Below are 72,089 nucleotides of genomic sequence, written 5' to 3' on the forward strand. Positions count from 1 at the left end.
TCATTTAGGTGTTCTGCAACTGAACCATATTCTCTACCATCTTTAGATTGAATAAGCACTTTTGAGAAATACCTTATTGGATGCCGATGGTTTCTCATAGAAGTCCTCAAGTGACTTCATCAAGTCCTCCGTGGTCTTCATCTCCGAAACGTTGAAGGCCACCGTTGACGCCAAGCTTAACCGGATTGTTCCCAATGCCTTTTGGTCAAGGCCTTTCGGTCAAGGAAAATCCATGCTTCATGTGCCATCGTTGCGGGCTTCTTTGCAAGACCGCCTAGTGGCAAATAGAGGTCCTTCTGGTAGAGACATTCTTCAATCTGCATCTTCCAATGTTGGTAGTTTTTGTTGTTGAACTTCTCAATCTTGAGCTTCCCTTCCTCCGCCATCACTCCCACTCAATTCAAGGAATCCTTTCCTTGTGATACTTTAGCTACGAGAAAACCTTGCTCTGATACCAATTGTTAGGAAATATGACATAGCTAAGTAGATAATTGAGTAGATTACTTAATGGAGAGAGATAATTTTCACACACAAGAGATTATAGAGTAGAGAGAGAGAGAGAGAGAGACAGAGAGAGAGAGAGAGTACACATGATACACGTGGTTCACCCAATGTGGGCTATGTCCACGGGAAAGCAGTCACTTAATGGCTTTAGTATTTCAAACAAGAAGTAGGTTACAAAGGGATTATACCCTTAATAGAGCTCCCTCCTTGATTCACTCTCACCACCTCACACCCACCTTGTTGCATCAACTTTACACTATGAAATGTGTGTAGAAATGGCTCTTCTTTTTTAGGCCAAACGGGTTGCCCTCTCTCATGAGAGGCAACCATGTGTAGCCGTCGTTGTGTAGATAAGTCCAAGTTGACGGACCCTCCAATCCGCCCATGTGTGGCCTCCCTTGAGAAGACAAGTCCTCCTTTGAAATCAGCCACCAGCCATTGACTTTCGACCACCGGCCAACCGGCCAACTGACCGGTCGTTTTTCGACCACTTTCCGGCCGCCGGCCGGCCATAATATTCCGGCTTTGGTTTCCGGTGAGTGATTTATTTTTCGGCGAGTTATTTTTTCTTCATGCAGGATGGCTTCTCCTCATAATGGGGGCTTTACAAATGTGTGTTTTTAACACAGAAGATTACAAGGGGTAAATCAGGCTCCATACTTTACACCAACCTCTAGTTGTGCCACGAGGCTTGCTTGAATTCCCATCTCCATAATAGAGTAGTATAGATATACTCGCCGTCCATGAAAGACCATAACCAGGTTCAGTGGGAAAACCACATGCAGACCCACAATATCAAACACTAGCTACAGCAGCATTAACATAGATAAATTTCTCCCTTTTCTTAAAAAACTCTGCAAAGTAATATGCATGGGCAGAGTGGCCAACCTGAGTGATTGTTGTAGGCGAGCTCCATACTTCAGTGTAAAAAAGAAATGCAATTCTTTTTAAGCGGAACAATAAACAACGCTAAGTGAGGGGCAAAGATGTGCCCTCACCTCTTTATATAGAGGAGGGAGGTGGGCCGCCAATCCCTTGTAATGAGCAGAATCGGCATGAGTGGAGCGACCCCCATTTGAGACAGCAAGGCCGCCTATGTTGCAGAGGAAATAACCCTAGAACCTTCACAGCCAGTTTTGCCATCGGGTAGTAAACCACCCAAAAGAAAAAAACCTATTACCTGTGTTACAGACGGGCCAAGTCCCATGGTGTAGACCCTAATATAGTGAAGCTTTAGGATTTAAATGTCAAAAATAAGCTAGGGACTCTTAAGTACTAATGTCTCTCTCTCTCTCTCTCTCTCTATATATATATATATATATATATATATATATATATATATATATATATATATATATATATATATATATATATATATATATAGAGAGAGAGAGAGAGAGAGAGAGAGAGAATAGATTTGTCCATACCTTCCTTCTTGACTCGATGAATGGTATAGACAAATTTATTATTTTTACCCTTGGCTTTGAGAGAGAGAATAGATTTACCCTTTGGTTGGGGGGGGGGGGAGTCTCCCTCTCTTCTCTTTCACATAAAAACTTCACTCCCTTCTGCTTTATTTTACTCTTGGAATGATCTACAACAATTGAGGGATGTTCCTTTCTTTATTTGAGGTCAATTGGCAGATGTAGAATACACTAGTTCTTCTCAAACATCTTTAGAATGGCCAAGTGGTGGATCTGAGATACATCCCCCCTTACAAAACTTTGAGAATGGACAGATCTAGGATGTGTTCAATTGTTTAGAATGGCCAAGTAGTAGATTTGGGATGTACCCACCCTTTCACAACTTGTTGAGAATGGTCAAATAGTTGCTCTAAATGTATGACCCTTCTATGAATTTTTTAGAATAACCATGTGGTGGATCTATGATACACTTGATCCAGCTGGTTTCGAATACTTAAGTGATGGATTTAGGATGTTGCATCTAATAAACAACTTATTGAAACTAGTCATATGCTAGATTTACGATATGTATGTTCACTCTTTAAAAACTTGTTTATAATGGCCAAGTGATGAATCTAAAATGCAACCATTCTTTCACAATTTGTTGAGGATGGCCAAGCGGTTGATCTAAATGCATCACCCATATAGGAACTTGTTTAGAATGGCATGTGGTGGATCTAAGATACACTTGATCTTTCATAGCTAGTTTAGAAGGGCTAAGTGGTGCATTTAGGATGCTCTATCTATTCAATAATTTGTTGAGAATGGCCAAATGGTAGATCTAGTATGCAATCACTCTTATAGAACTTATTTTTTATGGCAAAATGGTGGATCTAAGATGCACACGCTCTTCCAAAACTTGTTTAGAATGGCCAAGTGGTGGATTGGGGATGCACCCACCCTTTCACCAACCTTTCACGAATTTTTGAATAGCCAAGTGGTAGATCTGAATGCATTACCCTTCTATGAACGTGTTTATAATGGCCATGTGGTGGATATAGGATACACTTGATCTGTCATAGCCGGTTTAGAATGGCCAAGTGACAATTTTGGGATTATCTATTCAACAACTTGTTGAAAATGGCCAAGTGGTGGATCTATAATGTGCTCACTCTTCTATAACTAGTTAATAATGGTAAAGTAATGGATCTAGTATACACTTTTTCATCCAAAACTTGTTAATTGGTGGATCTAGAGTGAAAACATTTGTGATGACTTATTGATAGTGGACACGTGGTTTCTACTAAGTTTAACAACTTCAAACTGATTGATTTTAGGATGGATCTTCAATCTTTAGAAAAGGGGAATATGGTTTTTGAGAATGAATAGCATTGCCATTCCCTATGATGGACACAACATCTCTTAAAAATTCATTATGGAGCAATGTTCATTGGCCAAAGACTCTATTGAGACCTTACGCGATGAAAGCATACTTAGGAGGACCAAATGAAACATCTAATGATCTCCATGAAGAAGATAATGTGAGTCCTATGATTATAGATGCAGCACCAATTATAACATCTCCAGAGTTTGAGAGGTCAATTCAAGTATGTTGAAAGAATAAAGAGGTGAGACAACGATGCACTCTATCAATGAGGGAGTCGTTTTATATGTGTTTCCTTAACAATGTATGAACTTGTGGGTGTGGGTATTGAGAGGGCAAATGAAAGTGCAGATTTTGAAACTATTTCTCATGTGGATAGCATCACTTTAGTTAGATGGCCCAATAAACATATAGCAATGTTCGATAGGAGTCCATTACATTGCTATGTTTCCCTCAATGGAATTCACATTGGATTTCTAAATACTTCTAATGAGAAAAATGGTGGACATGAAAATAATCAAGCTATGGCTACTTCTTTGTCTACAAAGAGGAACTATACCTTTATAAATAAAAAGTAAAAGGGGACATTTCGACCAATTTCTAGTCTCTATTTATCAGTTGAATCAATTCAAAGTGTTTCTCGTATTGATTGATGTGAAAGAAAATAATGTCAGCTTGTGGATCATGACATATTGATGAGGTTACGCCAAGATTATTGTGGATAGTCTCAAAAAACACGCACAAATTATATTTATGATGTTCTCTCTATATGCAACCTCCATGATGGATCTTGTCAAAAGATGCAATATCAGTTTCAGCTATGTCAATTTGTTGAAAAGCATGGTAGGAGATGCATAGGATGTCAGTTTGTTGTAAAGCATGGTATGAGATGCACGAGATACCAAAAACTTCCTTTTATGACTACAAGGAGATTTTGAGTCTGGCATATGTCATGGAAACACAACCACATTGAGAAGAATCCTAAAGCATACTAGTTTGGCAAGAGCATGACTTGGTGAGTTTGTGGATTCCACACAAAAGTAGAACAATGGTAGATGGTTCGAGGGAAACTCGGTTGGTAATCCTCTCAAAGTATAAACAATTTGACATTCTAGTTGAAATCAACTCAACACTTGACCAGATGGGATACAAGAAAAATTTATCCAAGTCCTCTTTTGGTAGGATTTGGAATAAATAGTTCCCACATGTATCCCTAACTAAGACGAGTGATTTCTCTAAGTGCAACTTGTGTGGCTCACTCAAGGCAAGGTTAGAAGCCAAAGCAATCCTATAAGAAAGAGCTATGCTTCTCAAGGCAAGAGAAAATCACATGGCACGACAAAACGTTTGTAGGAACTTAGTACTATGCATGGCACACGTTTTCACGAACATGGCCACAAAATTATGTATGCATCATCTATGATAAGATGGACCAAAAGAAGGCAACCATTGTAAAACTACATGTCACTCCTGTAAAGTGTGAGCTTTTTCCTAAGGTGTGAGTCAAGGAGAGGAGAGTGGATTTATCCCACATACTGTGGAGCAAGGCTGTAGAGCTACTTAAAGCTCATCTCTTGAATCAATAAACAACAACTCATTTTGCACTACATGCTTGTCTATGGTAAGCTTGTGCTTAGCTAAGTCAATACTCAAGATTGTGTTTATGAGTCCAAGCTAATCTATCTTGGAACCTAATTCACTTGAGTGATAACCTTGCTTACACACACTCACACACTTGCACCATGTTTCTCTTTCATCCACCATAGCTAGCACGATCCAAATCCTAACATTTGGTATCAAAGCCATGGTGTGCTAGCTAGGATTTTCATTATGCATTAGTGTGTGTTAATCATTAGCATCTCCATTAGGGATTAGCATTTCATTATCACGGCCCATTAACATTCTTCATGACTAGTTGCATCTCACTAATTAGGCCTTAATCTAGTTGTGTGTGGGCATGTCCTTGGCACACCCAAGAGGCCACTATCCTCCATGGCTAAATAGGTTTGATTAGAGAGAAGATTAGCATCCAACTTTTGCATTTCTAAGTCACTTTTGTGTCAATTTTCTAGTGATTTGCACCTCCAATTAATTTCTTCATTTTCGCAATTGCCTAACAACATTAACCTCATCTCGAAGTACTCGACGCAAGCTCTCCATAGAGCCTTCAAGCTCTGCAAACTGAGCCCGAGAACTCCATTAAAGCTATCCTCAATCTTGCCTAAAAATAGGTGTGTGTGTGTGTGTGTGTGTGTGTGTGTGTGTGTGTGTGTGTGTGTGTGTGTGAGTTTGTGTGGGAAACTGCCTGCTGAGTTGAGCTTAACATCTCCTTTTTTGGATCTTTTCCATAACCAAGCTTGTGGGTTTGTTGGCTAGCCCAAAATAGGAAAGCTATTCTCGGCTTGAGGTCTTGAGGTCAAAGCGCTGCCTATTGTGGGGGGGAGTGGGCGGATCTGAAAGTTCAATTCAAATTTGGCTTTTACAGCCCTGGCGGGTCCGCAAGAGGGCTTTCCCACGCGTGCGCGCCTGGTTTTTCCTGCTGACTGTCCGGTGCGCTGCCTGTCTGCCCGCGCTTTTGCCCGCTGCTCGACGTTCATGTCCGCCTGCCCCCACCTTGCCAGGCTTACCCGACCCTGTTGGGTCTCCCTTCCCACGATGCTGGCTTCAAGAGCCTTAAAGCCTTCAACTTTATAAGCTCACCCCCTCACAGGGGCGCATTCCCGCAGGCAGCCTTGCCTTACGACATCTGAGCTTCAAAAGCTCCTACCTTCCCACAAGGGGGTGCTCCCACTCTGTGCATAGGCTCCAAAGAGCTCCTTCCCGTGGTCAACATTTCAACTCACAAGATTTATGTTCATTAAAGGCACTGCATGCCAACTTGATTCACTATTGACTCTCACTGAGTTAGAGTTGTTATATGCAAACTCAAAGGATTGCAATTGATTGTTGAAGCCTATATTGTAAGCACACAACCCTTGTATCCATTTGCAAAGATTGGGTAGTCACTGCCTTGAAGAGAGTCTCTTCAACTGGAAAGACCCCCAATTGTACCCATTGCACTAGCATCCATGCATTGACATCCAATAAATCAACTCAAACGTGTATGTGAAGGATGACTTCACCTTGAGTGAAGAGGTACTTCACATTTCATTAAGAAGATATTAAAATTTCAAATCTTGCAACCAAGCACAAAACTTTTGCAAATAAATTTTTTGTCATCGATTGTGCTCGTGTAAAGAGGCAGACACTGGCTAGGAGAGTCTCCTAAGCTAAGACCCCTCTATTGGCACAAATGGGGGACAAGGGAATAGAGAAATTCAATGGGGAGGGATTTCACACTTGGCAAACGAAGTTAAGAGGCTACCTTATGAAAAAATGTTTGTGGTCTATCATTAGCACTGCCCTCGAGCAACAAGCCGAACCCGATGGAGTGCACACTAGGGCATCTACAGTCATAGCAAGTGCACAAAATTTGGCCAAAGACGAACAAGCATTGGGAATTATCATCACTTCTTTGCATGATAACTATGTGCATTTCATAGATGAATGTAAGCATGCACATGAAGCCTAGCATGTCCTAGAAAGTAATTTTGGAGCTAGAGCCAAAAGAAGCAAAGTTAGTCTTAAAAGACAGCTATACAAAGTTACTATGCTTCAAGGGGAGGACATTGCTAGCCTAGTGAACAGGCTTAAGAGCATTGTCACGCAGCTCACTTACATCCAAGTTGAAGTACCAAAAGATGACAAAGTGGCCATACTTTTAAGTACACTTCCACCTTCTTATGACCACTTAGTCACAATTCTTGAAGAAAAAGAACCAGCACCACCATTCCAAGATGTCATCAACTCAGTCGAAGCAGAAGAAAGAAAGCAAAGAGGTTCACTTACCCCATCAGGAGGAGTTTTCATCGCAACATCTTCAAGGGGAAGATATTCACCATCAACATCAACAAACGGAAGAAAGTGTTATGAATGTGGAAGAACGGGACACGTAGCAAAAGATTGCTACACAAACAAACCTTGCAACAAATGTGGTAGGAAAGGATACCCTCCTTCTCGGTGCTACTCAAGTGGAGGTAGTAGCAGTGGAGAAAGCAGCAGCAGCAGAAGCAATGAAGACAAGAGACCTGACAGAGGATCAGCTCACATAGTAGAAGACAAAAAGGACGAAGACGAAGGTAGCATTTGGGAAGACCCATTTTGAAGATGCAGACTCTCTACTTGTAGGGGAGGACTTTTTTCCTGTGTGGATACCAGCTTATCATCCTGTGTGGACATCACCATCCTTTGTGGATTGTTCTTGTGTGGATTTTTACCATCCTGTGTGGATATCACCATCCTATGGGGATTTTGTTAGCCTGTGTGGATCATGCATCTTCAGTATCTTGTCTTAGTCCAAACCTCAAGGGGAGGATTGTAGAGTGTGAGCTTTGTCCTAAGGTGTGAGTCAAGGAGAGAAGAGTGGATTTATCCCACATACTGTGGAGCAAGGCTGTAGAGCTACTTAAAGCTCATCTCTTGAATCAATAAACAACTCATTTTGCACTACATGCTTGTCCATGGTGAGCTTGTGCTAAGCTAAGTCAATACTCAAGATTGTGTTTATGAGTCCAAGCTAATCTATCTTGGAACCTAATTCATTTGAGTGATAACCTTGCTTACACACACTCACACACTTGCACCATGTTTCTCTTTCATCCACCATAGCTAGCACGATCCAAATCCTAACAACTCTAAGGGTGTGGATTCAAGGTATAGCTTGCAAGTGGCATTAATGGTATGCTCACTCATGGATATGTAAAAGGCGACATTAGTTTGTATCATCACTCATAGACATGCATAAGGTCATTATGGGCACTTTCTTTTGAATGGTTTATGTCCATCATCTGATACAAACCTTAAAATTGGTTCAATTGCAAATTTTTTACATAACTTAGAAGGATAGACAAGCATCTTCTTGGCAACCTTTTTAAAAAATGGGCTACCAAGGATCAATGTATCACTTCCTAATGCTTTAAACTCAAGGTGTGCATTGGACTATCATATAACCAGTGATAGTAAACAACCCATTGTTGGTGGACCATCTTTACTTATAGAGAATCCAAGTATACATATTTTTTTATTTTTCCAAAAAACTTGTTGCTTCAATTAGATGATTGTGTTGGAGAGAACAAGGATCGATACTTGTCTGGATATCTACCATTGCTTGTTCCAAGGGGTGTTTTCAAAACTCTGCAGTTGGGGTTTCTAATGATTGGGCATACACATGAAGATATAGATAAAATGTTCAGCATATTCTCAAAGAAGCTAAGAGTTTCTCAAACATATATTACCACATTTGATGGATACATTGAGAATTAGCTCAACTTCTTCTCCAACTCCCTTCTTGCTCACATAGGTGCCTGACTTTCGAAGATATTGTGATGGCTATATTTTTTATGGGCAAGAAACACTCATGGGCCACTCAAAACCACTACAATTCATGTTCTTCATGCAAGATGACACACGAGTATTGCAATATAAAGCACATGTTGGTGTTCCTAATTGGAGTAGAAGCATCCATATTTGGAAGCGCAATGCTGAAGGTAAACCAATGCTACCACAAAGAAATCCACCTCTAGTACCCATGGCACAATTTATAAAGGCATATGAGGAAGTAATATCAAGATTGGAAAACTACATACGGTTCTTGCAAGGTTTGAGTACTAGTTCAAATGTACCAAGGTAATATATACTTATGATATATTATTGGAATAATGTAATCCAAGAGATTGGAAAGCCAATTATTTGAGAGGAAATGTTCTATAGAGATTTTTGGTCAAAATCTCAAGGATCTCATCAACAAGATGGGAGTACCATGACTTCTGAACATTAGGAAGAGAATGGGATCTCTTTATTTGGCAGTTTAAAGGAGTCAAACCTTTAATATTAAGAAAAAGAGTCAAACCTTTAATATTAAGAAAGCGATCAAAGGACACCTTTTGAATTCAAATAGAAATGGTGTTGTGGAGAGAGAGAGGGGGCGGGGGGGGGATGTATCAGACCTACAAGGGCTCGGTCCTCAAGATCCTTCTACATTTTTCAAATTTGAAAAGAGGGTAGCAAGACAATAGGCCTACCTCGTCCAACAGGTCCTTCGCACGCTTGAGGAGATTCTTGGCGATCGTCATGTCCAACTGATTTGGGAGCTGCTCCGTGATGGGCCCTGGTACTATCCTCATCAACCTCTTGATAGTGGAGCAGTGCTTTTGGGTGAGGTAGGGAGAAGCCATGCTATGCAAGGGGGCTTGTAAGCTAGCAAAGGTGAAGAACGTCCTTCAATTGGTTCAAGGGTATATTGGCTAGGAGGAGGTCAATGAACCCAAGTTCTCCTTGGTATTCAAGAGCACCAACAATCGATGAGAGAGAGGATTCAACCTTTCCCTTGCGTTTGACACCAACAGTGTAGGTGAGTTGGTGTGACAAGATAGCGGCCCAAGGAAACCTGTTGAAGCCATGAGTGCCACTCCTCTGATGTGACAGGGGGAGCACTTGGTTGGGCCTAAACCCTATGCTATTGCCAAGGTCCAAGGTTTCTTGAGTTTACACTTCAGTTTCTTGAGCCACTCCTCGAATGTGGTTTATTTTCTTGAACAATAAGCTACACTTTAAGTAAGAAACTAATTATAGCTTCTAGAAAGGATCTCTCTCTCTCTCTCTCTCGTGATAGCTCAGAAGTTGACATTGCACCTCCATTAATTTATACTTGTCGTTATTGAATTAGAGCCTTAAAGTCAATTGTAATCAATCTCCAAAGAGGGCCGAAAAAAAGGGGGCTGTAATAAAATTTTAATGGGATGAGGAGACTTTGCCCATTGGAAAATCAAGTTCACACCTGCAACGTGGAAAGATTGCAAATTGCCCAATGAAAATACATACTAACGCAAAGTGGGTGGCTTGGGCCCATAGAAAATAAGTGTTCTAGATGAGCTCAGAAATGTCAAAATATCAAAACCGACTCTATCTCTGATCTCACACACATGCATCCATCGGAGTCAAAAGCATCAAACTGACCTCTCTCTCTCTCTCTCTCTCTCTCTCATATTGCGCGCGCGCGCGCACACACATACGTTCACTGGCACACAGTATATATGTGATCTCTCACCTGAGCACTATCATCTATCGTGTTCTCTCTCTCTCTCTCTCTCTCTCACACACACACACACACACACACACATGGAGTCTTTTAATAGGTGTTCTCTTGTGGTTGTAATAATTTTCGTTGTAGTGGGCTTCTCAATGCAGCTACAGTTCATATGTGTGGATGCAGCTTCTTCGCTTAATGACGGGAAGGTAGGGTGTGTGTGTGTGTGTGTCTGACAGAGAGAGAGAGATGGATAAGCGTACTAAATTATAACTGCATGTGAGTGCAGGAGATGGAGAGGCTGAGAGCAGCTGCCGATTCTTCACCATCGTCATCAATTACAGCCAGCAAGAATAGCGTTGGTTCAATATATTGGGCGGTGCCTCGACCTCGAAAGCTTGCGGCGGGCGAGACTAGTACTGAGAGTGTAGCTCAGCCCGATTATGTATGCGCCAATTCCTGCTAACCTCATTATGGTTGTATATTCCTCCCCTAGGGTTTGAGCCCAGCACCACCCGGGGAGACCTCCACCTAGATATCGGTACAAATATACTTTTAGATAGAAATGTTTGAGTAAGTGCCATTCAAATAGATTTTCTTCATTCCCATTTGTAACTAGATTATTCAATCCAACTCCTCATCCGAATAATATCCTTCATTTGAGAATTGGATAATAGCTCTTACAGCCTTTGTTTCTGCTGTTTATAATTTAGTTATGATGGAAATATTCATTACTTAAGACACTTAAAAAAACAAGAAAATGCTAAAGGACAAATAAAGGAGAAGAAAAACACAAATGCACCAATGTAAACTCAACCACCTCTTTATATGCCAGGCATATAAAAAGACTTTTGAGTACTTTCCACCTTCAACAGGTCTTATTCATTTCCTAAACTCACCCTTCACTTAACGCACTTAAGATGTTTTGCTTCTTAGTTTTCCGAGATTGGAGAGACCTAATACTGCCTCACGGTATCAAACCTGGGCTTTAAGCACCCACACATCCACCGCACTATCAGGTTACAATCTCGCTAGCACATCCCAACCCTCATGTCAATAATAAGTTATTGCGACTCATTGCAAAAATTTACTTGCTATTGCAACTAATAAGTTCAATTTTTATTCTCAAATTGATAATTGTGTGAGCATTTTTTCCAAATCGACGACACCCTAGGTTTCATCAGTAAAGTTGCAAATGCTTTGTCAATGGCATATTTTTTACATGAATAGTGGGCTAGTTACTGTCTTTAATTAAACAAATGTGTACCCTGTCCTCCGGGCGCATACAAAAAAAAAATGAAGAAAGAAGCATTGAGCCCCTCCACGATCACACATGTATGTACACCAACTTCTTGCATGATGTTGCATGCCTTCAAGATGGGAGATCATTGCATCTCAAGAGAAACTCTCATTTAGCATTAGCTCACCAATTCTATCAGTACCATACGGGGTATATACTCCAAAAATGCGCTAAAAAAGATGACATGAAGCTCCTCACTCACCCTAACCATTTGTAAGTAGAGCACAGGCCCTACCCTCGTTGGGCATATTGTGCAAGCATAGGTTGTAGCATTTATAGGCAGGCCCTCACTTTGCATCTGATGCAAACAACCTAGAGCTCTCTTCCCCAATGAACATACGATGCAATAAGTACAATCCAGCAGATGACATCTCATGCTATGGGCCCATGAAAAATTTGTTCAGCACCACATTCGGCATACATTTTGGCCAACATGTTATGCACCACATTCGGCAGACAGACTCATCAACATGTTGCCCAATTACTTGTCCCTTCTCATGTAAACCATTGTCATAGGTGTCAGCATGTATCCTTCTGCCTTCGAGCAAATCCACCACATTCAGCTGACATGTTCACCAACATGTTGCCAAAGTTTTTGGTTGCACATGGATATCCATGGCTTAATTGAAGTATTTTTCACTAATTTTGATTGGAAAAGGATTACAGATGTATTTCTAAGCTGCTAGAGACCTTCTGGCCTGCTTTTGAGCACTTTACTGCATAATTCCATATGCCTTCAAGATGGAAACTTAGATGGTCACACCTAAAGAGAGGCCTCACTTTGCATCAGATCAACATAACCTAGAGCTCGTTTGGATTTACACGTTTGACATAACCTTACATAACTGCAATTCAAGACAACAGTTTTAGAGTTGAAGAGACTATGCCGGGACACAACAAAAGAAGAGGTTGACCAAGAGAACATTGAAGAACCAAATGCCTTCAATGTGCAAACATAGGTTGACCGTTGCAGCATTTCGAGACGTGTCCTCACTTTCCATCTGATACCAAGAACCGAGAGCTTCTCTTCCCCTATTGGAGTAGGATACAATAAGTACAATTCACCAAATGACATCTCAGATCAGAAGCCAATGAACAACTTGTTCAGCACCGCATCCTGCATACTTATTGACCAACATGTTATGAACCAAATGTGGCGAACATATTCACCAGAATGTTGCCCAACTATGTGCCCCTTCTCATGAACCCACTCTCACGATGGATATCAGCATGTATCCTACTGCCTTGGAAGAAATTCACCATATTTGGTCTGCCTCTCTTCAGATGCAGCCGTGTATGCTTCCGTCTTGAAGGTGTAAGGCATTCCGCAGGAAGGTGACATCGATGAAGCTATTCTAAGGTAGTAGGATACGTGCTGTTATTCGTGACGTTAGGATACTTGAGAGAAAAAACACATTGTTAGGCAACATGCTCATATGCCTTTATCTTAGAAGCACCAATGGTCACATTTGAAGAGCAAATTGACTCATGCAATAATTGCAAGCTTTGTGTGGGTCCAGATGACCTCATTGTCAGCAAATGAGAGCAAAGGTTAGTGGAAAGCAGAGTATTTCCTCAGAAACAACTTGTGCCCTTCCCACTGCTATCTGGCCATCATCTAAAGTAACCACCATACAAATATTACTCCTGTATCGTGTTGTCTTGCTTCAACATGTTGCGAAGCACTTGGCATACATGCTGATTGACATGTAGCCTCACTTCAAGAAGAAAAATTGTCCTCTCAGAAGTACAGTACTTTCAAAAATACTTCACAGCTGACATACATGTCGAATATAGCCATGATGACCATGGGATTTTTTCCGGGAGCTTCTGGCTAAAAATGTCTTGTGAAATTGTTTGGCAATTTTAGCTTCTTGCGAATGTCCCATGCCTTCAAGATGCTTTACATAGTGATTCTATTTGAAGAGAAACCTTCATACTGCATTCATTGCCCACCCTCAGTATCTGGCCCTTCCCTTCTCGGCATATCATGCAATTGATGCAATCCAAGAGACCACATCACAGGTGGAAAGCTCATCACAAGTTTTTGATCTTTCAAAAGACAAACGCATTTGGTTTACATGTTGACCAAAGCATTGCAAAAATCAACCTTTCTATTGAAGATCCCCTGACCCTTAAATCCCACCATGCATATGTCAGTTTTACAGCATAGTGTAGATTGTATCTGGAGAGAGGACCCCACTTTGTGTCTAATGAAAACAACATAAACCTCTGCCATGTGCATGTAGGACATACCTTGAGACTGCATCTCGACACCAACGCAGCTTGAGTCTGCCTGATTGCAAGCAAAGCTTTGCAAAAGCAAGCTCTCTCACCAAATATATCCTCAAGAATGCAAGGGGATCCAGAGAAGAAGAGGTGAATCTCAAAGGGAGCTTCTTCTCATCAGCCTATGCAATGGTGCAAATGCAACCTCCTCCGTGGCTTTGGTGGGTAGTGCTCAATTTGCAAGCAATTCCCAGTGGAGATGAGCACGAACACAGTCTGCACATACAACATTCCTCAAACATTTCATACTCCTAGGACAATGCATGCATTTGGTCTATATCTATTCTAGATGGATCAAAACCCCACCTGCAAGACCTGCATTGGAACCTGTGTACTCTTTGGGTTTAGCTTGTTTAGCACATGCTCCTTCCTAGCCCTGTGCAGCAACTACACCGCAGTTGGCATACATGTTGATGTCACCTAAGTTCATGTCACTTTCAAGTAATCCACTATTACAAATGCAAACCAATAGCCTACTGCTGCCTTGGTCCAAATCCTTTCTAACATCCTGAAGGCCTGTCGTGCTTGGTCACAACAAAGAGATCAGTGATTGCATCTCTAGAAAGACCTCCTTCCTCGTTTGTTGAAAACTGCCAGGCTCACTTTTGTGCCCTCCCATATTTAGCCAGGTATTGAGCATACCATATGCTTTACTCTTGACGAAATGTAGACAATTCTCTTCCATCCCCCTTGGTTTTTCTCCTTTGCTTAACAGCTCTTTGTATCCTCAAGTCAGCTCCATGCATCACTGTCGGCGTTTCACCATACAAATCAGTAAGATTGTTAGCTTTGGCATCCCCAACCTCCCCTCTCTCAATACATTTAGCCATAGTAGCAAGAACGTTACCTGCTCTAGGCATTCAATGCAATAAGTGCATTCTAGGAGAGAACATTTATGACAGGAAGTACGTCAACAGAATGCTCTAACTGTAACAGGAGGGGACCACGTGCCAAATGACCAAATCACACTAGAACAGCCTTTTAGTACTTTAAAACAACTGAATTGAAAGAGAGAGAGAGAGAGAGAGAGAGACAAGGGGTGGCGGAGATCCACTCCCAGATGGCACTGGCCCCAAACTCTGGCACTCCTTTTGGTATTTCTTTATATTGCACCAGCAAAGTACAGCTCAAGGGAACTCTGCTCTACTTCCTACATTGGAATGCTAGGGAGAGACCCTAGCTTACAAACTTAAAGGCCCTTGGCCCCCAAAAGCAAAAGCTATGAAAAGCAACTCTTCCAAGAGCTTTGCACCCAAAATCAAGCGTCCATGAGGCTGGCTGGGATTTCCGCAATTTATGGAAACCCGTGCAGCATGACGTAAGCATGATTTTCTGCAGTTTTTAGGGTTGGGCTGCCATGTCATCATCTCTACACAAAAGTCTGGTCCTACTTGATCTTGTAGGACCCTTAGGCCCCTCCATAGGATTTGCAAGTTGGTAGGATTAGGATTAAAAAGATTTTTACTCCTAATCCCTTTTCTTCAGGTTAGGTCTTTACGCCCCTTGGCCATCTTCTGCAAGTTGGGATGTCTTCTTCGCTTCTAGGTTTTAGGCCCCTCTGTTGTTACAAGCTTGGACACTCCAAGCATGAAATCAATAGCAATACACGAATAAAATCAGCAAATAACTGAATTGAACTTGAATAGAGAGAGAGAGAGAGAGAGAGGGGGCGAGGGGGGGGGGGGGGGGGAGAAAGAGTCGGCACGACACGGCGGAGTTCCGAGCCAAGATGCACTAGCCCCAAAAACTAGCGCTCCTTTCAATATTTCTTTATTATTGTTTCGCAAAGGTACAACTCTTGAGGATCCTCTTCTCCGAGACAGAGTGAGGCCCCAAAGGTCCTTATAAACAATACAAGGGATGCCCAAAAGCAAACTCCAAAAGCATTTTCTCCCAAAATCCTGCACAAAACTACGAGTTCTACAGCTAGCGTAAAACGCAAAATTCTATACAAGAGTGCCACATGGGCCCACATCAGCATGTCAGCGTGAATTGCGAAATCCAGCCCCAGACCTTGCGCTCCAACCTTTTAAAGTTTAGGTCCCTCGATCGTGCTCTGTAAGTTCTTCAAGTTGGCACGAGGGTAGGTTTTAAACCCTAACCCCTTAGACCTTTAGGCCACATCTTTAGGGTTCAAATCTTCTACCCTTCTTCTCTCGGCTAGTCCTTCCAGTTGGGCCACGTCACCAACTTGTGGCATTCCCTCTTCCTGAAATAATTGTAATTGTCCTCAATTACACCTACAAAATAGTCAAAACACAAAAACTTTATTCAATAGACATTGATTCTATGTACCCATGCACGAGACTCCACAAATCTAGCACATCTACAAAGATATCAATCATTGATCAATCACATTTCTGTCGAGGGTCTTAGATGCAAATCATGATCATTGTAACATATTTAGCAAACATCTCAAACCGTGCTGATCTTTTCATGGATGTCTTGATCTACTAAATCCCGTTGTTACTATCAAATTCATATCCTTTCTTTTCACATTCCAAGCGAACCATGCCCATTACCATCCCCACAAGACAGTGCATTCACATCGCATGCAATTCCAAAAATCAAACACTTAGTTCACACTGAACATTGTGTTTCAATCATTCAATCTAGCCATCTCATCCCGCTCTTGATGCACTTAGATCACTGTGCAACCATCTCATTCTTCCGGAACTCTTAATGTACTCACAACGGTATCCAATCATCTCATCCAGATAAAAATCTTGATGCACTAGAATCTCATTCATCACTTAGCCATCGCATCCAAATCTCGCTCATCTCTAACAAATGTCTAGATGGACTAAGTTCAAATCATTCAACAAACAAAACGTTGTAGACATTTCATCCTTTCATCACATACTCTAACAATACACACATGAAAGAGCATGTTCAATCTAGGAAAGTTCCAATCAATGTACATATTTTCATAATGTCATTCTACAAAACACCATCAGCCTCTGTCAGTATCCCTAAAATCTCAAGGAGAAAGTAGTGACTTTATTCAATCTATGCAATCTGTGAGTGAAGTGGCTTCCCTCTTGTGCAGTTTGCACCGCACCAAATTCAACCTGCTGATTCATTGATAACTTTTGACATAGACACTGCTAATACTCCAAAAGCTTCAAGGCACAGCTCAAAACTGAAGATAATTTGCAATGTTCTCATCCCCACCCACTTTGCATCGTGAGCCAAACATACCCTTGACCAAATTATCTGGTGGAACTAGCTTACCTTTCTATCCTTTTCTTGTGCCCTATGACTTGTTGGTAGCCGCGTTGGCATCCCTATCCATTGGTACCTTATGAACCATCAAGTGATTCCCTTGCTTCTTCGAAACCTCGAACGCACTATCAACTGATTCCCTTACTTCTTTAAAATCCTTCGATGAACTATTATCCGATTCCTTTAGTTCTTTCTTTTCCTTGGAAGACTCTTGCCCTATTGAGCTAGACACTGGCTTGTCCGTAGGATAGGTCAATGAGCCGGCCTGAATACCATAACCTTGCTTGGCATGTCCCTAAATGGAGTCAGACTTCTTTTGTAGACAATACTGCCGAAACTTTTTTGGCAATCCACATTATAACCGCTCTAGGTATCCCAAAACCTTTGGCAATAGTCATCCAAAGTGTCTTTCTTAGTTATTCTTAGATAATGCCAAGCTATGATAACATCTTCTTCATATTCTTTCGTTAATCAAGCAAAAGTGATAAGTCTCTTGAATTTTACCGACTTCTTAGGTGCTCGTCTATGCAACAATAGAGTAGACCACCACTTTTCTCACATTCCTCAGTCCAAATAAACTTGTTTCCTTTATTGGTTAGTTCATATAACGGTAGGGCTTTAGTTACAAACATATTAACAAATCTTCTGTAAAAGTTGATGTATCCCAGAAAAGAACTCAATTTAGACACTACTGTAGGCGCTCTGGCCTACTGAACAGACTTGATCTTGTCATTTTCCATTTCAATGCCATTTCCGGAAACCACATGTCCCAGAAGTTGTCCCTTCTATACCATAAATACTAACTTAAAGGGGTTCAGACAAATTCGCTCTTGTCTGCACCTCTCAAAAACTCTCTCCAGAAATAATAAATGCATTTCTTCTGAAGAGAATATAATAAGATCATTAACGAAGATAGCCAAGAATTTTTGCAGAAATTCGCTAAAAATTTTCATCATACATCACCGAAAGGTTGTTGGAGCATTGCATAATCCAAACGGCGTTACCAGATACATGAAAGCTCCCTATTCAGTGATGAATGTGGTCTTGGCTCTGTCTTAGGTGTAATTCTGGTTGATTATAGGCAGTCTATCTGTCCATAAAACTATACATTTCGTGGGTTGCAATCTCATCTAACATCATGTCTGTAAAGGGTAGTGGAAAAGGATCTTTAATTGTCTAGGCATTCAGCTTCCGATAATCCACACATACCCTTAATTTCAAATTCTTTTTCGGAACTACCACTATGGGAACATCCAATCACTACTTACAACTTTTGTGATGAATCCAGCTTTGAGAAGATTGTCAATCTCTTCTTTCACTTTCTTGGCATAGTTTGGATTCATCCTATATCTCTGTAATTTGATTGGTCTAGCGTCTGGCTCCAGTGGTATCTGATGTTGACGTACTTCGGGATCTACGCCTTTCAAATCCGTGTGTTCCCAACAAAATACATCTTTATACTTCTGGAACAACTCCTTGGCTTTCTCCTTAATCTCCAGCTTCAGATGCTTGTTGATCTTAATCATTCTCGGATTCTCCTCTAAGCCGAGATTAAATTCTTTCACTTTTTTATCATTTGGAAGTAGTCAATTCAAACCTCCTCCCTTCCTTTTAGCCATGGACTCAGCTTCAGGTACATAATTATTGGAAGGAGTTCCTATTTCCAGCAAGCTATTCTGAATTTCAGCTTCCTCTGTTACTCAATTCCCTTCTTCAGCATGTACTGAACTAATATCTTCCACTAGTCTGAAATCAAATTTATCCGGTGCTGGCTGTTCTGGTGGCCGCACATCCAGCTGAACTGTTCTTTCTCAAGAATTCAGCTCAGTGAACTGCTCTGGATATTGTAGCTTCTGCCTTTCGACTTGTTCTTTATCCATAAGCACAGCACTCAGATCAATCTCTGTTAAAGGAAAAATATTCATAGAAGCAAGCATTCTTTCAATTTTTCTTTGTTCCATACTTCTTACACAATTCCTCAGGACTCAAAGCCTTCTTCCAACCGGAACAATCTGAATTATTGAAACCTCATCATCCCGAATGGCTACCGAGTCCACTACTCTCACTTTAGCTTCAGCTTTTCTCTTCTCTCTGAAAAACTTCACAGTTGCTGGAATGTTCGTCTGATATCGTCCAATTCAACTATCAACTTCTGTATCCTTTCACAGACTTTGATATAAATCTCATCTTGCTCATTACCAGAAATCTGAATTGAAAGATTTGTCCTCGGTATCTTCACAATTCCATTCTGCCTCTTTGCTGGCTGTTGGTTGAACCTGAGACAGCTGGCTAAACCTGAGACGAACCCTTTGAATGTCCCTCCTTCAGTTCAGTTGACCCAGCTTCAGTCAAATCTGCTATGACTTGTTGTACCTCATTGGCCAGACTTTCTGTTGTAGCTATCATGGACTCGCCTAGTCCAAATGCTCACTTCTCCTTTTGGACTTCTAAAGACTGTGGCAGTAGTTTCTGAATTGTTCGAGCTTCAGAGCATTCTGACTGTTCTGACAGCTTCTTGGCCAAATTTTCAGTAATCTTTGTTGCAAGCTCCCTTTACTCTTACCATTCATCAACCACCTTTTCCTTAGCCTTCCAGATTGCTCTTTGCTGCTCTCACTTCTTAGCTTCAGTAGTCTACCTGTTCTCCCCTTCATCCAGAATCTCTCCAATGACTACACCTTTGCTTCTAGTCACCACCTTGATTGGCACTGGTTCTGGTGCTTTCTGGTCGGGTACTTCTGGCTTAGGTGCATTTGGGCACTATGCTGCGAAGTGGCCATACTTGCTGCATCGGTAACAATTCAGATTACGTTTTAAAAAAATCTCCTCTGTCCCTACGCTGTCAGTCCTACTCTGGTACCATCCTCTACCAGTACCATTACTTATGCTAGCTTCATTTTCTTTGGACCCACTGGCCCCATCTACCTTAGGTGCTTCACGGTTGGTTAGTGCAATCATTGATAAGTCTTTTCCTTTCTTGAGATGATGAATTTTTATTCCACAGTTATTCTATACATGACCATAGACTTTGCAATAGGTACACTGAGAACATTCATCAGTCCTATGGTCCTTGGATCTACATTTTGAGCACCAAATTTCTGTTTTCTTAATTGAAGCTTTTGTTTTTGCAATTTCAGCAATTTGTTTGGACATCTCCTGCAATTTTCTGCTCCATGATCCTTTCGTTTTCCCTTTCCCCTTATCGTCTAATTCGCTTTCAGACGAGGTTGAGCTAGAGCTAGAACTCGAACTCTCCTCAATGGAAGACTCACTACCACTGGACTGTCTTCTCTTATGTCCATTCTCCTTCTTCGATTGCTGCTCCAGTTTCAACACTCTTTGAACTAGATTGTTAGGTGCAACGGAATGAATGTTGTATTTTTCTCAAGATTAGTGATCTTTATTGCTCAAGGTTCCGTCTTGTAGAGTGTTGTGGTCACGAACAAAGAGAGTGGATATTGTGCGTGCAAGTGAATGAGACTGAGAGAAGGAGAGAGAAGAGATACGACACCGAGAGGTTTGTAAAACCCTCCTCCGAAGGCCCCACTCTCGTCGGCGAGAGTGGTCTATTCTTTGATTGCACGAAGGTGTACAATGCGTATGCAATGGACTATGCAACTTGGTCTATGCCGATGACGACGACGGTGACGACGACGACTTGATGGCTGAAATATGAGTTCTTCTATTCGCTGAATTTCGGGACTGTTTTGGTGGCTGAAAATGACTGTTTTGGCTGCGTTTTTATGGCTGAAAATGGGGGGACATCTGCAACCAACTGGGGGGCTGATCTGCTACTGTATCTAAGGCTGAAATCGCTGTGGATCTGATGTGGTTTAGGGCTGAAAACCAAAACGCTGGTTGAAACTGTACCTTGCCAAAAACGCTAGGCTAATCTGCATCTTCAAAGCAAAAACGCTGATTGGGCTGCTGGTCTGCAATCCCAAAAACGCTAGTCGTTTGGGGCTGCTTCTATAGGTCAAAAATGCAAAGGGCCAAGGCTGATCTGCAGGGGAACCAAGCGCCAAAAGGGGGAAACTGGATGGCGACCTGATGCTGAGAAAACGCTAGGGGTGGGAACTTGCCCGGCGAGGATGGGATCCAAAACACTGGGGGTGCTGGGGGGTACTGCTGAGAAGTTGTCTGTTGAGCGGGAAGCTCCTGCTGCAGAAAGTGCCTCTGCTGCCAGAAAGTGCTAACTTGGGTTTGCTTATATATTAACTTAGCAAAATTGCCCTACCTACTTTTGTTGGAAAGTCACTTAAAAATAATAAGTGAAAATACCAATAAATAGGAAAATAGGCTAAATGCACTGGAAAATTCCCCTAATTGATGCTAATGGATTCTGATGGGAATTCCGATGATCATGTTGTGTGCAACCGGAGGATATGCATCTATGCTAAGTGACTGGGCATGCACGGTCTACGAATAGACTCACAAAAGTGTCAGATCACTGCTAATCTAAACTGACTGAACTGAGTGAACCCTGATCATGCTGTAGCTTGTCCACGGACACATAGGGTTGGAATGTGTCACTTGACATCCCCTCCTTTTCAAAGTGAGGTACTGGTACCGAACTGTATGGCATCGAGGGAGATCGCCAACAACATCCGGAATCATGGAAGGGACTCTTCGCCGGCCCACTCTGATGTGTGGGTTGTGCGGTACTTGAACTTCATAAAGGTCTCCAACGCTTGCTTCTTTGGGCCGCGCCGAAAGCGACACAAGGTCTTCTGAATCTCCTTTCTTGCTTCAACTTCGTCTAGAGTCGTGCTTCTTTCATCTTCAAGAATCTCCATGGCTGAAAATTCCTGAAGCCATCTCCAACACAAAACCATGAACATACCCATTCCATGTAAAGTGAAGGAGAAAAATCTTGTCTTTCTAAAGACTGTGTATGCAATGTAGATGAACATAGAGACGGAGTGACAACCCGTTCACCAAACACATGCAAACAATGCGGTCGAATCTTTTTTGTTTGATCGAAATCAATCAACTGTGGCAAATCACAATGGAAATGCCCATGCTTGGTGCTCATACTATCATGTGCTTGTTCAGAAACTGTGTCATGCCAAGGAAGAAACATGGAATGCGCCTTCCTACATACAAACTTTTCAACTTTTCATGAACAATCCGCATACACCCGTGCTCATCCATGAGAGAAACGTGCTCAACATACAATATGTCATGCCTAGGAAAAGGGATCACATAACGATGTTGACTAAAATACAGGAAACCGTCACGAATGAAACACTCGAACAATGCGTGCGTATCAATCATGCGAACACACAATACTTCCTGTGATGGTTCTTTGGACCAAGGCTTGAGAGCCAAGATCGCTTCTTCCTGAATGATCGAATCGTCCTGTGGGGGTTCTTTGGACCTCGACTCGAAAGCCAAGATCGGATCTTCATGATTGATTGAATCTACAAAGAGGTTAGCTTCGCTAGGAAAAGCATCCACTAACACATCATCCTTGTGAACAATCACATCTTGTTCATGCAATTCATTATGCTTGTCTTTATCATCCAAATCATCATGCAAATCATGGTCAATCAAATCATCATCATGCTTCACACAATCATGCAAATCATGTGTCATGCTATGGAGAAAGAGAGACGGAGAGAATCTCCTTATCCCGAATCCTTTCAATCTTGTCCTGCATATTAGCAATGAGAGATGGAGAATGAGCAATGTCCTCTCCATGAATGACAATAGGAGAATCACTTTTGGCATTGAGAGTTATAGTGTTAGTCAGAAAATCCATGAGAGCGTCATTATCACGAAACCATCGAATGCCCAAAATCATATCACATCCGGAGAGAGGAGACACAACAAATCTTCTAGTGAAGGCAGTTTGTTGAATTGCAAACAACACATCGAGGCACTCCTTCGTGATGAGAGCGTCCATACTAGGACGAAAGCTAGAGACCTCGATAGGAGATCTCGGACTTACTTCGAGGCGGGCTCTCTCAACAAGAGAGGGACTGATCACATCATGCATACTACCTGGGTCAAACAATATGACAAAACGGTGCCGCAACGTACGACCATAACATTTAATGAGAGAATCATCAATGGGAGGGTCCCGAGAAACTTTGGGTACAATCGTGTTATCATTCATTGCATTGACAGATGTAGTGGGTGATGTGGGTTCTTTAGATTCATTCGATTCAAGCTTAGACATGTTCGTTTTATGTGACCCTTAATGTGGCAATGAAAACAACGACCTTCCTTAGAATAGGTGCTTTGTTCTTCCAAAGTGATGTATCCTCCTACAATTCCTTGTGCTACCTTTTCATCTGGAGTAAGCTTAGGTTTAGCAGTTGTGTTAGCCTTACCCTTAGATTCATTGGAAGAATTCTTTGATGAGAGACTGTTGGAAGATTGGTTAGAAGAGTTATCATTCTTACCATTCCTACCATTCTTACCGTTCTGAGGGTTCTGAGAAGTCTGCGAGGTACTTGTGGAAGTCTTGTTCTCCTTAGGCTTTCCCTTGTTGTGCTTCATCTCCTGTGCGAGAGCAATCGCTACCACCTTCTTGAGATCGATTGGATCGAATACCTCGACATCGTACTTGATATACTCGTTCAATCTAAAGAGAAAAGCCTCTTTGCGCTCATCATCCGACATGCGTAGTTGGGTACCTAGCTGCAAAACATGATTAGAAAAAGACATAACCGGCATACCATTTTGCTTGAGAGCGCGCCAATCGTCCTTCAATCGTGCGAGGTACTGAGGTGGCATAAACCGCGTCTTGAGCTTGTCTTGGAAATCAACCCAACTAAAAGAGGGACGTGAAATTGTCGGCTGCCTCTAGGTGCGCGGCTAGCTGTGCCTCTTGCCATGCGTGGTACCAATTGATGGCATCATCGGCAAGGTACATAGCTGCCGTCAAAACTTTGCTATTTCCTGTCTTCTTAGTTGTCGCAAAATAAGCATTAAATTGATGCAACCAAGAATGAATAACTATAGCATCCATCTTACCGTCATACTTACTGAACGTCAACTTTTCTGTAACTGAATGGTTGGAATCCGCGTCGTGGCTTGCGCCACTTGACAAACTTCCACGATCTTTGGGTGGTTCGGTCTTCGAGGCTAGGATGTGGGAAATAAATTCTTGATGACGAATCTCCCTTTGAGCCTCTCGTTCATCGCGCTCGCATTCGAAAGCAAGTCGATTTTCTTCTTGTTTTGCGGCAAGAGCAAGGCGATTTGCTTCTTGTCTATCCATCATGGCCATCATCTGCTTGATCACTGCCTCTAGAGGGTTTGGCGTAGATGGCAAAGGGGGAGGGTTGAAGAAATCATCTCCGGGTGGAGACGAGTCTCCGTCGCCTCTCTCATGCTCATCACCTGTATGCGAAGTATCCATTCTGCTTCAGGTGACGACCATGCACTATGATCTTGGGGTCTTAAGCTCGCGAGGAACTTGGTTCTTGAGAGTCTTGAGGTTCTTGAGGTCCTTGATTCATGAGAATCTTGAGTTCTTGAGGTTCTTGAGTCTTGAGGGTCTTGGATTCTTGGGGTTCTTGAGGTTTTCTTTCGCTTGCAAATCGCGTTGGAGAAGAATCTTCTCTTCCCCAGAGTTCTACCCTTTTCTGCGGGTGCACCCCTTGGCGGTCTTGCGCTCACACCAAGGTTGCTTTTTCCCACCTCACGTCGATTGGCCGGCCGCTAAGTGCACGGTCCGCTCTCAATGAGTGAAAAGAGACACAAGGGGAGACTGGACAAGCCCTTCTTTCTTGGGATTCCTGTCACTCTTCAACAAAACACGATTAGGAATCACCACGCCCAAGTAAACTTGGGTTCGTGCAACCACAACAAGCAAAAAAAAAATCTTGTGGTTCTTTCGTTGAGTAATGCAGAACACTTCCAAAGCTCTGATACCAATGTAAGGTGCAGCAGAATGAATATTGTATTTTTCTCAAGATTAGTGATCTTTATTGCTCAAGGTTCCTTTTAGTTCTTTAGGGAGAGAGAGAGCTTTCCGTCTTGTAGAGTGTTGTGGTCACGAACAAAGTGAGTGGATATTGTGCGTGCAAGTGAATGAGACTGAGAGAAGGAGAGAGAAGAGATACGACACCGAGAGGTTTGTAAAACCCTCCTCCGAAGGCCCCACTCTCGTCGGCGAGAGTGGTCTATTCTTTGATTGCACAAAGGTGTACAATGCGTATGCAATGGACTATGCAACTTAGTCTATGCCGATGACGACGACGGCGACTTGATGGCTGAAATCTGAGTTCTTCTATTCGCTGAATTTCAGGACTGTTTTGGTGGCTGAAAATGACTGTTTTGGCTGCGTTTTTATGGCTGAAAATGGGGGGACATCTGCAACCAACTGGGGGGCTGATCTGCTACTGTATCTAAGGCTGAAATTGCTGTGGATCTGATGTGGTTTAGGGCTGAAAACCAAAACGCTGGTTGAAACTGTACCTTGCCAAAAACGCTAGGCTAATTTGCATCTTCAAAGCAAAAACGCTGATTGGGCTGCTGGTCTGCAATCCCAAAAACGCTAGTCCTTTGGGGCTGCTGCTGTAGGTCAAAAACGCTAAGGGCCGAGGCTGATCTGCAGGGGAACCAAGCGCCAAAAGGGGAAAACTGGATGGCGACCTGATGCTGAGAAAACGCTAGGGGTGGGAACTTGCCCGGCAAGGATGGGATCAAAAACGTTGGGGGTGCTAGGGGGTACTGCTGAGAAGTTGCCTGTTGAGCGGGAAGCTCCTGCTGCAGAAAGTGCCTCTGCTGCCAGAAAGTGCTAACTTGGGTTTGCTTATATATTAACTTAGCAAAATTGCCCTACCTACTTTTGTTGGAAAGTCACTTAAAAATAATAAGTGAAAATACCAATAAATAGGAAAATAGGCTAAATGCACTGGCAAATTCCCCTAATTGATGCTAATGGATTCTGATGGGAATTCCGATGATCATGCTATGTGCAACCGGAGGATATGCATCTATGCTAAGTGACTGGGCATGCACGGTCTATGAATAGACTCACAAAAGTGCCAGATCACTGCTAATCTAAACTGACTGAACTGAGTGAACCCTGATCATGCTGTAGCTTGTCCACGGACACATAGGGTTGGAATGTGTCACGTGACATAGATCATTGAACTTCTTGGTTAGAGCTGGTACTTCTTGCTTTCTCAATTTCTTGCTTCTAAAGCAGTTCAGAAACGAGGCTCTCATTCTTTTCTCGGAGGGAGGTTCTTGCAATTGTCTAGTCAATTCTTTGATTTCTCCATGCAATTCTTGACAGATAGCTTTCCTTGCTTGATCTTATCAAGCTCATACAAGATGTCCTCGTCTCCCCTATTGTCAGAGTTTTCCAGTCTAAAAGTTTTAATAAGGTTGTTGTAGGATATGAGTTGGCAAGCTCAGTAATGGTAGTAGCATTTCCTAGCTGTCTGCTTTGCTGTTTGTGAAAAATACTCTCCCCACTCATCTTCATCGATGTTTTTGAGTTTTGGGTACTGAAGGCTTGGATATGCACAACAGGATCATTCTTGTAACTATGTCAGACTTTGTAGAGAATTAATGTATTTACGAGAAAAGAATTATCTAATTAGTTGTGTACACATCAGAATAGATCTAGCAGTTCTAGGGCATCATGTGCGCCCAAGTTTGGGCCAGTGCACCTCAGGGAGACTCTAGCAGAAAATACCCTGAAGCCCTAGTGATTGGGAAATCGTGTAAGGTGCAAAGGAATGAATGTTGTATTTTCTCAAGATTAGTGATCTTTATCGCTCAAGGTTCCTTTTAGTTCTTAGGGAAAGAGAGAGTTTTCCGTCTTGTGGAGAGTGCTATGATCACGAACAAAGTGAGTGGATATTGTGCGTGCAAGTGAATGAGATTGAGAGAAGGAGAGAGAAGAGATACGACACCCGAGAGGTTGTAAAACCCTCCTCCGAAGGCCCCACTCTCGTCGGCGAGAGTGGTCTATTCTTTGATTGCACAAAGATGTACAATGCGTATGCAATGGACTATGCAACTTGGTCTATGCCGATGACGACGACGACGGTGACAACGACGACGACGATGGCTGAAATCTGAGATCTTCTAATCGCTGAATTTCGGGACTGTTTCGGTGGCTGAAAATGACTGTTTTGGCTGCGTTTTCTTGGCTGAAAAATGAGGTTTCTTAGGGCTGAAAACTGATGGTCTTTACGAGCTGAATCTGCTACACTTTAGGTGAATAATGCCGGTCTTAATTTGCTGCTGAAATCCAAAAACGCCAGGGGCTGAAATTGGTCCTTCTGTCGCCGGGGTTTTGCAAATGCAAAAACGCTAGGCTGATCTGCTGTGTCGTGATGACGCCGGGGCTGATCTGCTGTGCACAAATCGCCAAGGCTGATCTGATGCAAAAACGCTAGGTCTTCTGTGGAGAAAACGCCAGAGTAGTCGCGGGGGTTGGTCTTGCTGAGAAGTTGCCTGTTGAGCAAGGAACTCCTGCTGCCTCTTCTGCCAGAAAGTGTGAACTTTGGTTTGCTTATATATTAACTTAGCAAAATTGCCCTACCTACTTTTGTTGGAAAGTCACTTAAAAATAATAAGCGAAAATCCCAATAAATAGGAAAATAGGCTAAATGGACTGGAAAATTCCCCTAATTGATGCTAATGGATTATGATGGGAATTCCGATGATCATGCTATGTGCAACCGGAGGATATGCATCTATGCTAAGTGACTGGGCATGCACGGTCTACGAATAAACTCACAAAAGTGCCAGATCACTGCTAATCTAGACTTGATTGAACTGACTGAACCCTGTGGTGTAGCTTATCCACGGACACATAGGGTTGGGATGTGTCACGTGACATCCCCTCCTTTTCAAAGTGAGGTACTAGTACTGAACTATATAGCGTCGAGGGAGATCGCCAACAAGATCCGGAATCTTGGAAAGGACTCTTCGCCGGCCCACTCTGCTGTGTGGGTCGAGCGGTACTTGAACTTCATAAAGGTCTGCAACGCTTGCTTCTTTGGGCCGCGCCGAAAGCGACACAAAGTCTTTTGAATCTCCTTCCTTACTTCAACTTCGTCTAGAGATCTGCTTCCTTCGTCTTCAAGAATCTCCATGGCTGAAAATTCCTGAAACCATCTCCAACACAAGACCATGAACATACCCATTCCATGTAAAGTGAAGGAAAAAAATATTGTCTTCTCTAAGGACTGTGTATGCAATGTAGATGAACATAGAGACGGAGTGATAACCCGTTCATCAAACACATGCAAACAATGCGATCGAATCTTTTCTGTTTGATCAAAATCAATCAACTGTGGCAAATCCCAATGGAAATGCTCATGCTTGGTGCTCATACAATCATGTGCTCATTCGAAAACTGTGCCATGCCACGGAAGAGACATGGAATGTGACTTCCTGACATACAAACTTTTCAACTTTTCATGAACAATCCGCATACATCCGTGCTCATTCATGAGAGAAACGTGCTCAACATTCAATATGTCATGCCTAGGAAAAGGGATCACATAACGATGCTAACTAAAATACAGGAAACCTTCACGAATGAAACACTCGAACAATGCGTGCGTACCAATCATGCGAACACACAATACTTCTTGTGAGGGTTCTTTGGACCAAGGCTCAAGAGCCAAGATCGGTTCTTCCTAAAGAGGTTCTGTGGACCTAGGCTCGAGAGCCAAGATCTCTTCTTCTTGAATGATCGAATCGTCTTGTGGGGGTTCTTTGGACCTCGACGCGAAAGCCAAGATCGCTTCTTCGTGATTGATCGAATCTACAACGAGGTTAGCTTCGCTAACAAAAGCATCAACTAACACATCATCCTTGTGAACAATCGCATCATCTTCATGCAACTCATCATGCTTGTGAGAAATCACATCTTCATCATGCAAATCATCATGCTTGTGAGAAATCACATCTTGATCATGCAAATCATCATGCTTGTCATTGTCATCCAAATCATTATGCAAATCATTGGCATCCAAATCATCATGCTTATCATTGTGCTTCAAATCATCATGCAAATCCTGTGTATCATGCGATGGAGAAGAAGAGACTGAGACGGTCTCCTTTCCCCAAATCTCTTGCATCTGTGCCTGAACTTGAGAATAGAGTCGCCAAAACTCTGTGTTTTGTCGGTCGCTCTGTTCTTGTATTGCTTTTCTTTCTGCTTCGCTTTCTGCTTTGTCTTCTGCGTGCCTACGATCCATTTCTACTTTTCTTTTTGCGTGTCTGCGTTCCATTTCTGCTTTTCTTTCTTTGCGTTCACGATCAAATTCTGTCATTCTGTCTGTATTTCTTGCTTCGCATTCTAACTTCCTTGCCATAAACATCTGGTTCAAAGCCTCCATAGGAGTTAGTGCAATCCTTTACGTAGATGGAGAAGGGTCGGAAAAACCTCCTGATGGGGAAAATTCTTCTTCGCCTCTCTCATGCTCATCACTTCCAAGCGAAGTATCCATTCCGCTTCGCGTGATGATCATTCTGAAGTCGTGGGTTCTTGTGGGTTCTTGGGGTCTTGGGTTCTTAAGTCCACGAGGAACTTGGGTTCTTAGGTACTGAAGTTCACGAGGAACTCGGGTTCTTGGGTTCTTGAGGATCTTGAGGTTCTTGAGGTTTTCTTTCGCTTGCAAATCGCGTTGGAGAAGGATCTTCTCTTCACCCGAGTTCTACTCCTTTCCGCGGGCGCACCCCTTGGCGGCCTTGCGCTCACACCAAGGTTGCTTTTTCCCACCTCACGTCGATTGGCCGGCCGCTAAGTGCACGGTCCGCTCTCAATGAGTGAAAAGAGACACAAGGGGAGGCTGGACAAGCCCTTCTTTCTTGGGATTCCTGTCACTCTTCAACAAAACACGATTATGAATCGCCATGCCCAAGTAAACTTGGTTTCGTGCCATCACAACAAGCAAAATAAATTCTTGTGGTTCTTTTCTTGAGTAATGCAGAACACTTCCAAAGCTCTGATACCAATGTTAGGTGCAGCGGATGAATGTTGTATTTTCTCAAGATTAGTGATCTTTATCGTTGAAGGTTCTTTTTAGTTCTTAGGGAAAGAGAGCTTTCCGTCTTGTGGAGAGTGCTATGATCACGAACAAAGTGAGTGGATATTGTGCGTGCAAGTGAACGAAACTGAGAGAAGGAGACAGAAGAGATACGACACCCGAGAGGTTGTAAAACCCTCCTCCGAAGGCCCCACTCTCGTCGCCGAGAGTGGTCTATTCTTTGATTGCACATAGGTGTACAATGCGTATGCAATGGACTATTCAACTTGGTCTGTGCCGATGACGATGACGACGACGACGACGACGATGGCTGAAATCTAAGATCTTCTAATAGCTGAATTTCGGGACTGTTTCGATGGCTGAAAATGACTGTTTTGGCTGCGTTTTCTTGGCTGAAAAATAAGGTTTCTAAGGGCTGAAAACTGATGGTCTTTACGGGCTGAATCTGCTACACTTTAGGTGAATAATGCCGGTCTTAATTTGCTGCTGAAATCCAAAAACGCCACGGGCTGACATTAGTCCTTCTGTCGCCGGGGTTCTGCAAATGCAAAAACGCTAGGCTGATCTGCTGTGTCGTGATGACGCCGGGGATGATCTGCTATGCACAAATCGCCAAGGCTGATCTCATGCAAAAACGCTAGGTCTTCTGTGGAGAAAACGCCAGTGTAGTCGCGGGGGGTGGTCTTGTTGAGAAGTTGCCTGTTGAGCAAGGTGCTCCTGCTGCCTCTTCTGCCAGAAAGTGTGAACTTTGGTTTCCTTATATATTAACTTAGCAAAATTGCCCTACCTACTTTTGTTGGAAAGTCACTTAAAAATAATAAGTGAAAATCCCAATAAATGGAAAATAGGCTAAATGCACTGGAAAATTTCCCTAATTGATGCTAATGGATTCTGATAGAAATTCCGATGATCACGCTGTGTGCAACCGGAGGATATGCATCTATGCTAAGTGACTGGGCATGCACGGTCTACGAATAGGCTCACAAAAATGCCAGATCACTGCTAATCTAGACTTGACTGAACTGACTCAACCCTGCTGTGGTGTAGCTTGTCCACGGACACATAGGGTTGGGATGTGTCACATGACAAATCGGGTCTTCCATGAAGGGGTAGATAGTAGCCTCAGATTTTAAGCTCAGAAAATTACACGCGCTAGTGCAAGCACCGGAATGAGATGGGGTCCTTAGAATAATAACCCTAAGGCCTGAATTATTTTACAGCCTTAGGATAAGTTAGTTAAAGTATTTTTAAATTGTTTATGCCGGACCAAATGACCGGACAAGTGCGAACAAGTAATGCCAGAGCAGTGTTGGTACGGCATTACGCAGGGGAGCAGGTAACATTTTCATTGGTTGCATCTATGTGTGAAGTTGTGGTTTAATTTGCACATTTCCTTAATAGTTTGTGAACTTTTAAAAGTGAAAGTTGAAGGGTTTTTAAGTTATTAACTAAGTGTGCCAAGTGGCACACTTACCAATGCAAACTAATCCTCTCACCCTCTCTCTCTCTTCCTAGTGCCCCCTCTTCTTGTTGGCTTGATAAGAGGCCTCCCTCCCCCACTTCTCAGTGTTGGTAGTGCTCCTACCTCCCCTATTGTGAGTATGCTCTACGCATTGGAGCCCTCCATGGAAGCTTGAGAGCAGCCCCTTGTGACATATGTGGTGGCCTCGTGCTCCCATTGTCTAGAACAAGGGTTCTCATAGCCATAGCCAACTTTCGGTAAAGTTTCATCGCAAGAAGTTGCAGCGGGCACTCTCTTCGTAGAGTGTGGTGGCTGTAAATTCTCTGTTTTCAGCCCCTCATCATCTCTTTTAGGGTGAATTTCAGCAAAATACACATAGAATCTAGTTCTTCTCTACCTACACTACGCATACACTAAGTTTGGTGCGATTCCATCGCTAAAAAGGTCTCTATTTCGGCTTTGGAAGGTGCTCAGGTAACATTTTCAGGTTATGTGCAAAAAATTACAGCAAGCATGTGTGCGTGCATTTTACGTGTTTCTCCCTTGTTTTTGTTGCAGGAATGATTATGCAAAAAGGGACACAGTTAGCGGAAGGTAGACTCTCATTTTCGAAAGCTTCCGTTGAGTTTTGTGGAAGATAAGACTCTCGTTTTCGAGAGCTTCCCAACATCTCATAGCACAGGGAAAATCCTCTTCGTATTCTGAGATTAGCTTTCGCACTCTCTCAATCAGAAGCAGAAAAGAAAGAATAGAGGACGGGCAATTGCCCCGTTCCTGTGCTTGTAAAGATTCTCCCGTAGTAATAAAGATATTCTCTTTATGGGGGGGGACCAGCCCCTCTTCTGGTCCCCAATGACGTGTCAAGCTCTCTCTCTCTCTCTCTCTCTCTCTCTCTCTCTCTCGAGTACTTGAAGTACAATTAAAAGTCAGTTTACGCTTCCGTATTTTTGTGATAGTGATATCAGAGCAAGGTCGTCTCTCTCTTTCTTAAGGGATTGACAACTCTTGGCAGACTACAGAAATGGGAGGACGCGAGATAGAGTTCTCTCTCCTTCAACAGCAGGTGGTAGAGTTGCAAAAAGCTCTCTCCCATCCAAAAGTCCAAAGGATTCTCGATACTCTTGAGAAAGGGAAGGAGAAAGTGGAGATGGGGTCGGGAGAAATCCCGCAGAACCCAAAGGCGCCAGAACCAAGGAAAGATCCTTTGATTGGAACCTCCCGCATGCACGAGAGGCAGAGGAAACCTCCAGAACGTCATGTGCGGTTTAACCCAAAGGTTCAAGAGCAGGATCCTATTGATTCTCCTCAGTTTTCTTTTATGAAGGATCTGGATGACATCGTCGCTCAAAAGGACATGTTTCTGGACGATCCGTTGCAACAAGAAGTGCATTCAAGGGAAAGGACTCGTGTCCACAAGGAGTCTAAGCATAGAAAGAAGGAGCACCATAAGAAGAAACACAATAGGAAGAAAGCATTCAAGTCGGGAGACAAAAGATGTGAAATTCGACACCTACAATGGACGGCGTGATAATGACAAAGCTTTAGCTTTCATCCGCCAATTCGAAGTTGCTTTTGCAGAAGGGAATTTTAAAGAAAGATCCAAGCTTCGCCATGTCAGTATGTACCTGAAAGGCACCGCCAGCAGTTGGTGGTTAACCCTTATCTTGGAAGATCGCAGCCCCCAAGATTGGACTGCTTTCAAGAAGAAGTTTTACGCACAATTCCTTCCTCCAGACTATGAGGAAGAGGTAAAAAAAGAATGGGATCGACTTTCACAGTCACAGAACGAAACTGTTCCATGCTATGTGGATAGGTTTTGGGACGTTCTCTTGAAAGTCACTCCATTCAAAAAGATTGAGGATTCGAAAAAGATGCGCAAGTTTGAAGCAGGATTGCATGAAGCCTTGCAAAAGGCTATAAAGATTTACCCTAGGGGTAACTTGCAGATACTTATGGAATCAGCTTGCATAGCTGATGGAATACATGACAAGGGTACTCCGAGGCAGATGGAGCAAAGCACTTATCATGTCAAGCAGAAGGCTCTCTGGCTCTCCATGAGCAGCCTACCTCTACTTCTTCTTCTCAAAAGAAGAAAAGAACCGCCTCCGACGCAGAAGCAAAGCCAAATCAGCCCAAGAAAGGGAAATATCTCTCTCCTGCTAAATTGAGAACCTACATTAGCGAAGGAAGATGCTTCAAATGTGGACAAGTTGGTCATATGAAGGGTGATTGTCCTACCAAACCTCCGCAACCACCCTCTTCCAATGCAGTCCCAGATGTACAAGGAAATACAACCAAGTATGGAAAAGAAAGAGCTCTTCTCAAAGGATCGGGTAGCATCGACAACCAACGCGCTCTTATTCAATTTCACCCTGGCAGTACAGACAACTTTATCTCTACAAAGTTAGCCGATGACCTGAATTTACAGCCCAATCGTTTTGGAGTTTCTATTCAAGCACAATCTGCTTTCAAAGGGCAGAACTCTAACTCTACTCCAATCATAGGGAAGCTGAATTTAGAGGTCGACAACTACAAAGATCAAGAGTCTTTCTTACTAGCTTCACTTGAAGGATGCGATGTTATCTTGGGAATGCCTTGGCACTACAAGATGCATCCCATTCTTGACTATGTGCAGAAAACTTTATCCTTTGAACATAAAGCAAAGGAATATCTTGTACTTGCAGATGCAGGTGATTGGCGTATCCCTATCGCCAATCACATTGCCATCAAGAAAGTAATGAAAAAGTGTGTTTCAGCGTACTTGATTTTGGCAAGAGAGAGAGATGTGTCTCCTTCACAACTTTCTTCCTCTTTAGAGCAAAAAAGACTTAAATTATTAGAAAGTTATAAAGATTGTTTTCCAGATGACGACGACGTCTATGCCGATGACCATGACGATGACGACGACGACGACGATGGCTGAAATCTAAGATCTTCTAATTGCTGAATTTCGGGACTGTTTCGGTGGCTGAAAATGACTGTTTTGGCTGCGTTTTCTTGGCTGAAAAATGAGGTTTCTTAGGGCTGAAAACTGATGGTCTTTACGAGCTGAATCTGCTACACTTTAGGTGAATAATGCCGGTCTTAATTTGCTGCTGAAATCCAAAAACGCCACGGGCTGACATTGGTCCTTCTGTCGCCGGGGTTCTGTAAATGCAAAAACGCTAGGCTGATGTGCTGTGTCGTGATGACGCCGGGGCTGATCTGCTGTGCACAAATCGCCAAGGCTGATCTGATGCAAAAACGCTAGGTCTTCTGTGGAGAAAACGCCAGAGTGGTCGCGGGGGTTGGTCTTGCTGAGAAGTTGCCTGTTGAGCAAGGTGCTCCTGCTACCTCTTCTGCCAGAAACTGTGGACTTTGGTTTCCTTATATATTAACTTAGCAAAATTGCCCTACCTACTTTTGCTGGAAAGTCACTAAAAAATAATAAGTGAAAATCCCAATAAATAGGAAAATAGGCTAAATGCACTCGAAAATTCCCCTAATTGATGCTAATGGATTCTGATGGGAATTCCGATGATGACGCTGTGTGTAACCGGAGGATATGCATCTATGCTAAGTGACTGGGCATGCACGGTCTACGAATAGACTCACAAAAATGCCAGATCACTGCTAATCTAGACTTGACTGAACTGACTCAACCCTGCTGTGGTGTAGCTTGTCCACGGACACATAGGGTTGGGATGTGTCACATGACAAATCGGGTCTTCCATGAAGGGGTAGATAGTAGCCTCAGATTTCAAGCTCAGAAAATTACACGCGCTAGTGCAAGCACCGGAATGAGATGGGGTCCTTAGAATAATAACCCTAAGGCCTGAATTATTTTACGGCCTTAGGATAAGTTAGTTAAAATATTTTTAAATTGTTTATGCCGGACCAAATGACCGGACAAGTGCGAACAGGTAATGCCAGAGCAGTGTTGGTACGGCATTACGCAGGGGAGCAGGTAACATTTTCATTGGTTGCATCTATGTATGCAGTTGTGGTTTAATTTGCACATTTCCTTAATAGTTTGTGAACTTTTAAAAGTGAAAGTTGAAGGGTTTTTAAGTTATTAACTAAGTGTGCCAAGTGGCACACTTATCAATGCAAACTAATCCTCTCACCCTCTCTCTCTTCCTAGCGCCCCCTCTTCTTGTTGGCTTGATAAGAGGCCTCCCTCCCCCACTTCTCAGTGTTGGTAGTGCTCCTACCTCCCCTATTGTGAGTATGCTCTACGCATTGGAGCCCTCCATGGAAGCTTGAGAGCAGCCCCTTGTGACATATGTGGTGGCCTCGTGCTCCCATTGTCTAGAACAAGGGTTCTCATAGCCATAGCCAGCTTTCGGTAAAGTTTCATCGCAAGAAGTTGCAGCGGGCACTCTCTTCGTAGAGTGTGGTGGCTGTAAATTCTCTGTTTTCAGCCCCTCATCATCTCTTTTAGGGTGAATTTCAGCAAAATACACATAGAATCTAGTTCTTCTCTACCTACACTACGCATACACAAAGTTTGGTGCGATTCAATCGCGAAAAAGGTCTCTATTTCGGCTTTGGAAGGTGCTCAGGTAACATTTTCAGGTTATGTGCAAAAAATTACAGCAAGCATGTGTGCGTGCATTTTACGTGTTTCTCCCTTGTTTTTGTTGCAGGAATGATTATGCAAAAAGGGACACAGTTAGCGGAAGGTAGACTCTCATTTTCGAAAGCTTCCGTTGAGTTTTGTGGAAGATAAGACTCTCGTTTTCGAGAGCTTCCCAACATCTCATAGCACAGGGAAAATCCTCTTCGTATTCTGAGATTAGCTTTCGCACTCTCTCAATCAGAAGCAGAAAAGAGAGAATAGAGGACAGGCAATTGCCCCGTTCCTGTGCTTGTAAAGATTCTCCCGTAGTAATAAAGATATTCTCTTTATGGGGGGGAGACCAGCCCCTCTTCTGGTCCCCAATGACGTGTCAAGCTCTCTCTCTCTCTCTCTCTCTCTCTCTCTCTCTCTCTCTCTCTCTCTCTCTCTCTCTCTAATTCTCTTGAGTACTTGAAGTACAATTAAAAGTCAGTTTACGCTTCCGTATCTTGTGACAGTGGTATCAGAGCAAGGTCGTCTCTCTCTTCCTTTAGGGATTGACGACTCTTGGCAGACTGCAGAAATGGGAGGACGCGAGATAGAGTTCTCTCTCCTTCAACAGCAGGTGGTAGAGTTGCAAAAAGCTCTCTCCCATCCAAAAGTCCAAAGGATTCTCGATACTCTTGAGAAAGGGAAGGAGAAAGTGGCGATGGGGTCGGGAGAAATCCCGCAGAACCCAAAGGCGCCAGAACCAAGGAAAGATCCTTTGATTGGAACCTCCCGCATGCACGAGAGGCAGAGGAAACCTCCAGAACGTCATGTGCGGTTTAACCCAAAGGTTCAAGAGCAGGATCCTCCTGATTCTCCTCAGTTTTCTTTTATGAAGGATCTGGATGACATCGTCGCTCAAAAGGACATGTTTCTGGACGATCCGTTGCAACAAGAAGTGCATTCAAGGGAAAGGACTCGTGTCCACAAGGAGTCTAAGCATAGAAAGAAGGAGCACCATAAGAAGAAACACAACAGGAAGAAAGCATTCAAGTCGGGAGACAAAAGATGTGAAATTCGACACCTACAATGGACGGCGTGATAGTGACAAAGCTTTAGCTTTCATCCGCCAATTCGAAGTTGCTTTTGCAGAAGGGAATTTTAAAGAAAGATCCAAGCTTCGCCATGTCAGTATGTACCTGAAAGGCACCGCCAGCAGTTGGTGGTTAACCCTTATCCTGGAAGATCACAAACCCCAAGATTGGACTGCTTTCAAGAAGAAGTTCTACGCACAATTCCTTCCTCCAGACTATGAGGAAGAGGTAAAAAAAGAATGGGATCGACTTTCACAGTCACAGAATGAAACTGTTCCACGCTATGTGGATAGGTTTTGGGACATTCTCTTGAAAGTCACTCCATTCAAAAAGATTGAGGATTCGAAAAAGATGCGCAAGTTTGAAGCAGGATTGCATGAAGCCTTGCAAAAGGCTATAAAGCTTTACCCTAGGGGTCACTTGCAGATACTTATGGAATCAGCTTGCATAGCTGATGGAATACATGACAAGGGTACTCCGAGGCACATGGAGCAAAGCACTTATCATGTCAAGCAGAAGGCTCTCCGGCTCTCCATGAGCAGCCTACCTCTACTTCTTCTTCTCAAAAGAAGAAAAGAACCCTCTTCCAATGCAGTCCCAGATGTACAAGGAAATACAACCAAGGATGGAAAAGAAAGAGCTCTTCTCAAAGCATCATGTAGCATCGACAACCAACGCGCTCTTATTCAGTTTCACCGTGGCAGTACAGACAACTTTATCTCTACAAAGTTAGCCGATGACCTAAATTTACAGCCCAATCGTTTTGGAGTTTCTATTCAAGCACAATCTGCTTTCAAAGGGCAGAACTCTAACTCTACTCCAATGATAGGAAAGCTGAATTTAAAGGTCGACAACTACAAAGATCAAGAGTCTTTCTTACTAGCTTCACTTGAAGGATGCGATGTTATCTTGGGAATGCCTTGGCACTACAAGATGCATCCCATTCCTGACTATGTGCAGAAAACTTTATCCTTTGAACATAGAGGAAAGGAATATCTTGTACTTGCAGATGCAGGTGATTGGCGTATCCCTATCGCCAATCACATTGCCATCAAGAAAGTAATGAAAAAGTGTGTTTCAGCGTACTTGATTTTTGCAAGAGAGAGAGATGTGTCTCCTTCACAACTTTCTTCCTCTTTAGAGCAAAAAAGACTTCAATTATTAGAAAGTTATAACGATTGTTTTGCAGATGACGACGACGTCTATGCCGATGACGACGACAATGACGATGACGACGACGACGACGACGATGGCTGAAATCTAAGATCTTTTAATCGCTGAATTTCTGGACTGTTTCGGTGGCTGAAAATGACTGTTTTGGCTGCGTTTTCTTGGCTAAAAATTGAGGTTTCTTAGGGCTGAAAACTGATGGTCTTTACGAGCTGAATCTGCTACACTTTAGGTGAATAATGCCGGTCTTAATTTGCTGCTGAAATCCAAAAACGCCACGGGCTGACATTGGTCCTTCTGTCGCCGGGGTTCTGCAAATGCAAAAACGCTAGGCTGATGTGCTGTGTCGTGATGACGCCGGGGCTGATATGCTGTGCACAAATCGCCAAGGCTGATCTGATGCAACAATGCTAGGTCTTCTGTGGAGAAAACGCCAGAGTAGTCGCGGGGGGTGGTCTTGCTGAGAAGTTGCCTGTTGAGCAAGGTGCTCCTGCTGCCTCTTCTGCCAGAAAGTGTGAACTTTGGTTTGCTTATATATTAACTTAGCAAAATTGCCCTACCTACTTTTGTTGGAAAGTCACTTAAAAATAATAAGTGAAAATCCCAATAAATAGGAAAATAGGCTAAATGCACTCGAAAATTCCCCTAATTGATGCTAATGCTGCGTGCAACCGGAGGATATGCATCTATGCTAAGTGACTGGGCATGCACGGTCTACGAATAGACTCACAAAAGTGCTAGATCACTGCTAATCTAGACTTGACTGAACTGACTCAACCCTGCTGTGGTGTAGCTTGTCCACGGACACATAGGGTTGGGATGTGTCACGTGACAAATCGGGTCTTCTATGAAGGGGTAGATAGTAGCCTCAGATTTCAAGCTCAGAAAATTACACGCGCTAGTGCAAGCACCGGAATGAGATGGGGTCCTTAGAATAATAACCCTAAGGCCTGATTTATTTTACGGCCTTAGGATAAGTTAGTTAAAGTATTTTTAAATTGTTTATACCGGACCAAATGACCGAACAAGTGCGAACAGGTAATGCCAGAGCAGTGTTGGTACGGCATTACGCAGGGGAGCAGGTAACATTTTCATTGGTTGCATCTATGTGTGCAGTTGTGGTTTAATTTGCACATTTCCTTAATAGTTTGTGAACTTTTAAAAGTGAAAGTTGAAGGGTTTTTAAGTTATTAACTAAGTGTGCCAAGTGGCACACTTACCAATGCAAACTAACCCTCTCACCCTCTCTCTCTTCCTAGCGCCCCCTCTTCTTGTTGGCTTGATAAGAGGCCTCCCTCCCCCACTTCTCAGTGTTGGTAGTGCTCCTACCTCCCCTATTGTGAGTATGCTCTACGCATTGGAGCCCTCCATGGAAGCTTGAGAGCAGCCCCTTGCGACATATGTGGTGGCCTCGTGCTCCCATTGTCTAGAACAAGGGTTCTCATAGCCATAGCCAGCTTTCGGTAAAGTTTCATCACGAGAAGTTGCAGCGGGCACTCTCTTCGTAGAGTGTGGTGGCTGTAAATTCTCTGTTTTCAGCCCCTCATCATCTCTTTTAGGGTGAATTTCAGCAAAATACACATAGAATCTAGTTCTTCTCTACCTACACTACGCATACACAAAGTTAGGTGCGATTCCATCGCAAAAAAGGTCTCTATTTCGGCTTTGGAAGGTGCTCAGGTAACATTTTCAGGTTATGTGCAAAAAATTACAGCAAGCATGTGTGCGTGCATTTTACGTGTTTCTTCCTTGTTTTTGTTGCAGGAATGATTATGCAAAAAGGGACACAGTTAGCAGAAGGTAGACTCTCATTTTCGAAAGCTTCCGTTGAGTTTTGTGGAAGATAAGACTCTCGTTTTCGAGAGCTTCCCAACATCTCATAGCAGAGGGAAAATCCTCTTCGTATTCTGAGATTAGCTTTCGCACTCTCTCAATCAGAAGCAAAAAAGAAAGAATAGAGGACGGGCAATTGCCCCGTTCCTGTGCTTGTAAAGATTCTCCCGTAGTAATAAAGATATTCTCTTTATGGGGGGGGACCAGCCCCTCTTCTGGTCCCCAATGACGTGTCAAGCTTTCTCTCTCTCTCTGTCTCTCTCTCTCTCTCTCTCTCTCTCTCTCTCTCTCTCTCTAATTCTCTTGAGTACTTGAAGTACAATTAAAAGTCAGTTTACGCTTCCGTATTTTTGTGACAGTGGTATCAGAGCAAGGTCGTCTCTCTCTTTAGGGATTGACGACTCTTGGCAGACTGCAGAAATGGGAGGACCCGAGATAGAGTTCTCTCTCCTTCAACAATAGGTGGTAGAGTTGCAAAAAGCTCTCTCCCATCCAGAAGTCCAAACGATTCTCCATACTCTTGAGAAAGGGAAGGAGAAAGTGCCGATGGCGTCGAGAGAAATCCCGCAGAACCCAAAGGCGCCAGAACCAAGGAAAGATCCTTTGATTGGAACCTCCCGCATGCACGAGAGGCAGAGGAAACCTCCAGAACGTCATGTGCGGTTTAACCCAAAGGTTCAAGAGCAGGATCCTCCTGATTCTCCTCAGTTTTCTTTTATGAAGGATCTGGATGACATCGTTGCTCCAGAGGCCATGTTTCTGGACGATCCGTTGCAACAAGAAGTGCATTCAAGGGAAAGGACTCCTGTCCACAAGGAGTCTAAGCATAGAAAGAAGGAGCACCGTAAGAAGAAACACAACAAGCAAAAAACATTCAAGTCGGGAGACAAAAGATGTGAAAAACGACACCTATAATAAACGGCGTGATAATGACAAAGCTTTGGCTTTCATCCGCCAATTCGAAGTTGCATTTGCAGAAGGGAATTTTAAAGAAAGATCCAAGCTTCGCCATGTCAGTATGTACCTGAAAAGCACCGCCAGCAGTTGGTGGTTAACCCTTATCCTGGAAGATCGCAAACCCCAAGATTGGACTGCTTTCAAGAAGGAGTTCTACGCACAATTCCTTCCTCCAGACTATGAGGAAGAGGAAAAAAAAGAATGGGATCGACTTTCACAGTCAGAGAACGAAACTATTCCACGCAATGTGGATAGGTTTTGGGACGTTCTCTTTAAAGTCGCTCCATTCAAAAAGATTGACGATTCAGAAAAGATGCGCAAGTTTGAAGCAGGATTGCATGAAGCCTTGCAAAAGGCTATAAAGCTTTACCCTGGGGGTAACTTGCAGATACTTATGGAATCAGCTCGCATAGCTGATGGAATACATGACAAGGGTAGTCCCAGCAAGATGGAGCAAAGCACTTATAATGCCAAGCAGAAGGTTCTCCATGAGTAGCCTATCTCTACTTCTTCTTCTCAAAAGAAGAAAAGACCTGCCTCCGAAGCAGAAGCAAAGCCAAATCAGCCCAAGAAAGGGAAATATCTCTCTCTTGCTAAATTGAGAACCTACATTAGCGAAGGAAGATGCTTCAATGTGGACAAGGTGGTCATATGAAGGGTGATTGTCCTACCAAACCTCTGCAACTACCCTCTTCCAATGCAGTCCCAGATGTACAAGGAAATACAACCAAGGATGGAAAAGAAAGAGCTCTTCTCAAAGCATGGGGTAGCATCGACAACCAACGCGCTCTTATTCTGTTTGACCCTGGCAGTACAGACAACTTCATCTCTACAAAGTTAGCCGATGACCTGAATTTACAGCCCAATCGTTTTGGAGTTTCTATTCAAGCACAATCTGCTTTCAAAGGGCAGAACTCTAACTCTACTCCAATCATAGGGAAGCTGAATTTAAAGGTCGACAACTACAAAGATCAAGAGTCTTTCTTACTAGCTTCACTTGAAGGATGCGATGTTATCTTGGGAATGCCTTGGCACTACAAGATGCATCCCATTCTTGACTATGTGCAGAAAACTTTATCCTTTTATCATAAAGGAAAGGAATATCTTGTACTTGCAGATGCAGGTGATTGGCGTATCCCTATCGCCAATCACATTGCCATCAAGAAAGTAATGAAAAAGTGTGTTTCAGCGTACTTGATTTTTGCAAGAGAGAGAGATGTGTCTGCTTCACAACTTTCTTCCTCTTTAGAGCAAAAAGACTTAAATTATTAGAAAGTTATAAAGATTGTTTTGCAGATGAGCTTCCAAATGAACTCCTACCTCCTCGACCTGAGAATCATACAATTGATTTGATCCCAGGAAGTTCTCCTCCAAATCAGCCCCCTTAGCGAGTTAGTCTAATGCAGTAAGAGGAAATTCTCAAGCAAGTTAACGAACTTTTGGAGAAGGGCTTAATAAGGCCTAGTACTTGCTCCATATTCTTCACCTGTCTTCCTAGTACAGAAAAAGGATGGCACATTCCGCATGTGCATAGACTATAGATCTCTAAACAAGATCACAATCAAGAATTGATTTCCAATCCCTCGGATTGACGACATTCTTGATAAGTTACAAGGAGCAAGTATCTTCAGTCATATAGACTTGAAGAGCGGTTATCATCAAATCCGCATAGCTCCTCAGGATGTGCATAAGACTTCATTTAGAACAACCTTCGGGTTGTATGAATTTCTAGTGATGCCTCTTGGACTCGCTAATGCACCAGCCACATTCAACAGAATGATGGATAGAATCTTCCTCTCATATAGAAGCTTTACAAGCATTTTCTTTGATGACGTCTTAATCTTCTCAGAGACGGAAGACGAACGCTATAAGCATCTCGCATTAGTGTTTGAAGAATTACGCAAACACAAATTATTTGTTTTGTGAATGCTAAGAAGAGTGAGTTCTTTTTAAAAGAAATCCACTATTTGGGTCATATAGTATCTCACAACCAAGTGAGAATGGACCCTGATAAGATTCAAGCAGTTGTAGAATGGCCTACGCCAACTACAGTACATGATGTACGAAGTTTCCTCGGCCTTTGTTCCTATTATCGGCGTTTCATTCGAGCTTTTGCCGCGATATCAGGTCCCCTCCTTGACCTGACAAAGAAGCGGATTTCATTCCATTGGGGGTCTGGACAAAAACAAGCTTTTGAAAAGCTTAAGTATCTACTCAGTCACGAGCCTGTCCTCACCGTCCCTGATCTTCGCAAACCTTTCGAGGTATACTGCGATGCATCAGGAGATTGTATAGGGGCAGTTTTGAACCAAGAGGGTCACGCCATAGCCTACGAAAGTCGGCGCCTTAAAGATGCAGAGTTGCATGTTTCCATATACGAGAGAGAGCTAATGGCAGTAATTCATGCTCTTTCCATTTGGAAACACTATCTGTTAGGAGCTGATTTTATTATCAAGACAGATCATGAAAGTCTTCGCTACTTTCTCACACAGAGAAAGTGATCAGAAAAGCAGATGAGATGGGCCAACTTTCTTTCAATGTTCCATTTTCATCTTACACACTTCTGGAACGAAGAATGCAGTTGCAGATGCTCTCTCGAGGCGTCCAAAGATCAACACTAACAACAATTTATCATGAGAAACTAGAATCTCTCAGTGAGATGTATCCTCAAGATCCAGACTTCGCTACAATTTGGGCAGATCTTCAAGCTGGTCACTCAAAGCCACCTTATTTCATTAGAGATAATACCCTCTATCATCAACAAGCAATATGCATAGCTCAACCCTTACGACAGAAGGTGATGGATGAAGCACATGATTCTCCTTATGCCGGGCATCGGGGAATTGCTGCTACCACTAGTGCCCTCGAAAGGTATTTCTTTTGGCCAACACTTCGTGCCAAGGTGGTAAGGTACGTAAGGTACCGTACGTATTCGGTACGACCTGTACGTAGTACCGAATGGATAGAGTTGTTAGGTACGTAAAATTCGTAGGTTTTTTTTTTTTAATTCCAAAAACCTACAATACGGTCTATACTTGATAAAAAATTTATAAGTATCACTCCAAGGATGTTAGTTCACTATTCTATAAACCAAGGCAAAGCTTTCATACGAGTTCCTGATCGTGCTTGCCCTCCTATATTCACCACCGCAATGACGTTCGTGTGTGCTCTATAAATGCAAGATGTGTCGAAATGTCTACAAAACTAGGTGTTGGGATAAGGCTAAAGAAGGGCAAACCAAAAATTCCTGCCACAATAGGGTTTATTTCCACATATTACCCACAGCACTGCGGCCCCCACAAAAAAACAAAAAAACAAAAAAAAAAGTACAGTACGAATCCGTACGGTACGGTACGGTACGGACGTACCGTACCGTACAGATCCGTACGTACGTACGGATCCTACCTTGCTCTGTGCGGACATTGAAAAACATGTACGTGAGTGTTTAATCTGCCAAAAAGTAAAATATGCCAGACATAAAGTTTATGGCAAGCTTCAGCCACTCCCTGTGCCTAACACGCCATGGGGAAGTATTGCCATGGATTTTATTACGGATCTTCCTAGATCCAAGAATGGAAACGATGCAATCTGGACTATAGTAGACAGATTCAGTAAGCAAGCACATTTCCTTCCAGTAAAGAAGACGATCAAAGCTGATCACATGGCTATAGCTCAGATTTTTAAACACCATGGATTGCCAAAGACTATTGTCAGCGATAGAGATCCTCGCATGACTAGTCTATTTTGGCAAGCATTGTCCGAAAACTTGGGAACTAAGCTTGATTTTTCATCACCTTATCATCCTCAAACAGATAGTCAAAGCGAAATCGCTAATGCCACTGTTTTAGATCTCCTCAAGTGCTATGTTTCGGAACGACAATCCGAATGGGAACAGTACTTACCGATAGTTGAGTTTGCGTATAATAATACCATCCATTCCTCAACTGATAAAGCTCCCTTCGAAATTATTTATGGGAAGCCACTCTTACTTCCTATTATGATTACCAAAGAAAACATCTTTGCTGCAGATGAATTTGTGCGCAATATTGATATTGCCTATCAACAAGTAAAGCAAGCGATTCTATGTACTCAAGAGCAACAGAAGAGAAAAGCAGACAAGCACAGAAGGAATCTCAATCTTGAAAAAGGACAATATGTCCTGCTTCGGTTTGAGAAAGCTAGATTGAAAAAGCGGATCGGAAAAGGGAAAGTTGTCAAACTTTCCCATAGATTTTACGGCCCTTTCAAAATCACAGATAAAGTCAATGACGTGACTTCCAGATTGAATTTGCCTTCTCACTGGCACATCCATAATGCTTTTCATCTCAGTCTCCTCCGACCATACGTTGGACCTCCTCCAGTGGCGCCAGTACAAGAAGATCCTCCAGAAGTCGAAGAGACTGAGGAAATCCTTCAACCTGAACAGATAATCCACCACTCGGAGAGACAACTAAAGTCGGGGAGCCTACATCGAAAGTATTTAGTCAAGTTCAAGAATTACACCCCTTTAGATGCAAAGTGGATGAGTGAGTCCGATCTTAAGGACTACCCAGACATCTTGCACAGTTATGTTGACGCTCTACAATTGAGGTGAACCAAGACGGATGTAACTATGTCAAACTTTGTGTATTTACGAGAAAAGAATTATCTAATTAGTTGTGTACACATCAGAATAGATCTAGCAGTTCTGGGGCCTCCGGTGCGCCCAAGTTTGGGTCAATGCACCTCAGGGAGACTCTAGCAGAAAATACCCTGAAGCCCTAGTGATTGGGAAATCGGGTCTTCAATGAAGGGATAGATAGTAGCCTCAGATTTCAGGCTCAGAAAATTACGCGCGCTAGTGCAAGCAGAGGAATGAGATCGGGTCCTTAGAATAATAACCCTAGGGCCTGAATTATTTTACGGCCTTAGGATAAGTTAGTTAAAGTATTTTTAAATTGTTTATGCCGGACCAAATGACCGGACAAGTGCGAACACGTAATGCCAGAGCAGTGCTGGTACGGCATTGCGCTGGGGAGCAGGTAACATTTTCATTGGTTGCATCTATGTGTGCATTTGTGGTTCAATTTGCACATTTCATTAATAGTTTGTGAACTTTTAAGAGTGAAAGTTGAAGGGTTTTTAAGTTATTAAGTAAGTGTGCCAAGTGGCACACTTACCAATGCAAACTAACCCTCTCACTCTCACTCTCACCCTCTCTCTTCCTAGCGCCCCCTCTTCTTGCTTGCTTGATAAGAGGCCCCCCTTCCCCACTTCTCAGTGTTGGCAGTGCTCCTACCCCCCCTATTGTGAGTATGCTCTACGCATTGGAGCCCTCCATGGAAGCTTGAGAGCAGCCCCTTGCGACATATGTGGTGGCCTCGTGCTCCCATTGTCTAGAACAAGGGTTTTCATAACCATAGCCAGCTTTTGGTAAAGTTTCATCGCGAGAAGTTGCAGCAGGCACTCTCTTCGTAGAGTGTGGTGGCTGTAAATTCTCTGTTTTCAGCCCCTAATCATCTCTTTTAGGGTGAATTTCAGCAAAATACACATAGAATCTAGTTCTTCTCTACCTACACTACGCATACACAAAGTTTGGTGTGATTCCATCGCGAAAAAGGTCTCTATTTCGGCTTTGGAAGGTGCTCAGGTAACATTTTCAGGTTATGTGCAGAAAATTACAGCAAGCATGTGTGCATGCATTTTGCGTGTTTCTCCCTTGTTTTTGTTGCAGGAATGATTATGCAAAAAGGGACACAGTTAGCGGAAGCTAGACTCTCATTTTCGAGAGCTTCCGTTGAGTTTTGTGGAAGATAGACTCTCGTTTTCGAGAGCTTCCCAAAATCTCATAGCAGAGGGAAAATCCTCTTCGTATTCTGAGATTAGCTTTCGCACTCTCTCAGTCAGAAGCAAAAAAGAAAGAATAGAGGACGGGCAATTGCCCCGTTCCTGTGCTTGTAAAGATTCTCCCTTCGTAATAAAGATATTCTCTTTATGGAGTGGGACCAGCCCATCTTCTGGTCCCCAATGACGTGTCAAGCTTTTTCTCTCTCTCTCTAATTCTCTTGAGTATTTGAAGTACAATTAAAAGACAGTTTATGCTTCCGTATTTTTGTGACAATTCTTTTTCCCACTTTTGAACACTGGAAAGAAAATTTTCAATTAACTGGAATGTTCGATGACAATTGGTTATGGCTTTATGTACTGGCCTTCTCTCTCTGGGCTTTCCTAGTCTGTAATTATCAGTCAGCGTCCTAGTCCTCATCTGGTTATGTTTCCGACACTGTGTCCTCGACTTTCTTCTTAGCCGGTTTATGTGTTGATCGGTGACTTCGTCTGCTACCCTCATTCTCATCAATATGTCTTCGGTTTTTCTTAGACCCATGGGATCAGCTCCTTCTCTTGGCCTGTTCAGCCTTCCTTCGCTTGGAATGACTGGAGTGCTGAGAATCTCTTGATTCATCAGCGGTACCTGGTCCTATAGCCACATCAATATCATTGCCACGTTGTTGGTTAGTTTCAGAACCTTGCTTTGATTCAGAATGGGGCTAACGCGGTATGGATTCTTCATGAATCTCGTAGTTGGTCGTTGACATCGTGTACCTAGTTTGGGTGGCGACGCTGATATCGAGTAGCTCTAACACCAACTGGGAGATAGTTCACCCGTCTTAGAAGACCTTAGCTCAAGCCACCGTGATCGCCAAAATGGAATGAGTTTGATGTATTCAGATAGCTATTCCAGGTTGGCAGTTAGAGTTAGTTCAGGTCTGACTTTAAGACTTCAGACCAGACTTCAGTGTACTGAAAGACAACTGGAACTGGTAATGAACAGATACTGGAAAAGATAATTGGAACTGGAACTGTATTATTTAGAGCCAGAACAGTGTACAACTGAAGTAAGTATTGAAAGAGCTTTCAGATTAGTGAGATTACAAATTACATCAATCAATGGCTCAAGATACAAATGGGTGGAAAATAGACTAGCATGACATATTGTGACCCCTCGTGTCCCCTCAAAATGGAGTAAAGGATCTTATTTATGGTCTTCGCATCGGTGTCTAACTGACTGTGTACTGTGTCACTTACTGTGGTAATTGTTTCCGAGTTATTGCTGTTGGAAACTTCAGTCCAGCTTTTGCTAAAGGTTGTTCCCACCTTCTACACTCTACCTTTAGGATTGAAGGCCCCTCGATTGTGCTCTGTAAGTTCTTCAAGTTGGTAGGAGAGGTAGGTTTTTAAATCCTAACCCCTCAAGCCTCTCAGCCACATCTTCAGGGTTCAAATCTTCTGAGTTAGATTTTTTAAACTCTGACCCCTTGTCCTCTCAGCCAATCCTTCCAGTTAGGACACTTTACGTCACCAACTTGTTACATCGGTCATCTTCAATAAGTCGGCTAGGAGGATTCTGAAGTCCTAACCCTCTTCGTCTGTAGTGGTTGCCACGTCACAGATTTTGTGACATACTCCCCACTTGAAAAGTAATCGTCTGTGATTAGACCTAAACTCAATGGAGTTCGTTCAAAAATTCGAAAATCATTAAATATTCTCGTTCCGTATCGAAGCTCTTGATATTCTAGCATAGCAAAGTTAGACATCACACCCAAGCCGTGATAATCTTTAAAGCACTGAGATTACATACCCAAGCAATCTCACCTAATTTGGAATATTTAAGGTTGACACATCATGATGCAACACAGATGACTACAGAAGCAATCACAAGACATAGACATAAACTCCCCAATGAATACCCCCCCAAAAAATTGAGGTCCCAAGCCATGAGAAATTCAAAGACCATTTCCCCATGAATACTCCTCCCGAGAACCAAAGTCAGGGGCATGAGATTCAAAGGCCATGTACAACCAAATGCTCACCAGACCGCAAAATTGAGGTCCCAAGCCATCAGAATTTCAAAGACCACTTCCCCATGAATACTCCTCCCTAGAACCCATGAGATTCAAAGGCCATGTACAACCAAACGCTCACCATCTCGCAACATGCGTCGTTCAAAGGTTCCATGTACTCCCCAAATCGCACTCTGCATTGTTTAGAGATTCCAATTACAACATCCACATGAATATTCCCCCAAGATTAAGACCCGAGCCATGAGTTATTCAAACTCGCATAGTAACACGAAACGGGCGGAAAGGGGGGTAATCGTACCAAAAACAACATTCCGGCCGGTTCCATGTGCCGAAACGGTGTCGAGAACGAAAAAACGTTCCGGATCCGAAACGTATCAGCAAAACAGGCAGAACAGGCATCCGGAACGGCTTGGCGGAATGGGCAACAACAAAATTGAAAAAAAATAGAGAGAGAGAGAGAGAGAGAGAGAGAGAGAGAGACAGAGAAAGAGTGAGAGAGGTGGCAGTTTGGGGGAGATTTCAAACCTCTCAAGACTCACACAAGGGACGGGCAGGGGGGGGGAGGGGCCTTTTTTCTTTAAAAGCTATCAATATGGCTCAAGCGGAACGGGCAACCATCAATATGGCTCAAGCCTCAAGGCTAAAGCGCCATCAATATGGCACAACTTACAAGCTTCATTGGGGGGGAAGGTGGGTATCCTTTCCATCCGCTCCTAGATAATCCAAACCCTCAAGCTCTCAAGAGTCAAAAACAGGTCCCCACCATGGCATATTTTAGGTTCACCGTTCCGGCCCCCATTCCCGTTCCGCTGTTCCGGGGCCCCCCCTTTTCGAAATCGTTCCGGAGGCCCCCATTCGCGTTCCTCGTTCCCATTCAGTGTAACTACGATTCAGAGACCAAAATACAATTGAAACGAACATCTAAACCAGAATCACGCAATCTCAATCGGCACAAAGACACATTCAAAACAAAAAAATGCTATTTCAAATAATTCTACAAACAGTATTCTCAAACAAAGTTCAAGAGTAACTAAATACAAAGCAAACTTAAAATCATTTTGGGCTGGCCTCGGTCAATCAAACTCGAAGTACGACTGGCGTGCCGTTCTATACCAAAGGAATGGTTTTGTTCTGGATCTGAATGATAGCATTGTTCTTGTCGTGCCACGACATGCCCAAAAGAGCGTCACAAGGCCCTAACCGCATTATGTGAAAGTCTCCCTTACCACGGTACCTTAGATTGTGAACGAAAGAGCACCAATGAGTGGTACAACTTTATGAGTTAGCTATGTGGCTAGGTCAACTTCAAGTTCTCCAACAAACTGATCATATTCAACGTCTATCTGCTTGAGAAACCATGGATGGATGAAATCCTCGCTGGCTCCTAGGTCAAAGAAGACAAGTCCTTTGAAGTCATTAATCTTTCCATATGCTCTGCACAATTCTTTGGAGCCATCGATTGAGATGCCATAAATGTCGTGAACAAGGCCTACTACAGTTTTGGCTTTCTTAGCAGGAGGTTGCTTTGGGGGCTTATCCCCTTCGGTAGGACATACATAGGAGATGAGTCGTGTCTGGAAACATTCAAAGCATCTGCCTTCTTGAAATAGAGTTTCTCGTTAGTGAAGTGTCAAACGAGGGCTTTCAAGTTGAGTCCAATTGTCACGAGAATTCCGAGAATTTGTACGTTGTTAACAAGGATTTTGAGTGTTTGTCAGATGATCTTCCGTAACAAACTCTAATCTTCCTTTCATAAGCTTGTAGCCAACCACAACATGATCCATAAGCTCTTGCATAGTAGAAGCTTGTTTAGACAAACAGTAGTCCTGTAGAGGAGGTGGCAGTCCAATCGTATACCGATCGCACTAGTCCTTGACGGTTCTCAACATGAAAAAAGACACCAAAAGGTAACATTGAAGAGCTTTTGGTTGTAGTCTTCCATGGTTTCCGTGGCAAGCATTTTCAGGTTACCCTCTTCTACCAGAAGCGGTATTGCAAAGTGATGCCATGTGGCTTCGGGCAAAAATATTCTTGAAAGCTTGCCAAGTCATTGAAGCGTGCACCTTGGTAGCTATAGAACTCCACCACTGCATAGCATTATCTTTGAGAAATCCTACAACTCCAGAGATCTTCGATTCTTCGATGTAGTTTTTCCTAGAGCTTAGATGTTATAAAACTGCTATAGGAACTGTAAGACTTCCTTTCTATCTTTCACCCCTAAAAAGGTAAAAAATTTATTGTAGATTCGCTATCCTTGAAATCTTTTGGTTGATGCGGAGCGAATCAGGATGTGGATAATAGAGGTAGGTATGCACGCTCCAACCATTATACCTAAGTGGTAGTGGACGAGGTGGTGGCAGCGGTAGTGGCACTGGGTATAAATCTAATGGTTGCACCAGGAACAGAAAACTGAGTGGGATATCAGATAGAAATCGTGCTTTCTAGTGTTGGAGGAGGAGAAACAACTTGAGGCAATAGAGGCAGCGATATGTAGTTCAAAAACTGTTGAAAGATCTCCAGATTCGGGAGGTTCTGGTATCTGTTGAGGACGCCCCAAGAGTGTGTCGCGAAGTTCGTCGAGGAGATACTGCAGGTACCCTGTAGAATCTAAAGCACAGTCTTGCTTTGTCTGCTCTTGGAGCGACCTATTAAATTTTTAGGACCCTCGGTCATCTTCTACACGTTGGGATGTCTTCTTCCACCTCTAGGTTTTAGGCCCCTTGGCCATCTTCAATAAGTCGGCTAGGATTAGAATTATGAAGTCCTCACCCCCTTCATCTTCAATGATTGCCATGTCACCAATTTTGTGACATTGACTATACTTGACATACATATGGCAAACAAAGCAATGCCGACCACTCCTTTTTTCAAGAGCCACCGACTAACAATCTCATCATGCAATTGTCTGCCCACGTCAGCTTCTTGCATGATGTGAGCATAGGTGGTTGCATCCAAAGAGAGGCCCTCACTTTGCCTTCGCCGAAAACAACCTAGAGCTTCTTTACTGTACCCTGTTTGGCCTTCCCTACAATCGATGCACTCCTAGATATGACATTTTCATCGAAGATGCAAGTATAGATGATTGCATCAAAGGAGAGGTCCTCACTTTGCACTTGCTGAAACAACCTAGAGCTTCTTCCTCGATTGGACATACCCTGCAGTCAATGCATTCCAAGAGATGACATGCAAGACAAGAAGCTCCTCAAACGCTTCTTGTGGTTTCGCCAATATACCACATTTGGCATTCAACCAAAGCAATCCAGCACTTTGTGACAAATAAGTGCATATGATACAAGCCTTTCAAGATGCGAGCATAGGTGCTAACATTTGTAGAGAGGCCCCTTGCTTTACACCCAACATTGGTAGAGTCTCTCTCTCTCTGAATGCAACCATTCTATGCCAACCATCCTCCGAATGCAGGACTACAATCAGAGGTGCACTTGCTTCCCTCTTGGAAGTTGGACATACCCTACACTCAATGTATTCCAGTGGCACGTTCCAAATAGAAAGGTCCTCAAGCACTTTTTGTGTTTTTCGATCACACCACATTTGGCATACATATTAAGCAAAGCATTGCCAAGCAAGTCAAGGAGTGTTAGACGAAGACTACAAATGACCTCAACGTGCATATGTTCCTTATGTCGACTTGCAAGTATAGGTGCCCAAATTTGCAGAAGACCCTTGTTTCACATCCATGAAAACAACCCTCTAAACTGGCAACCTCAGCCCAACGAGTGGCGAGGGGGGAAGATAGACACAGATAAGGAGGCAGTGAGTGAGAATGAGAAAGAGAGAGGAAAGGGGGAGGCCTGTTTACCCTTCGGCTTCTTGCAGCAGCGGGATTGTCGTCAACAACCTTACAGCAGTCTGTCAGACCTCCTTTCTCATCCTACACTCCAGTCTCCACCTTTGTCAGCTCTGATCCCCTTATGTGGCTCAGCTTGTGGAAGCTCACATGCTGCGGAGTGTCCCTTCATAGTCAAGTAGGTCGTCCCCTGTGACAGAGGACCCTCTTCTTCCTACTTGTCGCCGTCTAGCGGGTCTCATTGAAGGGACGTCAAGCAGCTACACTCCGCCAAGTTCAGGAAGTTCCGCCTGTAGTGGCATTCACAATGCTGAAGAGAGAGAGAGCTGAGAGAGATGAAATGAAATGTATAGGTAAAGGGGCAATAGCGTGCCGGGTACCAAAAGAGGGACAAAAGTTAAGTGCACACAAAGGCCACATATAGGAAAAAGCGAGACCAGAACAATGATCTTTTATTAACGTGGCAAAATGCCCATTTCACATACACCCTCTATTGGGTCACCCTTGCCACCAAAAAGATAATTACAAAGCCTTCAATGCGACTCCAATCATCTCCGTGATTCACCACAATGGCTTCTCATATCAGCAGCCTACGATCTTCATCATAGTAATGACCTGGTCCTTTAATGCCGTCCACCTGTAAAGACAACAGATCTTCAACAATCCAAAGCGGTACCTACCAACTAATCAAACTTAGCACAAACATTTACTAAGAGATTTTACCGAATCATAAAGCTACGCATCAACAAATTAGCTAAATACACAGATTCAGACACACTTGAGCCTCTACCCTCGTCCCTCACTTCTCTCGATAAAACAGACATGCAAATGTGTACAATTTGCTCACCACACTTTCTATCACCCATACCTTGGTTGAATGCAAACCAGCAACTAATCGACAACTTTGTTAACATTAACAGAACCAACCATTCAAGAACAGCTCAATGAAACCAGCAAGCCCAAATTCACAACTCTTTGAACACTGACAAAATCGGTCATTCAAGAACAGCTCATTGAAACCAGCAAGCCCAAATCCACAGCTCTATGAGTTGTGAAGTCTCCCGGCCATTCACCAACCTTGCCCACACGACATAGCCCTTCCAAAACACAGCAAATATCAACCAGCAAATGCGCCTCAGAAGCAGCCTAGCACAGCAAAGGAGTTTCAACAATAAGGAATGCCACATCAAATTCAATGGCACAATTTGCTCCATGTGAGTGCAAGGCGTGTCTTTTAGAAAGACATCCCCCTCGAAGGTCTACTTTGTACCAAAAATGGTGGGCGTGTTTGTTGCTACGAGCGAGTACATGTAGTGCCCATTTTTATGTGCAAACTCCCTCGCATGAAACCTCCCTTCATTACCCCCAAATCAACTACATGTGCCACTCCTGCACAAAGTCCGAATAGTCGAGAAAGCAACCCACCAAAGGCCACTCCAAAGAGAAAGTTCTCGGTTAAGGAGTATTCACACCTCCTCGAAAGCAAACAAGAATAGGTAAGAAAGTAAATATTTAATTCCCTTGCTTACAAATATCATCCTCTTCATATCAAGATATGTTTAGCAACCAGAATCCACATCAAACAACTTACTATTTCTATGGATTCGCATCAAATGACTAGCTGCTTCTCTGTGTAGACGCTATGGCGAAGAGCAAACAAAATTCGTCGTTTACGCCGCCTCCAAAGCATACAAGAGCAGGTAATATATTACAAGTTCACAAACTGTTATAAACATTCACAACAAATAATTTGTTCCTTTTATGTGTAGGAATTACAGGATAGAGAAGGCAGAGCGTCTTGTCTCCCAAACATGCAAGATGTAGCAAATCTCGAAGACTGAACTTGTCAGTTTCTTGTCCTTCAACATCCTCTTCAAGGGAGCTCAAGGGCATGGTCGAAGTGGGGACAAGAGCTTCGTCCACTAAACCCTATTCAAGAAAAGGGCATACCATCATTAAACCTCCACTTGCTCTCATGGTCGAAGTGGGGACAAGAGCCTCATCCACTAAACCCTATTCAAGAAAATGGCATACCATCATTAAACCTCCACTTGCTCTCATGGCAAGGCCTACGTTTCCAAAGCCCAAGATGGTTACAATCAACACATGAACAATGACATCTCGGCCCATTAACGACTCGCTGAATGTTGCACCTAAGCCAAAGAGGCGTAATCAACTCACTTGGACCGAGCAAGACATGGCGAAAGCTCTTCAAGCAAGGGAAAATGGCCTATCTCTACACAAATTCTCTCTTCAATTTGGCATGAGTAGAACTGCCATATCTAATTGGGAACAAGGGAGGACATAGACTAAGAAGAAAGCCCCCCCCCCCCCCCACTCAACTTTTAATAGAGGAAGTGGACGCTTCACTTCAATGGATATACTTAAAATGTGAGTCAGGACGACACAGCGTTTCAATCCTAGATGTTAAGCTCAAAGTAGCCGAAATATGTCAAACTAGGCACACTTTATTTTCAAATGGGATTCCAGGAAAAAGTTGGTGGGACAGTGTTCGCAAAAGACATCCAAAACTGGTCTTTCGGGTTTCGGAGGGACTGGACCAATCAAGGGTAACACGCTTTAGACCTGATATAGTTAAAAGCCTTCACAACAACCTTCAGAAATTGTATGATGAGCACAAGTATCCACCAACAAATATATGGAATGCGGATGAGACAGGTTTTCAAGGCTCAAGCGATAAAGGAATGAAGGTCTTGGCAAAGAAAGGCGCAAAAGTTGTTTATGGAGTTACATGCGACTCTTGAGAGTGGATGACAGTCTTGTGTTGTGTTAATGTTGCAAGTCAATCAATTCCTTCTTACTACATTTTCCAAGGAAGTAGAATCACAAGAAACTACATTGAAAATTGCGAAGAAGGTGCTATAATGGCCATGCAAAAGAAGGCATGGATGACTGGTGAGTTGTTTCAAGCATGGCTAGAACACTTTGACAATGCAATAACTCAAAACATAGGAAAAACCATCAGACATCTTCTAGTTCTTGATGGACACGGGAGTCATGTTTCTTTAGATGTTGTCACTAAAGCTTACGAAGTAGATAGACATACTTACATTGCCAGCCCACACATCACACAAGTTGCAACCTTTGGACGTTTCTGTCTTCAAGTCACTAAAAGTACAATTTTGAAAAGAACGTGACATATGGTAGCAAAAGACATGTTCAAGACAAGCAAGCAAATCAGTGTTAGCTTCAATAGTTGCGAAGGCCATTTCCTCTTCTTTCACGGAGTCAAACATCCAAGCTGGTTTCTGCACCACAGGCATTTGGCCCCTAAACCCTTCTTCCGTTGTTTTTGAAGGTATGCCATGTACTTACATCAACTTGAGTGATGATCCAGCTTTGACAATTGGAGAAAACGTTTCTCAAGTAGCATCAACTCAACTACACAATGATATTGAGGATGAGGCCATCAATGCTTTAAATGACATGGCAACTCAGTTTGAGGACAATTTATATGTAGCACACAGTAATCTCACAACTCCACTTCAAGACGACATCTCTCCACCTCAAGAGTATGGGGGAAACACAGTTTCTTATAGACAGCTCTTGGAAGAAGATGAGGAATGTTTTGGAGACCGATCAACATGTTTTGGGAGTTATCAAGCAGCAAATCAGGCAGAAGGTTCAAAGACAGTGCGAAATTCAACCATTCGTCAACCCTTCCCGCAAAGGAGTAGTTAGCATCATATAAACCAATGTGCAAACAAAAATTCCCCACCCATATTACCCGCTCAGCAAGCCCACTCCAAGGAAACAAATCGTGTCATTAATCTCCTGCAAATACCAACAAGAGAAGTATGCATCAAGCAAGTGAATCGTGAAGCATTTGTAGACTATACAAATAGCTTATTCCTCACTTCGACACGGTCTATTGAAAGCATAAAGGCCAAAATTACAAAAAAGGAGGAGGTAAGAAAATCAAAGGAGGAGAAAATCTTGGATAAGGAGAGGGGCAAGGAGAGGGGCAGACAAGGAGGCAGCACAACAAAAGAGGTTAGAAGCTCAACAAGCTAAATTGTCAAGGAGAGCATGGGAGATACAACAACAACAATTTGAGGATCAATTACGCTCAGTTTCGTGGGAGGGACGATTCTTGCAAGGGATTGTGTGTAGGCCACTCCACACCAATACCCCATTCCATGCACTTGCGTGACGCCATCGAATGGCTAAGATGCGACGGGCTCGTCGATTGTCGCAACAACAATGAGCCATTTTTTATTGTTTTTTATCATCTCGATATACTCGACACTACCATCATGTTGTAATGCATACATAATGAATTTTTCATTGTTTTGGCCAAGCTACTTAATACAAAGAATTCAAAGGCATTTATCAACTTCTTTTATTCCATCTTTTTATCTACTTGTATTTGCAGGAGGATTGATGCTCAAATAGCCCTCTGTCGACATGTGTGAAAGCTTGTGAGATGATAGTGTCTTTCATTTCTTGCATTTTATCCACCTTCTGTTCTATTGTGTGAAGTGTAGATGAGAACATTAAACTATGATAATAGAATCTAGATAGTTTGTTTACTCATTTTACCACATAGACTAGCATTAATCATCCAACTTAGAACCACATGAAATGTTTATCTAGCCCATAAACTAAGAGAGCATTCAAACAATTTAAAACAACCAAACATGCTAACTTCTTTGGATTGCTGAGTGAGTTCATAAAGAATCTCACCTACAATTAAGGACATCGGGACTCGCAAATCCGAGCAACACCCCTATCATAGGGTTGCAACCACTCATAGACCTGTCCAACAAGCAATCAAATGAGAAAACAAGCAGCATTGTGGCTGTTTCAGAAAGAAAAATGGGCCCTCAGACATGCTCTAACCTATGGTAAGGGCTTCAATCAACACCTGCACTAGAGGAGGGAATGAGACAGCACTGCATTGGGTTGGAGTGGTAGCGCTTCAGAAGATAGGTGGTAGAGCAGCTTTCACACGAGCCCACACTTTTTTTTTTTTGGGGGGGGGGGGGGGGATGGTTGTCCTTCGAAGTGACCAATTGCATCCAGAAGATGTTGGCCGCCACCTTGGGCTTCTCGTGTACCACCTTCCAGTGTACACAGTCCCCTCATGCTTCCCTGCAATAACACAACTGAGTGGGTTTGAATCGATAAGTGGCATCCAGATGGGGGCACACCATTGGCTCTTCATGGAGTATCCAAGGGAAAATGAGTGGTAGCCCCCTCGTCCTTGTATTGGGCAGTTATCACACCGACTAGTCACCACCTCTCGGCACTTCCCACACTGACTATTGTCACCCCATGCACCCCCATTGTTTTAACACATGAATATAAAAAACCTTAATTTATCCCACCTACCCTCACCATATAGCCACCAGCTTACCTTCACATGCAGAGAGACACCTAGCAACCCTGGCCAATACCCAAGTCCCCAAAATTTTTGAATTTCCCAACCTAAACTGCCTTCTTCCTTAGGTGGCACTCTATAGGCCCCTTTACCCTAATATAACAAGTGAATCAGCATGCAAGGTGCATATAATGAGAGAGTATATGTGACTGATTTCGAAACCTAGCTTTTTAAGGAGAGTCTGTCAAGATTTTAAGGGAAGGTTTGGAAAGGAAAGGCTAAAGGAAACGACAGGCATGCAATGGGAAGTTCGTTAAGGGGGATTTGGAAAGAACACGTGATGATGGGGATGTTTTCGGTGTGACAATGATGCCAACCGGTTGAATGACACAATTGCCATAGCTTTGAACCTACCACCTTTGGTCTTGCTCCTTATTGCCTATCTGAAGGATGATATTGACTACGTTAGCAAATGCTCTTGGGTTAGCATCAAATACATAGATTAAGATTGAAACTTTTTATGGTATTGGGATGGGCTCTTCGGAAAAGGAACTAAACACGATCACATCTCATGAGATTTTGGGATTGTCATCACCAAATCATTTCAAAAGAAGGCATGCTTGATGTGACATCATATGCTCATTTTTCCACTAGAAAATAGCTCTCTCTCTCTCTCTCTCTCTCTCTCTCTCTCTCTCTCTCTCTCTCTCTCTCTCTCTCTCTCTCTCTCTCTCTCTCTCTCTCTCTCTCCTACCTATGACATCAAAATTTTATTTTTCTTCTTCTCTGTCAACGTTGTATTGATAGAGTTCTTTAAGAAAGCCAACATCACAAAAAGGTTTCAATAGTAGCAGTGATGGTCAAGAAGGAATGATGCTCCCTGATGCACTCTGCACAATATCTTGCAAGTGACCAAATTGTGATTGCATGTAGATGTATTGGTTTACAAACGATGGGCTAGCCTAGAAAAGGTTGAACAATAAAAAATGTAAAGAACAATTAGTAGCTAGAACCATAGAGATCAATGATATTTGTGTTAATAGCAACAAACTTGCTCTCTTGAGTTGCATGTTTTAGTTTCTCAGTTGATTAAAGATTCTGTCAAAACTCCATCTCAAATGGACACAAAAATCATTGTCATCTCTTGATCCACTTAAAAAGGCCACACCAAGATGGCAAGCCTACCTGTAAAGCCAAAATATTAACAAGGAAAATAGGAATCCATTGTGATGAAGTACCCCAACAAGGATGACACGCTTGATGATGGCCTATTGATGGATGCTAAGGATCACCTTGTTGCAAGAGTTTATAAGGGGCAAGGCTATGTTCTTTGCCTCTTGATCCATCTTTACTTGCACCCACACCAAAAAAATAGGCTCTCTCCAAAGAGTATGAAAAGATCCCTTATACATCACACTCTGCTATCTCACAAGTATCTCATCTTCTATAAATTGTTGGAGCCCTCACAATCAATATCTATGCAATGAACTCTCTCCTTGTAGCGGAAACATCATAAAAAGAGTCTTGAGGTAGGACTGATCAGTTGAGCTACTACGTCAATCATGGAACTCTCTCTCTCTCTCTCTCTCTCTCTCTCTCTCTCTCTCTCTCTCTTTGCTTGTGAAGGCCATCGATAGCTTGAGCCATTTGAGCTTGCACAACATGGCAACGGACATGGGCAATGAAGACCTGTAAGAGTCAACCATCACTAAGAGGGAAACTGGTTAGGTTTTCAAGCTATAAGCATGACCCCATGGGCATGCCGAGCTGATTCCAAACAACAATAACAGATGGCACTCCTATTGTCTCAAGGGTGTTCCACCAAATACATTGATGGGAGTATCATGCATGGTATCAACTAGTTTATCAGTTGTGTGGTACTTCTCTGAGGAAAATAACCTTCCACAATGTCTATCCAAATGCAAAGCATACACATGACATGAATTTTTCAAGGAGTGGATATCAGAGGGTGCAACAATTGGTTTGAGACTCGAAAGCTTCCAATCGGGGAAATCATGGATGATGAGTTTCATGATCACAATCTGCATTGCAATTTGGCACAACAAAGCTATGCGAGATGATGCTCCTTGGCTATCAATGACGAATGAACTTCGAGAAACACGCAAAAATATCTTAATATTAAGGTCATCTTGTAGGAGCCAGACCATGCTAAAAATGCACTCACACATGAGATTATAACTCCCTAGCAAAATTTATGGGAGTGGCTGGCACTTCCAATTTGCTAGCGACAAACCTCTTGCAAGGTCATGACCAGTGCTCATGCATTTCTTGCAACGGAGAAAGTTCTACTTCTAGTGAAAACATGCACGGAGTAGGTCGGAAACGTTTTGAAAAAAGCTTAATAAGGAAAATCTCGCCAAATACTACTCTGGAGAGGTGCAATTTGGAAAAAAATTGCACCATGAGCACTCGGGGGGGGGGGGGGGGGGGGGGGCAACATTTGTGGGGCAAAGAGCAAGAGGTATTGTGCGCGAACAAGAAGAGTTTTCTAGTGGCACAATATAGACAGAGGCACTACAAGGGATCACTTGGTTACTGACGCCATTTTTCTGACGTCCATGGCGGGTGTCGGTATAAGCGTTGATAAAGATGGAGGGAGACATTGCTCAATTCAAAATTTAAATTTTATATTCCATCACGTATACCGACGCCTATACCAACGGTCATACCAACGCCTATATAGACTCCAATCAGGGATTTAAATTACGCAATGACGCATTTTGTTAAATGTTAATTATTGTTGTTATTATCACTATTTTTTTCATGTTAATAACATATCTAATGTCATGACTTACGAAAACCGATAGAAAACGTAGAACCGGCAGGGCAACCACAAACCCCGGTAGGCCTGGCGGGCATATTATGAATCCCGGCGGGCAAAGCAAGAATCCCGCCGGCCCCGTCATGTACCCCCTCCATATTTGGCGGCTCTATATAACCCTGTAGTACACATCACATCACATCACCGCTTCCTCTAAATTTGGTCATCCTTTAAAATTTAGAAGAAAAACTAAAGGTAAAAGAATGAATAGTCTTTTAAAAAAAAATAAAACTTAATGAAACTCTGATCATGGATCATTAGTTCTTTTTTGGACTGAACTGATTCTTGAAAGGAGGTAGAAAGGTGAATCTTTGGGTCGGTATCTCTACATTTGGGATGGACTAATCTCATGTTTGGTTCACCGTTATATTTGCTAAATTGATTGCTATATTGATTAGAACTTCTATCATGGGTCATTAGTTCTTTTTTGGACTGAACTGATTCTTGAAAAGAGATAGAAAGGTGAATCTTTGGGTCGATATCTCTACTTTTGGGATGGACTGATCACATGTTTGATTCACCGTTGTATTTGCTTGCTATTCCGATTAGAGCTCCAATCATGGGTCATTAGTTCTTTTTTGGACTGGACTGATTCATGAAAGGAGGTAGGAAGGTGAATCTTTGGGTCGATATCTCTACTTTTGGGATGGACTGATCACATGTTTGATTCACCGCTGTATTTGCTTGCTATTTCGATTAGAGCTCCAATCATGGGTCATTAGTTCTTTTTTGGATTGGACTGATTCATGAAAGGGGTAGGAAGGTGAATCTTTGGGTCGATATCTCTACTTTTGGGATGGACTGATCACATATTTGATTCACCGTTGTATTTGCTTGCTCATGTTTGAGTAGATTGAGGTTATTCCCTTCAGGCTTCACTACTACGCTTGTGTGTGATATTGATTATAACACTAATGTTTGGTTTGAATAATACTTGAAAGAAGAGATAGCATACTGAACTATGTTTATTGGTTTTGCAGGCATCCAATAAGTATGTCTTCCACCGGGAATGTCAGCGGTGGTGTTGGTGTCCCAAGCCTGGCTTCCTTGAGGAGACCTCCTACCTCGATGCCAGGTCCTGCTTCGCAGGGCACCACTTCGCAGGGCAAGCGAAAGGCAGGTGGAAAAAGTCCAGGACCCGAGTGGAATTTTGCCACAAATTTAAATAAGTATCAAAATTGGAAATGTAACTTTTGTGGCGAAGAGAAATCTGGAGGAGCACCAAGAATAAGGGATCATTTGCTAGGTGTCAATACCAGAATTCAAGGAGGAAAGTGCAAGGGCTTAGGTGCAGAAGAAGAAGCTATGCGCTTAAAAGCTTTAATTGGTAAGCTAATTTCCACGAGCAAAAGATCAAAACTCTCTACTTCGACCATCACACCCCCGTATCGATAAGATCAAACCAGTATGAGGGATCATTGGGTGTAACGCCCACCAATAGAAGCACTCAAAGTAGGGAACCAACTTCTCATATCGATGGAAGTACTCCTCCAAACCATGGATCTCCTGACTTTCAGGTAGGTTCGTCAAAAAGTAGAGAGGTTAGCTTACAGACGAGCTTCAAAACACTTGCCTTAGAAGAAGCACAACTTGCACTAGCTAAAGCCGTCTATTTCACTGGGGGATCATTGGCCATTGTCACCCGTGATGCATGGAAGTCAGCGTGGAAACGCATTGGGGAGTATGGTGCTGGATTTACCCCTCCAACATATCACCATATGAGAAACCAACTGTTGGATAAATGTTACACAAGCACACAACAGGATATTCTAAGGGTAATATTAAATGCAACAGAACAATCTGGATACACCATAGTTAGTGATGGTTGGTCCAACATTCAAAGGCGGCCATTGATCAACATCATGCTTGTATGTCCGCGTGGTGAATGTTTTATCAAAGCTGTGGATAGCTCTGGTCAAATAAAGTCTGGCAGTTTTATAGTTGACATCATTGGCGACGCAGTTGAGGAACTTGGAAAAGAAAATGTTGTCCAAGTAATCATGGACAATGCCAAAAATTGCAGGGCTGTAGGTAGAATACTTGAAAGTCGCTTCTCTCACCTATATAGTGCTAGTTGCAGTACACACAACTTGAACTTGGTATTGCAAGATTGGTACAAGAGGGAGGACACAGAGTGGTTCAAATGGATAGTAGACAATGCTCTCTTAATAGTCAAGTTCGTTTTGAAGCGTCAGAGGGTTCTTGACATGTACCGTTAGAGGATGTCTACTATGTTAAAACTACCGTGCGAAACTAGATTTTGCACCAACTACTATACGGTAGAATCACTAATAAAAAATAAGAATGCTGTGATGGAGACATTTGTTTGTGCCACTTTTTCAGAATGGGAGGTTGGTCAAAGGGAGAAGATAAAAAGAAAAATAGGGGTGATCAGAGATCTACTAGCTGATCGCCACTTCTGGGATGATGTGGTGGATGTGCACAATGTCATGATGCCCATTATGCTCGCATTACGCCAACTGGATTCTGCCTTGCCTAACATAGGTAAGGTGTGGATGGCTTGGTGGACTGTTCAAGAAAGCCTTGCAAATCCAGAGGAGCCCTAGGAGCCAATTGTGAAGCCTTGGAAGACACCATTCACTCAAAAGAGGAGAGAAATTTTGAGAAAGTATGTGCATGGTCGATGGGTTGGAGCACATAGTCCACTACACAACATAGCTTTCTTATTGGATCCAGAGTATTGGGCAATGGAAATAGACAAACTTGATGAGGAGGTGCTGGAAGACTTTTATGATGTGATAGGCAGGTTTTATGATGATCCTGATGAGCATGCATCAGCTGTTACTGATCTTACGAAGTTTAAACTCAAAGAGGGTAAGTTTGGTATAGAATTTGTGCAGAAACTTGCCACGGAGCAACCAGTGTGGAAGTGGTGGATGATGAATGGTGGTAGTGTACCCACCCTTAAACGCCTAGCTGTTAGAATCCTAGCCCAATGTGCATCCAATTCAAGTTCTAAGAGAAACTGGAGTACATATAAATATGTACATTTCACCATCAGAAACCGCCTTCTAAATTCAAGAGCTGAAAAATTGGTGTATATGTACTGCAACCATCGGCTATTGGCAAGAGTGCAAGCTGAGAACTACAAAGAGGAGATGCCGCACTGGACTTATGATGTAACCAACGATGAGGTGGACGAAGACAGTGAGCTGCAAGGGGAATCTCATGAAGTAGAAACTACATGTACTTTAGAAGAGATTGAAGAGAATTTGGAAATTGAACCAACTTTGATCCGTCGCAGCAAGCGACGGTGGTTTAATTAATAGATTATCGAATCCATTGAGTGACTTCTGCTTAAGTTCAGAAACTGTTTATCTTATAAGCTTTTTTTTATATTTAGTTTAAGGTTTAGACATTTGCTTAATAATAAACGAAGCCCTTAAAAACCTTTACAAGGCCACAAATCACTATTAAAGCTTCATAATATACAAAGCCCTAACAAATCGTTGCATTATCACATATCATAATTGAAGCTGAAGAGAAGACAATTCACAATTCACTAATAAATTCTCGCAAGACAACGAGTCAATGTTATCAAATGTTACAAAAACTATCCAAGTGATAGTGAAATATTTGTGAGAATATCTTCATTCTCCTGTTCACGCTGACATTTAAGCTTATTATAGTCTTCGGACATTTTAAACATTGCATATAGCTTTTTGGATATCTCAAACTCACATATAGCACAATGAAAGTTATTCATCATGCTTTGCATCAAGCATGATATATGATACATATGTCCGCATGGCAAGCTAAAGTGACCACACCACTCATGAAAGAATGATCTACATATGGGGCAAGGACCACCGTGCTCACCAGAAGCTAGAGGGGCCTCAATAGATGTTGGGTGCTCAATCAATGTGGCAGCATTTTGTTTTTTTATAGTCGCCTCTAACTCTTTTACGTGGTGAGATAGCACCTTCACCTCCCTTTGCAAGTCTCTATTTAGGGTTTCTTCTGCATGAGAGCCTTGTGTAGCTTGTGATGCTTGCCTGAGTTGAGTTTGAAGCTCCTCCTTAACTTGATACACTTCCATTGATGCACATTCTAGTGCCAATGACATCTCTTGCCGTGTGACGGTGATTGCAGTACTGCGAATGTCCTCAACCGTCATGTGAGGTGTCCTTGAGCTAAAGTCCACCGCTTCACCCAAGACATAATGCATGTATAACATCTTGAACCACAATGGACAATCCATATGATGCATAGGATGACCCATAACATCGAGATATATGTTCTCTCCATTGTCTCGTATGTCTGCATTAATGCATTGTGATAGCTTGAGTCGGCCTTTCTTGATGTTGTCATCTGCAACGCCTGGTCATATGGATTTCACCATTTCTCGGTCAATCCTAGTGTTCACCTCTCTCCATTGTGTACCCACCGGGTTGGCCCACTGGGAGCAACGAGCAGCAATTCGAGCGGTGTCGTTCACTCCACCGCCTTGACACATGGATCTAAGATGCTTATCCATATCCTGATTAAACACTATACTTCAGTTACGGCATGCAAACTTAATGATAATCAATTGCTATAAGAGTAACCGCCATTTTACGACAATCAATTGCTATAATTTTAACCACCATTTTACGTCAATCAATTGATATTAGAATAACCACCATCTTACGACAATCAATTGATATAAGAGTAACCACCATTTTTTAAATCAATGAATGACAATCAATGACTCCACGTGGCTTATTGCTTGAAACTTAAGAGAAAAAACAAAACTCATAGAAAATTTGTTTTCTATTGAGATATAACAAAGTGTTTTTATTACTCATACATCATCCATTGCGCATAAAACCCAATTTTTAAAAGTGCTTTTATAAGTCACAAGTCTTAGAAAACCCTGCTTAATAAAGTACATCATATATCCATAAAAAAAAGGCTACACTCATTGCAGAGGGAGGGCGTAAGCATCGTTCTGGCTGGGCTTCAAATCTTTCTAATTCTTCGTCCAAAAGTGACAAGGTCTTTCTGTCTGTGGATTTCTTCCTCACCCAACCTTCCACAACAATCCTAGATATGGCTTGTACCTCCACTGAAACCTTATGTTTGAACCAATCTGTGCTGTAGTAGTCAGAGAACTCTCCACAAAACTTACAAAATTGCCATATCACCCATCCTATGGTGTACACATCTGTGGCCTTGGTCCATGGGCATAAATTCTTGCCATCTAGTAACTCAGGAGCTCGCCAAGGATGAAGCTTTTGCCAATTTTCATCGGTATTGTTGGTCTTTTGTGTCTCTAAGCCAACACGCAGAGCCAATCCCCAATCAATTATTCCAATACGGGGAGTGAGATCCTTGGTAAAGTCCAACATGATGTTCCATGGATGGAGATCATTGTGGATCACTCCCTCGTCATGTGCGAATCGCAATGCCTTCACCAAGGCATGGATCAACGAGGGAGCATGATTGCACAGGCTCTTGATACGTTTTTTCTTGTCTTCAGAGGGATGCTCCCATTTAAAGTCTTCAGGGATCTTTCCTTTCCCCTCTTGATGCGCTACAAGTGTCGTGAAAGAGCCATGTGGAAGGGGCACTGTCTCCATAAGATCACCTAAAGTCCCCCCATTGAAGTAGGGGAATATCAGAAACCATGGCAACGTTACAGAGTGGGCAATACTCCTCACAATCCCTCTATGGTTGAGATCTACTCCACTTTCTAATGCAAAGCTTTTCCACTGATGCTTGGCCTGTCCTTTGAACTCCTTGGCACAATAAGTATTCGTTGCAGGAAGGAAACTGATCCCTTTGATTTGAACTTGCCACCCTGTGCCATAAGCCCCTGACCCAAGTTTCTTGATCTTCTTAATGGACTTATTTGGAATGCCCAAAGTCATACTACATTCAGAATTGTATATACTGCTCTCCAAGTGACTGGCAGAAGCAATAGCACCCGATGTTCCCTCAATGGCAGCCTCCTCAATAAACGGTTCTCCAACTTGGCTGCTCCCCATAACTCTCGTGATAGCCATTCGCATTTTCTTGCTTAGGCCAAACTGTGTGTCTATGTGGGATGCTCACCTTGACCTCTCCTTTTCAGCTCTCCATCTCGCGTTCCAATGCTCTAGCTTACCCTTGTCTACTTCTTGAGGGCATTCCTCTTTCAAATCAGAGGCCACCTTGGGCAAATTGCCCACCCAACTGCTCAGTAATGAGATTATTGATTCGGTTGTTTTTTCTGGATATAACAACAAAATTTTGCGGGCAATCTCACTGTATAATGATTGCAGTCTAGACTCATCTGCAACAATCTTCGCTATATCGTCGGGATCTAGTGCACTGACGATTGTAATCAACAATTGTCTAATTTTCTTTTTGAACTCTATCACTGAAGTAGCAGAAGGATCCCTTTTGCCTGCAATGGTATTATTGCAAACAACACATTGTGAAATATAACTATGTGCCACTCCATTTGGATCTTTTCTACGTGAAACAAAAAGTGCAGTATGCCTCACCGTACAACAACTTACAAACAGATGCTCCTGTCATTCTAGCAGCAACACACCTAGTCGCAATTGCAACCATGTGCCGAAGCATGAATGACTGGGAGCAACATAAAACATAGTCACCCTACGCTTTTGCAATGACACACCTAGCCGCAATTGCAACCATGTGCCAGTGCATCCACGCACGGTGACTTCTTTCAAACAAATGCTCCTGTCATTCTAGCAGCAACACACCTAGTCGCAATTGCAACCATGTGCCGAAGCATGAATGACTGGGAGCAACATAAAACATAGTCACTCTACGCTTTTGCAATGACACACCTAGCCGCAATTGCAACCATGTGCCAGTGCATCCACGCACGGTGACTTCTTTCAAACAGAAGCTATCGTCAATCTAGCAGCAACACACCTAGTCGCAATTGCAACCATGTGCCGAAGCATGAATGACTAGGAGCAACATAAAACATAGTCATCCTACGCTTTTGCAATGACACACCTAGTCGCAATTGCAACCATGTGCCAGTGCATCCACGCACGATGTCTTCTTTCAAGATTCAAGCATATGAAACATTATGAAATTATTTGAGCACACATTCATGCATTAGATGCTACCGTCATTCTAGCAGCAACACACCTAGTCGCAATTGCAACCATGTGCCGAAGCATGAATGATGGGAAGCAACATAAAACATAGTCATCTTGCATTTTTGCAATGACACACCTAGCCGCAATTGCAACCATGTGCTAGTGCATCCACGCACGGTGAGTTCTTTCTAACAGATGCTCCTATCATTCTAGCAGCAACACACCTAGTCGCATTTGCAACCATGTGCCGAAGCATGAATGACTGGGAGCAACATAAAACATAGTCACCCTACGCTTTTGCAATGACACACCTAGCCGCAATTGCAACCATGTGCCAGTGCATCCACGCACGGTGACTTCTTTCAAACAGATGCTACCGTCAATCTAGCAGCAACACACCTAGTCGCAATTGCAACCATGTGCCGAAGCATGAATGACTGGGAGCAATATAAAACATAATCATCGTACGCTTTTGCAATGACACACCTAGCCGCAATTGCAACCATATGCCAGTGCATCCACGTACGATGATTTGATAAAAGAAATTTTATACCTTTGAGTTTTAACGCAAAAAACTAAAAAAAACATCAATAAAATAAGGAAGGGATTAAAAAATTACCGCTACACTGCTTTGAGAATGTGGAAAGTTGCCAGAAAGTTTGGTGAAGAAGACTTTTCAATGTACCTCTCTTGTGAAAAAGACAAGCACCGGTGTCGTCTTTATATAGCCACGGCGGGCCCGGCGGGGAAGTGGCTTTACCCGGCGGGCCCGGCGGGCCTTTAGCCGGTCTCCAAGTCTCCTTGCAAGTCAAAAAAGATGAATGTCAATTAACATAATATTTGTTATTTTGCATTTCTATTGTTATTAACCTGAAATTATAGTGTGATCACGTCATTTTGAAATCCCTGACGCCAATACCAACACATATAACCCGATGCTCATATCGACACATATACCAACGTTCTTTTTTATCGATGCATGCACCAACGTGTATATTGGCATCTATATCAGCGCCTTTATAGACATCTGTGTCGACGACCTGCTGCTTTACAATACCCAAGAGCTCATTTTCTGTGTTTTCTCTCTTCTCCACACCGCGGCTGCCTCCATAGCTCCTCCCCATCTCCTCCTCCCTCCTTGCAGACCTTCATGGAGTTGCCTCTTCCGACTTCTCATCTATGCTTCCACACATTTTCTACACAAAGAAGGTACATTTTTTTGTCGTATTTGTGTGAGAAAATTTGTGTTTGGGTGTGTGGATAACAAAATGCTTATGCTTTGGTTTTGCAGGTATTTGCTTGACCCTTTGTACTTCTCGCACACTCACATTCTTTAAAGTAAGTGCTCCTTCTTTTTATTTCATGCACACACACATACACATAAATATTTGTCTTTCTATGTGTGGGTAAAAATGTTTATGCTTTGTTTTTGCTTGACTCTTCATACTTCTCAGACACTCACATTCTTTAATGTGAGTGCTTCTTCTTTTTCTTTCATGCACACATACATGTACACATAAATACACACACATATTCACTATTTATGATTATGATTAAGCTTATGATGCACATAATGAAAATGTTTATGGTTTTAACAATACCTTTACTGCTATGCTTATGCTTATGATAATGTTTATGGTTTATATTTTGCTATGTCACTAACAATGGTTATTGTTTATTTTTTATTATGCTAGCAACAATGGTTATGGTTTTGATAACTCTTTTATGGTTATGGTTATGGTTATGCTTATGCTTATGCTTATGCTTATGCTTATGATAGTAGCAACGGTTATGGTGTTAACAACAATTTTGTATATGGTATTTATATGGTTATGTCAGTGGCAATGGTTATGGTTTTGACACCCTTTTATGGTGATGCTTATGTTTATGTTTATGGTTATGATAGTGACAATGGTCATGATTTTGTGTGATTGGCATTGGTTAAAATTATGTGTTTTTATGGTTAAGGTAAACATTATGTTTAAATTTAAGGTTATGGTTTTTCTTATGGTTATCATTATGGTTATACTTATAGTTTTGTGTTTATTTATGGCAATGGTAACAGTTATGGTTATCATGGTTTTGATTATTGCAATTTCTAATTTTATATTTATGGTCGTTTGCTTAATACTTCTTTATTTTTTTATAATGCACTATCAATCTATACTAATGCAAAGTGCGATTACATTTGCCTTCCTCATTTGAGTAGAGAGGTTGTGCCTTTGTTACTGCAGCACATGTAGCAACAAATGGCACTACTCTCTGCTCAAAAAAAAATTGCAAGTGCAGACGTCGATATGTGCGTCTGTATAGGTGTCTCTATAGGTGTCACTACAGGTGTCTGTACAAGTCTCAGTATAGGCATCTCAGTATAGGCATCTCAGTATAGAAAGTGATTGTACCGACGCGTATAGAAAGTGATTGTACCTTTGTTACTGCAGCACATGTAGCAACAAATGGCACTACTCTCTGCTCAAAAAAAAATTGCAAGTGCAGACGTCGATATGTGCGTCTGTATAGGTGTCTCTATAGGTGTCAGTATAGGTGTCTGTACAGGTCTCAGTACAGGCATCTCAGTATAGAAAGTGATTGTACCGACGCGTATACCGATGCTACGAGTCTGACGCGTACAGGGATGCTTATTACGATGCATTTTAATTTTAAACCACATTTATTTGCGTCGTTACAAACGTCGATTTTTGTGCGACGTGTTGTAGTAGGGGGGGATGCTGTTTTTTAAATAATAAATGAATTGCGCTATTGGTCAACATCGCAACATGTTTGGCTGGTTAGCAATGTGTTAGGTGAGCTGCGATACCTTAGGGCTTGAGTTCAAACCTGCATTTGTTTTTTGAAGGGTAGGAATAGCGAGGTGGGAGGAATCTTGCAAAATATTAAATAAAATCAAGGAATAGCGAGTGGGCCTGCCCAATTCTGCATGAGTATGTCTGAACGATTTTCTAAAACTGGTTTTTTGAGTGGAATCGACCAAGGTTTTGTTCAAGCAAAACGCTTTGTTTAATATTTTTATTAAAGAGAGAACTGAGCGTCTCTCTCTCTCTCTCTCTCTCTCTCTCTCTCTCTCTCTCTCTCTCTCTCTCTCTCTCGTATAGCAATATACAATTTCCCTCCTAGAAATCCACCTCTCTCGCTCTCGTTACTCGGCCGCTATGTCTCTTCGAAGCAGTCTTTGCAAGGAGTGATTGTTCTAAGGGCTGTTGGACGAAGGTGCCATACAGGGAAGGAAGGAGGAGCAATTAGAATTTCGGTGGAGATGGGGCTTGTTGTTGCAGGAATTAGTCCGAGAGAGCCTAGAGGGGAAAGTCGTGCTGCCCCCTGGGGGATCACCTGACTAATAGATTTTTATTTAGTATGGATTATGAGTGATTCACAGTGTCCATGAAATTGAAGGGCTAATGGTGAGTTTAGAAAATTATTGTCTTCTGACTACAGATTGTTGTATAGGGGCCTTCAAGCTGGAGCTGGCGCACATGATGCTCCTGCCGTATCACGTAAACTCTCTCTCTCTCTCTCTCTCTCTCTCTCTCTCTCTCTCTCTCTTCTCGTTATGTTTGACTCTTTGAAAATGTGGAATTTCTACAAAAGGTGGCCGCCCCATTCATCTTGCTACTTTACATATGTCTCAGACATTACTTCAATACCCCCCACCTCTGCTGCTTGCACCCAACCTTCCAACCTCAACCTCCACCTGCAGTATCATGGTCAAGTACAGTAGGCCCTAATTGGCAACCTTGTAGCCTTCACGAAAACACTATCCTAGGACCTACAGAGACATTCAGACCTCGCCACATAGCTGTCGGTTCAGCTGAGGCTAATGGAGCTCTATTTCAACTCTTTCACAGGTTGGATTCCTTCTACTATAACCAAGCTAACGTCCTAGCAACCTAGCTGATTGGAATCTCAGAAAGCGCTTATGA

At 42.7% G+C, this 72,089-nt stretch overlaps 2 long non-coding RNA genes across 2 annotated transcripts; one reads left to right on the plus strand and one right to left on the minus strand.

Moving 5' to 3' along the window:
- The first annotated feature begins 10,311 nt into the window (after positions 1–10,311).
- Positions 10,312–11,088, plus strand: LOC147463891 (uncharacterized). Its single transcript, XR_015185476.1, has 2 exons — positions 10,312–10,623; positions 10,704–11,088. It is a non-coding gene; the product is annotated as an uncharacterized LOC147463891 (long non-coding RNA).
- A 714-nt stretch (positions 11,089–11,802) lies between these two features.
- Positions 11,803–53,284, minus strand: LOC147463892 (uncharacterized). Its single transcript, XR_015185475.1, has 2 exons — positions 52,911–53,284; positions 11,803–14,751 (listed from the first exon to the last, which is right to left on the minus strand). It is a non-coding gene; the product is annotated as an uncharacterized LOC147463892 (long non-coding RNA).
- Between the last annotated feature and the right edge of the window lie 18,805 nt (positions 53,285–72,089).

This window comes from Adiantum capillus-veneris, chromosome 2, assembly GCF_014529385.1.
Source record: "Adiantum capillus-veneris isolate H3 chromosome 2, ASM1452938v2, whole genome shotgun sequence".
NCBI lineage: Eukaryota > Viridiplantae > Streptophyta > Polypodiopsida > Polypodiales > Pteridaceae > Adiantum > Adiantum capillus-veneris.